A 72,089-nucleotide genomic window follows, 5' to 3' on the forward strand; every position below is an offset into this window, starting at 1 on the left:
GTGGTGGTGCACATCTGTAGTCTCAGCTACTTGGGAGGCTGAGGCAGAAGGATCACTTGAACCCAGGAGTTTGAGATCAGCCTGAGCAACATAGTGAGACACCATTTCTACAAAAAATAAAATTAGCCAGATGTGGTGGTGCGCATCTGTAGTCTCAGCTACTTGGGAGGCTGAGGTGGGAGGATCACTTGAGCCCAGGAGATAGAGGCTGCCGTACGCTATCATCACACCACTGCACTCCAGCCTGGATAACAGAGCTGAGAGATCCTCTCTCAATTAAAGAAAGAAAGAAAAAAAAAACACAAAAAGAACTGCCATTTCTACTTTAGTATGTGTGTCCTCATCTGGAAACATTAAATACTTCACTTATTTTGGTCTTCTTTAATATCTTTCAGTAGTTACAATTTCTCCGTAAAGGTCTTATACATCTTGTATTAGCTTGGGCTGCCAAACAATTTATTTTCTGCTTTGGAGGCTAGAAGTCTGAGATTACAGTGCCAGCATGGTCAGGTTCTGGTGAGGGCTCTCTTCCTGGTTTGCAGACAGTTGCCTTCTCATTGTGCCCTCCTATGGCAGAGGGAGAGTGAGGTCTGGTGTCTCTTCCTCTTCTTACAAGGTCTTTGAGTCTATTGGATCAAGGTTTCTACCCTTCTGACCTCATTTAAACTTAATGGTCTCCTTAAAGACCTGTATCTCCAATATAGCCACATGGGGGGTTAGGGCATCAACATAAAATTTTAGTGGGGACACAATTCAGGACATCTTTTGTTAGAGTTAGTCCTAAATACTAAACAGCTTCAATATTATTATTTTTCTCCTTATTTTTTGAAGTGACAGTGTCTTGCTATGTTGCCCAGGATGGAGTACAGTGGCACAATCACAACTCACTCAAACTCTTGGGCTGCAGCAATCCTCCTGCCTCAGCTTCTCAAGTGGCTTAGATTATACACATGTGCCACCACAAAAAATTGTTTTTCTATGGAGTCAGGGTCTCACTGTGTTGCCCAGGCTACTCTCAAATTCCTGGCTTCAATCAGTCCTCCCTCCTTGGCCTCCTAGAGTGCTGGAATTACAGGCATGAGCCACTGCACCCAACTTACTTTACTTATTATTAAACTTTTAAGTGTTTTGTGGTATATAAACTTGCAATTAATTTTTGTATGTGGATTCTGTAAGAACTTGCTTTAATACAGAAGATAGCATATAATAGACCTAAAAATATTATCAAATGTCAATTTTGAAAATTTATTTCACATTTATTACTACAGTCACATAATCCTCAAAAATCTAACTTTACAAATGATCACCACATGAGCCCTCTTCTCCATATACACATTTGTTAGTGTGAAAAAACAATTTTGTACAGTATTTTAGTAGTTACATGATTAGCAAACAACAGAGAAGCAGTGAAAGCTGAAGAACTCCAAATGTGCTGCTCACAAGACAACCACTCAAACACAAGCAGCTAGGTAATAAAGGAAAATTTCCCATCCAGCCATTGAGAAATGCTAAAGGCATTTTATGATGACATAAATGCTTAAGTTAGTATGCAACCTATAGGGCAAATAAAACTGCTACATAGGTTAGTAATTTTACATTTAAATATTTGTAGTATGGTACTACCCATTTATCTAACATTTAATAATACATAAAATTTTAAGTCTGGGTTCTCAAAACAGTTGCTTGGTATTTTGGTATAGTGTCTGGTATACTCAAATGCTTCATTCATTTATCTTTTCTTCTTTCACAGGGTTTAGTGGGACTGTGCAATGCTGGAACAATAATCTAGAATGTCCTGAATAGTGAATTCCATTGTAACACCAGATCCAGGATAACAGCGAGCTATCAAACCTTCAAAGTGCTTATACTGGCGTATAAATTCATCTTGCATGGAGTGCCACACCACCTATTATTAAAAAAAAAAAGTCATTAGGCTATGAATGGAAATAATATGTAATCTAGTATGCAGAAATAATGCCAAGGCATATTCTAAGAATCTGGGTAGTAAAGTAGCTAAGAACATGCATTCTGGGACCAGAATCCTAGTCACTTTTACCGACAAGATTTGTGACCTTCAGTATATGACATGACTGCTCTATGCCTCAAGTTCCTCATCTATAAACCAAGATAATAATAAGACCTTCCTCATAATGCTGTGAGAATTAAATAAGAAATGTACATAAAGTGCTTAGAACTATGTTTGACACAAGTAAGCACATGACATTTTAGCTATTATCTCATATACTCCAATATGCAACACAGATATGGATATGCACAATTATGTTTAGAACTAAGACTAGTGATTATATAAAATGTAATGCTTTAATTTCATTTCCTATAAAATTTAAAATTTTCTTTATCTAAAATTGTTGATGCAAAACATTGCTTGATGCCTTGGAGGACAGCAAAATGAGTCAGACCCATTATCTGCAATCATGTGATTTACAGTCTAACAGTGGAGACTAATATGTAGACAACTATCAAGACACAGTGTGATACACACATTGACATAATGGCTTAAATAGATTACATTAATTGAAGCTCACTCGTTATCAGCACAGTACAAAGCACTTTATGAATATATTATAGTACTAAGTCTCATGATGACCTGGTGAGGGTGGGTATTATGATCATCTTCCCTATTTGACAGCTGAGGGAATGTATTCTTCCAAGGTTTTTTCATGTAAACCCTAAATCTCATAAATCCTAAATTCCTGTCAACTTGAGACCAATCACTATTCCCTAAGCAGTATTACGCTTTTTATTTTTCATCGTTTAGCTCATATTCTTTCTTTCTAGAATGCTACTCCCTCCATCCCCATTTTGCCTGTTAAAATACATCTGACTTTCAGAGGTTAAAACCAACAATGCAATATCCCTTAGGAAGTCTTCCATGATGGTGAAATCAGAATTACTCTCACTCATATCTGGGCCTTTCAATATGGTTTACAAAGAATAATGGCCTAATTTGGTCTTTAAATTTAGCTCTACTATCCATTAGTTATGGGAGCTTGGTCCTATTACTCCAACTCTCTAAGCCTCTAAGCTCATTTTCTTTCTTTCTTTCTTTCCCTCCCTCCCTCCCTCCCTCCCTTCCTTCCTTCCTTCCTTCCTTCCTTCATTTTCTTTCTTTCTTTCCCTCCCTCCCTCCCTCCCTCCCTCCCTTCCTTCCTTCTTTCTTTCTCTCTTTTTTTTTTTTTTGACATGGCCTCACTCTGTTGCCTAGACTGGAGTGCAGTGATATGATCATAGTTCACTGGAGCCTCAATCTCCTGGGCTCAAGTGATCCTCCTGCCTCAGCTTCCCAAGTAGTTGGGACTACAGGCACATGACACCATGCCCAGCTAATTTTTTTAATTTTTAGTAGAGACAAGGTCTTGCTATGTTGCCCAACACAGTGGCTACTGTACAAGAGAGGTATCATTTCCACTTTTCGAAATAAGGGAACTAAGGCTCACAGAGGTTAAGTAACTCCCCAAAGTCATGCAGCTTAATCTGGAGCCAGATTATGAACCCATTTCTAATTCCAACCACTCAACCAACCAACCAACCAACCAACCAACCAACCAAAGAAAAACAAACTTAATGCTTCACCATAATGAAGTAGAAATACGAAATAAGCAGAAATAGCCATATATTCTTATATAAATAGTATTCCTTTCTTCCTTACAATTCATTAATGTGGTCTGTACTTTAATGGAACTCTCGTCCTGCTCTAGATCTACAGCACTTCTAGAAAAATATTTAAAGAAAAGCAATATATATAAGGATCCTCAAGTCAGATGGTCAAAAGAACTCAGCATACCTGAAGTAAGTTCTCTTCTTCACATAAATGTTTATCAACCTTCTTGTAGAGGTTATCTAGACCTTTTTTAACTTCCTTTCCAGGGTACTCCTTAATGACTTTACGAAGTTCTTGTTTGTTAAATGCAAGTTGGTAACTTACTTCCTCCTCCCTTATGCCCTGTGCCACACGAGCTTCAACACCTTCAAAGAAATGCTTCAAGGAAATGAAAAGAAACAATGGCTAAGACCTGCTTTGATTATTACTTACATTTTTAAAAATCTGTTTACAAAGTAGTGTATAATCACCATGCAAAAATCAGTGTGTGAAAGTATAAACAACAAAATAACAATCACCTTATTCACATACTTCTCAGACGAGCATTGGTAACACTGTAGAGTTCCTTCTAATCTTTTGATGTGTGAATACATACATGAGATTATATTTCATATGTCACATTTTACATTTAATGTTGCTTTTTGCTGAATATAAATTTTAATGGCTGCATATTTCATACTATGACTAAACCACAATTATTATTCATTCCTCTAGTACTAGATATTTAACATCCCACTCCCCCATCTTTTTTTGGACTTGCCAGATCTAGTGAGACTTTAGAAAATTTACTATATTTGTCATAAATTTTTTTGTATATAAGTGTTTACCCACCTTACTGATTAAATTTCCAGGACTATAATTACTCTATTGAAGAGCATAACTTTAAGTATTTGAAAGATTCTTCAGTATATATACAAACTGCTTCCTAGGAAAGCTCAATCAATTTATATTTCTGTCAACAGTGTATGAGGTTGCTACTTCACTATACTACCATAAACATTATGACAATTTAAAACAATCGTTGGCAGAGTGAAAAAAGTTTGTCATTTTATTTTATAATTCTTTGGCTATAAATAAGGCTAACCTGCTTTCATATATTTAGTAGTGATTCAGGCCCCTTGCCCCATTTATAAATTGAGGTCTTAGTGCTTTTCTTATTGATTTTAATAAATCTTTTATATTAAATATACTGACTGACTGTTATATTATTATAAATATTATTCCCAGGTCTTCACATATATATATATATATACACACACACACTTTTATTGACTGGCATGCCTGTATTTGAGCACGATACAAAGAATTAACACTGACAAACCCCATTCCCTCTCATTACTTTTTTCTAAAATTTTCTTAGTGATTATTTATTCATTAAATTATCATTCTTTGACAAGTTATTCTTAGTGCTTTAAAAATTTTGTTGTTACATAGGCTCTTAATTGGTAGACAGGAAATACATTGTTTTTCAGTATATTTGCCTTGAATCCTGTCACTTAATCAACACCAGTAATTTCAACATATCATATACAGGCAGTGATAATCTTGTCTCTCTTCTCCATATCTCCTACTTATGTTTCAGGTCTTGTTGAACTGGCTAGCACTTCAACAACAATGCTAAATAATAAATGATCTAACAATATTTCTGCTTTAAATTGATTTCAGAGGGAATGTCTCTAATGTTGCAGTTAAATATCATGTAAGCTTTAGGCCTGAGATAGATCTTTTATCCAATTAAAGGAATATTTGTCTGTTCTTAAGTTTTATAAGGAATTAGTTCTGCATTTGATTAAATGTCTTTCAAGTACTTCTCTGAATTGCTGACAGCAGATACATATTCTCTTTTTTTGAGACTGAGTCTTGCTGTGTCGCCCAGGCTGGAGTGTAGCGGCATGATCTCGGCTTACTGCAATCACTGCCTCCCGGGTTCAAGTGATTGTCCTGCCTCACTACAGGCACACGCCACCACGCCCGGTTAATTTTTTAAAAATATTTTTAGTAGAGACGGGGTTTCACCGTGTTAGCCAGGATGGTCTCGATCTTCTGACCTTGTGATCTACCTGCCTTGGCCTCCCAAAGTGCTGGGATTACAGGTGTGAGTCACCATGCTATTTTACTCCAACTTCAAGTTAAGAACTTACAAAAGATAACTAATTATATTGTAGACAAAGTTAGTTAAAAAGGTTCATTTACGCTTTCACTATGTTGTAAAGTTCCCTAAAATCATCATTTCTTAACTTTAATTAACAGACTTGCTCTGGGAAATGACTCAAGTAAGGAAAGAAAAAGAAGGGAAAGAAAAGTAAAAGGCAATGTAGAAAGCAATTTTTGGTTTTTCTTTTATCTTGATAGTATTTCTGAAATTTCCACCTAGACATTGTTAACTTGGTCATTTATAAAGTAAGAAATGGGAAAGAGTAATGGCAAAGCCTAATCTAGGTTCATCCCCCAGCTTGTAATTTATAAGCTATTATAATGTCAGGCAAGTTTTTTTTACTTTCAGTTTCTTCATTTGTGAAATGGGGATAATATTATCTTAGCTTACACATCAGTTTATAAGAATTAAAAGAAATAATGCATAAGTAAGAGAATAATAGCAAAATTATCATTAAAATATAATAAATAATGTATAAAAATAATGTACAGAAAGAAGAAATAAAATATATAGCATCTAGCAGTGTCTGGCTCACTGGCAGCTTCAATAACTGAGTCCCCTTTGCACCAACACATGAGAAAATTTAAGATACATGTCTGCAGGTTATTCATATGCAAACTTATGTGTATAGGTTCAAAAGTAGGAAAAATACTGAATGAAAATATATTTACATTTAGCTTTTCAAGAGGTTGTCCTAAAGAGTAAATGACATAAGACTGAAGGTGATCTGTGTATTTTTGTTTGGCGTCTTTTTTTTCTGCTTCTAGACATGAGATTTTCAATCGAGAAAGAGTTGCAAAAATATGGTGAAAGTTTTCCATCATAACCACATCCCTGGGGGTCTTCTGGCTTTCATTTGCTACTTTCTCCACTAAAACCAAAACAGAAAAAATAAAATAACATCTCTGAGTATGACCATATTAGCCACAAACATTTATATGATTTTTTTTCATTTGTAAGTTTAAGAATTAAGCACATTTCTAGACTTAATAAAATATATTGTAATGGGAGTTTTCAGATCTACCTAATCATCATAAAAAGTCATCCTAAAACAGTCCCATGTGTACATGGAAATTCAGTATATAATAAAAGTAATGTTTCAAATCAATGGAGAAATGATGAATTATTCAAAATGTGTTAGGACAACCAGCTGGACCATTTTAATATATGAAATTTAGGTCCCTACTTTACATCTTGCAGCCAAATTCTGAATTGCTAAATTATTTACAATGTAAAAAGCAAACAAATAAATTAATACAATCATAAGTACTAAAGAAGATATAGCTAATTGAAAAATAATAATTTTGTGATGGTGTGACCTTGCTGAGAATGGCCCAAAATTTAGAAGACTATTAAGGGGAAAGATGAATAAATTGGACATAAAATTTGAAAATTCATGTAAACACACCAAACATAAAATCAATGAAATGCAAAATAAAATAGCGAGATAATTTATAGCCTATCAGGTTGACAAAGAATAAAAAGATTGGTAATACCTAGTAATATCCAGCATTTGTACAGTTGTAATGCAACTGCTCATAGCACTAAACTGACATAAGCTTTCTGTATCACAATTTGGGAAAAGACTTGAGATACATAAACCCTTTGACCCAGTAATTCCATTTCTAGTAATTTACCCTAAAGAAATTATTTGACAAGTATACAAAGATACATAAACTAAAAAAACCCTAAATGTTTACTAATAGAAGATTTGGTAAATGGATAATGACACATGGATGACTATGTAATCGTTAAAAATGATTATGTTTATCTATATTAACTAACAAGGAAAGGTACTAAGATTATATAGAGTCCAGCAGCTTCAAAAATAGTGTGTCAGATATAACATTTTTATATTAAAGAAAACATACACACAGAATATGCACATATATAGAAGAGAGGGACAGGAACTTGAAAAGTGGAAGAATAAAAATTTAACATTATCTCTGTACAATAAGATTAAAAATGATCTTTACTTTCTTCTTGATTTGAAAATTCTATTTGCTGATTTTTGGGGATAAATAGTTATGTTTCAGGTCTTGTACTGGCTAGCACTTCAATAACAATGCTAAATAATAAAGGATCTAACAATATTTCTGCTTTAAATTGATTTCAGAGGGAATGTCTCTACTGTTGCAGTTAAGTATCACGTAAGCTTTAGGCCTGAGATAGATTTTTTATCCAATTAAAGGAATATCTTTCTGTTCTTAAGTTTCATAAGTTTTAGTTTCTTTATAAATGAATTCATTTACAAAGAATAATGAATTAATTAATTCATTTATTATTCATTTTTAACACAGGGTCTGGCTTTGTCATCCAGGCTAGAGTGCAGTGGCATGAACAAGGCCCACTGCAGCCTTGACCCCCTGAGCTCAAATGATTCTCCTGCCTCAGCCTCCTGAAACTCAGGGACACACCACCACACCTGGCTAATTTTTTTGATTTTTTTTTATAGAGACAAGGCCTCACTACTATGCCCAGGCTGGTCTTCAACTCCTGGGCTCAAGCAATCCCCAAACTGGTCCTTCCAAAGTACGGCGATTACAGGTGTGGGCCAGTGTGCCTAGCCACATTACTTTAGAATCAGATAAAGCAAAGCTACTTTGAATTTTAAAAGGAAAAATCAAGGCCAGGCACAGTGGTTCACACCTGTAATCCCAGCACTTTGGGAGGCCAAGGCGGGCAGATCACTTGAGGTCAAGAGTTCGAGACAAGTCTGGCCAACACAGTGAAACCCCGTCTCTACTAAAAATACAAAAATTAGCTGGGTGTGATGACACCTGCCTATAATTCCAGCTACTTAGGAGGCTGAGGCAGGAGAATTGCTCGAACTTGGGTGGTGAAAGTTGCAGTGAGTCGAGATTATGCCACTCTACTCCAGCCTGGGCAATAATTGGTGAGATGATTCCATTTCCTGTCAATTCTTTAGCTTTTACAATTCGTGAATATATGCAATCAGATCATTTATTTCACATGAAATGACATGTCCAGACTTTTCTGTAATTTAACTGTGGGATCTGACACAGAAAGAAAGAGAGTTATAGTATTTCAGCACTAATTTCTCCTGTATTTTAGTACTAATTTGCTTGTATAATAGATATGAAAAACTGAGGCCTAAATAAGTGAATTGATTTGCTTAAGGTTACACACACATCACAGCCCATCATCTCTAAAAGACCACTTGTTGAAATGCAAACGTAATATGGAAGGTCATGTTTTTGTGTTTAAAAAATGATTTTCTACAAAAAATTAGCAGGGTGTGGTGGGGTGCACCTATAGTCCCAGCTACTTGGGAGGGTGAGGTGGGAGGATCATTTGAGCCTGGGAGGTGGAGGCTGCAGTGAGCCAATATGCCACTGCACTCCAGCCTGGGTAACAGAGTGAGGCCCATCTTAAAAAAAAAAAAAAAAAAAGATTTTCAATTTTGCATAGTCATAAGCCCATATGAACCCTAAAATGTAAGTAGTTCCTAATGATTATGAATAGGTTTTATTTTTCAAATTCAAGAAATCTTTAATGTTAGAAAACCTAAAAAAGACTATAAGATATACAAAATAATGAACCTATCTGTTCCCGACTTCTTAGTTACCAGAAATAAAAACAATAGCTACAATAATTCTTTAGAACATAATAAAAGCTTACCATTAACAAACACTCCTCTGATAAGTTTGGTGTATGCTTTATCTAGGTCTCCACGACGCTCAGCATTTTTAAAGATTGATTCTGCAAGTCCAGCAAATTCTTCAAATTCAGCAACAAATGGAAGAATTCCGACTTTACTCTTCTTTGAGATCTTTACTTCTTCCATTTGCCTTATTTGGTTACTCTAAAATTAGGCAGAGAGCAAGGGAGATAAATAACCAAGCAACTTTAAAACTACATATAATCACAACAAAATATATAGATGGAGATATAGATATATACACAGATATCATAGAGGCAGGATATCACGTGGTAGCTAGAACACTTTGGATGCTTACTAATTGAAGATGAATCACAACAGGGAAACCTAAGAAAAACTAATTCTATAGATAATAAAACCATTTTACAGTAAGTTTGAGAAAATCAAAGTAATACAGATTATTTAAAATCAACTATAAGCCAGGGACGGTGGCTCATGCCTGTAATCCCAGCACTTGGGGAGGCCAAGGTGGGTGGATCACTTGAGGCCAAGAGTTCAAGACCAGCCTGGCCAATACAGTGAAACTTCGTCTCTACAAAAAACACACAAAAAAATTAGCTGGGTGGGGTGGCGCATGCCTGTAATCCCAGTTACTTGGGAGGCTGAGGAATGAGAATTTCTTGAACCTGGGCGGCAGAGGTTAAAGTGAGCCAGGATTGCGCCACTACACTCCAGCCTGGGCAATAGAGCAAGACTCTGTCTCAAAAAATAAAATAAAATGAAACAAAACAAAATACAATCAAGGCTGTGAACTTCAAGTCTCTGTGCAAAGTAAAAATAGTCAACACACATTTCTACTATTTATGAAAGATGAGTACAAGGTAATTACTGATTTTAGGTTACAGGAGAGCAGATTCCAGAGCACCTATAGGATTCCTCCGGGTAACTTCTGGTTGGTGGCCACGTGGTCAAGTTTGAGAACCACAGTCATTTCCAATTTTCATCAGTCTAAAATTTCTGTCTGGATAGACAAATTCTCTATTTTCAGAGTATAGAAACAAAGAAGGAGGATAGGCATTTCCATATGGATTTGCATTATTTAGTTTTCCATACATTTATTAGTCATTTATTCTTAGTTCCACAAACTGCTTGTGCATGATATGACAAAATGTGAAAGAAATGTTTCATGCAGACAGAATCCTAGGTTCAAAACGATCCACGGATTCAATTATGGTTCTATGGTTCTGAAGGGATCTAAATCTACTCAGTAGGAATGATTACACTGCCAAATACTTTTGTATCATTTCAGCTTCTACCTCAAATTTCATTGTATTGAGATTTGGGGAGTATAACTCGAAAACCATATGACATATGGATTAGCAAAATAATTATCTCTAGGCTTCTGACATCAGTATAAGAAAACCCTATGAGCATAGTCAATTATTTCATATTATCTGTACTCATGTGCCACTTCATCAGTATTGGCAACTGTGAGGTGAAAAATGGATGCAGTAGAAAAGGTAGTGGTAAGATTGTAGGTACTAGAACCAGACTGGGTTTGAATACAAGACCCATATTTTTAAACTGTGGACCTGGGGAAAGTAACTTCACCTCTCAAACAGTCTACCCTGCTGAGTGGCTGGGTTTAAGATTAGATGACATAGTATGTGCAAAGTGCTCAGGCTTGTGCCTGGTACACAGTAAGCACTCATTTATAAATGCTGGTCTATTGATCTTATTGACCAGCATTCATAAATGAAAGATAAGATCTTATCAAAAATAAGATCTTATGGGGTTTCACCGTGTTGGCCAGGATGGTCTCGATTTCTTGACCTCAGGTGATCCACCCGCCTCGGCCTCCCAAAGTGCTGGGATTACAGGCGTGAGCCACAGTGCCCGGCCCCAATTTTTAAACATATATATATATATTTTCTTTCTTGCATAAATGAGATCACACTGTGTATAATTTTTTGAATTTACTTTTTTCAATTAACACATAATGAATTATATGTCAATAAATATATTTGTAACATTAAAAAAATAAGATCTTATTAAAATAAGAATTAAAATAAGATATAGAGAAGGATGACAGGTAGAAGAAACCACCCTTTAGTGGCAAACCTATGTGCCTTTATATATATATGCAACTTATGAGAATATGTGAATTTATATCTTTGTCTTGATTACTTTCTCTAGTGCCACACCTTGAGAAGTGTTCATGAAGCATTTTTTAACCTGGCCCAGCCCAATTCATACATACAAGTGTAAAAAATGTAACAGACAGACGGCTGGGTGCGGTGTCTCATGCCTGTAATCCCAGTACTTTGGGAGGCCGAGGTGGGCGGATCACCTGAGGTTGGGAGTTTGAGACCAGCCTGACCAACGTGGAGAAATCCCATCTCTACTAAAAATACAAAACTAGCTGGGCATGGTGGCGCATGCCTGTAATCCCAGCTACTCAGGAGGCTGAGGCTGGAGAATCTCTTGAACCCAGGAGGCGGAGGTTGAGGTGAGCCGAGAAGGCACTGTTGCACTCCAGCCTGGGGAATGAGAATGAGATGCCAACTCAAAAAAAAAAAAAAAAAAGTAACAGATAGTAAGAAAGTTGTTAAAATTTTTTTCTATTAGGAGGAAAATGATAATTGCTCAGTTATAACAATGTATTCTTAAAATAAAATACAATTATTAAAGCTACTAAACTATTAAAATAATTAAAATAATCAAATTAGTTTTCTTATTAGAAAGTATTAAAAGAACAATAACAATAAACCCAAGTGATAGTTTCAATTGTTTCATTAAATCAATGGTCACTGACTAATAAACTGAAATGTCAGTTATTCAGTGAATTTTTTTTTTTTTTTTTTTGAGACAGTCTTCACTCTTGTCACCCAGGCTGGAGATCATTGTTGCGATCTTGGCTCACTGCAACCTCTGCCTCACAGGTTCAAGCAATTCTCCTGCCTCAGCCTCCTGAGTAGCTGGGATTATAGGCGTGTGCTACCACGCCCGGCTAATTTTTGTATTTTTAGTAGAGATGGGGTTTCGCCACGTTGACCAGGCTGGTCTCGAACTCCTGACCTCAGGTGATCTGCCCACCTCAGCCTCCCAAAATGCTGGCATTACAGGTGTAAGCCACTACGTGGCTCTCTTAAGTGGCTCTCTCAAGTGGCCTCCAGTGGATCTCTTAAGCAACTGCTGCCGCTGTGCCACCTCCTCCAGAACTTGCCAAGATTCACAGTGTGGAAGGGAAACTGGCATAGTGCCACCCAACTAACTCTGTTCATGCAGACTGTTGCCATGCCCTGCTTTGAGGGACATGAACAACAGATTCCCCAACAGAAAGCTGGAAATCCCTCGATTTAAATACATTTACCTATATTTTGCAATAACTAGGATGCTAAGGTAGTTTTTTAAAAAAGCAAACTCACAATGCATTTGTCAAAGTTCCTTTTGACAGTCACCAAAACATTTCCCAATGTAGTACTTAGGAAAGAAGCAGGGTCCACATTTTGTGCAGTCCACACATGATGACTCATTTTGACTAGCATATAAAGAGAGTTAAAGCTGTCAATTTTGTCTCCTAATGCAATTAGGTTGTTCAGCTCTGGCTCAATGCAGCGAAATATTTTAATCATCATTTGGCGGATCATATCTTTCCTGTTCAGAAAACAGACAAGATGTATAAAGTTATAACAAGCTTCAGGTGAATTCACCTTTAACTTTAATCCACTGGGTATATACAAAAGGATGAAAATACCATAATTAAATTTCAATTAAAAATGTCTAGATAGCCGGGCATGGTGGCTCACGCCTGTAATCCCAGCACTTTGGGAGGCCAACGTGCGCAGGTCACCTGAGGTCAGGAGTTCGAAACTAGCCTGGCCAACATGGTGAAACCCTGTCTCTACCAAAATTACAAAAATTGGCCAGACATCGTGGTGCATGTCTGTAATCCCAGCTACTTGGGAGGCTGAGTCAGGAGAATCGCTTGAACCCAGGAGGTGGAAGTTGCAGTGAGCTGACATGGCGCCACTGCATTCCAGCCTGGGCAACAGAGGGAGACTCAGTCTCAGAAAACAGCAAGAACAACAACAACAACAAACAACAAATAAAAATGTCTAAATACTGATTATAGCAGTTTTTGATATAAAAATATTTTACTGACATTGAGTTTTATCATTTGAATTAGCTTTAATTTGTAAAGCTGGGTCATGAAATGTGCTTTGAGATTTCTAAGAAATACTCTACAATTCAAAGGCTTCCCTGTGCCAGCAAACAACAGATTGACTTCATCTTCTGTGAGTCCTGGAGCAAGGAAGAGCTGGAGAGCCATAAAATAGGACGAATTTTAAATCAGTAAAATGTTTGATAAGACAATGGACACACACGCTGGTGCTCTGAGTAACGTCAGGCTACTGAGAAACATCTAGACCCCGCCATGAGCAGCATTCCACGTTTTCAAGTTTATTTTTTCCAAAATAAATGATAGTAACAAAGACATACTCAGATGAAACAGGCAGTGGTGTGCCACAATTATGTTGCCGTGATAATGTCCCTCCATCCAGGTCCTCTGCTTCAGCCTGCAAAAATTATTCAGGCACTTTACATAATAGAAGACCAACAATTTAACTAGTATTTATATAGCGAAAGCCTGCTCAGTCTTAAAATTCCTAGGAAAGAATACATTATGAAAAATAATGATTTTTAAAGGTAGCATTATGATAAAGCTAGCTATATAATTTAGTATGCTATTTAAGAATGTTCATGAGATACTCTGTTCTTAGGTTTTATCCAAGAACTTTTGCGGGGTGAGAAGTTGTATTTGTGTGTGCACCTGAGGGGAAGTGGGGAGATGCAGGAAGCTGAACGCAAGGTGTGGGAAGGGGGCAGCTCAACAACGACAACCACAAAAATAGAAAATGTCCCAACACAACTTTCAAAAGAGAATTTAAAAAATTAAGGAAATCTCATCAATTATTCTAATAAAACGTCAGCATTAAAAAAATGCTAGAAAAAATTCTTACAGAAGCCAACAAATAAATTTGCCACCATTACTACCATAGCAATGAATGCTCTAAACCAGTTATAATAATTTCTCATTTATTTTATGACTGCTTGTATAAGTTGGTTGTCTGAGGCATACAATTTTGAGAAAATTTAAAAAACACTTTATTTGCACTATTTTTAAGTTCTTCAAAATAGTCAAGAAACTCTCATCTTACTCTCTTACATGTATGCTAACAGAAAGGCATGCTGAATAGGCACTATGATATCCACTTTACAGAAGAGGAAAGCTGGGGATCGAATAACTGGCTTAAGATCTCATGGCTAGTTAGTAACAAAGCCACAAGGAAGACAGATCTGAGGCTTCATTTTCTTTTATTTATCATTATTATTATTATCATTTTTTTTGAGATGGAGTCTCGCTCTGTTGCCCAGGCTGGAGTGCAGTGGCGCGGTCTCCGCTCACTGCAAGCTCCGCTTCCCAGGTTCACGCCATTCTCCTGCCTCAGCCTCCCGAGTAGCTGGGACTACAGGCGCCTGCCACCACGCCCGGCTAATTTATTTATTTTTTTTGTATTTTTAGTAGAGACGGGGTTTCACTGTGTTAGCCAGGATGGTCTTGATCTCCTGACCTCACGATCCACCCACCTCGGCCTCCCAAAGTGCTGGGATTACAGGCATGAGCCACCGTGCCCGGCCTATTTATCATTATTATTATTTGTTATACCATAGTGTATATACTCAAACATCATTTTTTAAAAATTATATTTGTCTTGATGACTACTGAAAGGTTAAAAGAGCCTTTTAAATAATGTTCTTTGCAAAGTAAACTCAGACATTCATCCCCCCACTAATTTAGAGAATATTTAGGCTTATGATATTCTGAAATATTAAATTAGATAACCAAACTTCATCTGTCACTGTTTTTATTATCTTGTGGTATTACAAAAATTCCTTACATCCTAAATCCTTACATCATAAAAAAAAACTTACATCACAAATTCTTTCCTTTTCTCTTCTGATAATAAAATTGTGACCACATATTAATTAAGTTAATTATGTTACAGATCATAAATACCAGCCAAAATACACTAGGAGCCATACCATAGTTCCAGGTATACTTTGATGTTGCTGCAGTTTGAAAAATTTACTTATGAAGTCCTGTTCTGCCAGACATAGGGGCTCCAGTTCACTTAGTACCTGTTCAAAGATCTGAAGAAAACCAAAGTGATCCCATAATGAAAGAACTACACCAAATAAAATAACGCACCACATTTAATTTTCTTTTCTGCACAGACCATGGATCCATAATCTCACTAATCTCTAGGAATTTATAATCTCAATGGAATCCCAAAAACAAACTCTTCCAAGATCAACAGGACAATGATATTAGCAGGTATAACAAGGCCACACAACATACCTAAAATAAAACTCACAATTATTCACTTCACATCTGGAAAGAGGAGCACAAAGATCAACTTTTTTTTTTTTTTTTTTTTTTTTTTTTTGAGACGGAGTCTCGCTCTGTCGCCCAGGCTGGAGTGCAGTGGCCGGATCTCAGCTCACTGCAAGCTCCGCCTCCCGGGTCCACGCCATTCTCCTGCCTCAGCCTCCCGAGTAGCTGGGACTACAGGCGCCCGCCATCTCGCCCGGCTAATTTTTTGTATTTTTTAAGCGGAGACGGGGTTTCACTGTGTTAGCCAGGATGGTCTCGACCTCCTGACCTTGTGATCCGCCCGCCTCGGCCTCCCAAAGTGCTGGGATTACAGGCTTGAGCCACCGCGCCCGGCCCAAAGATCAACTTTTAAAACTTATTTATGGCCAGGCATGATGGCTTACGCCTGTAATCCCAGCACTTTGGGAGGCCAAAGCGGGCAGATCACTTGAGCTCAGGAGTTTGAAACCAGCCTGGCCAACATGGTGAAACCCCTTCTCCACTAAAAATACAAAAATTAGCCAGGTGTGGTGGCAGGCACCTGTAATCCCAGCTACTCGGGAGGCTGAGGCAGGAGAATTGCTTGAACCCAGAAGGTGGAGGTTGCAGTGAGCTGAGATTGTGCCACTGCATTCCAGCCTGGGTGACAGAGCAAGACTCCATCTCAAAAACAAACAAAAAAACTTACTTAATGTAGTACAGAGAAAGGTTAGCATCACAGAAGCTTTTATTTCCTCTTACTTTCCAGGTGCTCAAACAACTTAGATTTGAGGTACAAGCATTTTATGATTTATAACAAATTTTAATAAAACTTTTATGTCATTTCATTGATAATTCACATTTTACTTGTCCTTTGACTAGTTTTTTTTTTTCCAGAGTCGATTCAGTTGGAAAGTAAAACATGGTTAATGCTTAAGACAGCCAGAAGAATCCAAACCTTTGAACACACTTACAGCAACTACAAACTGCTGTTAGAAAAGAAAACTAATGTTAATGTTTAAGAAGTAGTTGTTATTTTAGTTTACCTTATCAAATTTGGTCCTGTCGGCAACATCGAGATCAGAGGCAGACATGTTTCCCATATCCAGCAGGGAAGATGACTGAGATCTGCGATTCCCTGAACTCTGAACACTGAGCTTATTTAGACTAGAAGTAGATCCAGTCAATTTCCCCGAACTTCCATGAAGACCTAAGAAATAATAAAACTTTGAAAGTTGTGACCTTCACAAATAAATGATCCAAAGTATAAAGCAGGGATAGATCTTCTATCTTCTACTGGCTTGGTCTTCCAGGGCTCGTATTAGTGCACAAAGCTTCTATAGGGGATAGGTGGTATAGTTTCCTTATCTTCCATTAACATTTGTGTCCTAATCCTGAGCATATTGAAAAGAGAAGCGAAACTACACAGATCCATAGAACAGGATTGAAAGGGACCTTAAAGAGCATATTGTCTATAACCTGCCCATTTCATAAAGTTGCCTGGTGAAATCACTAAAGTAGATGAGGGTTTCTTTTCCATTCAAAAAGACAGGAATATGGAGGAAGATCACTGAGGACCATATTAGCATATTAGCCAGTATGACCTTGTTATACTTCAGAAGAAAATTGCTGCATCTCAATGTTACCTCCACAATAAATCAATATATTAGGTTGAACCACATGAAACTGCCCATACTTGATCATTTTGCCCTACCAAAAAAAGTCAATTGCATATGATTCAACTGAGTATATTCCAAACTCTGAAACTGCTTTTCCAGTAAGTGAACTGATTATAGTCCTTTAAAAATGAAATAAAATGAACAGAAAAAACACCCTGAAAACTTGTTATATTTAAAATACAAATGACATGTAATACATACATCACTAACCATATTAATATAGGACATCTGTGTTTAGGTAAAATTTTGGTATCAGTCATAGCCATGAGGAAAACTGAGAACATACAGCTGGCAATAACTCACATACACCAAGGAATGAAAGGATTTGATTTTTAGAAGAAAATGTGATATTTTTATTCAGAATTAAACATAAACAATAACTAATATATTTTAAAAACATCTTTCCTGAATATCTTTCAGTTAACTTGTACTATTTGCTAATGGTCAGAAAAGACAAAGGAAGACATAATAGGAATAATTAAAGATAAACTCTGGCTTCATTATGTAAAATCTGACCATAGCTCTATAAGAATTTTTATACTTTCTAAACAGCCTGCAAACAGAAGTATAATGGTTAAGTCTTTTCATAAATTTCTGATACAAAGTTCTACTACTCGTCGAGTAATTTTAACTATATCATATATTTCTTGGATATCACTACTATCATGTGGGCTTTCTTTCACTAATACCTGGCAATTCAGAACAATCAAAATTTTTGGTGTTACCTTTTTCCCAGACAACTAATTTCTAGACATTAAACAAACATGCATTGAGAATACCTACTAATACACTAGGCATACTCACTCTCTGTTTCCTGTTTGACAGCACTTTCTTTTCGAGGCAGTGTAGCTGTGATGGATTAGGTTGCAAGCATCAAAGACAAAGACAAGTTAATAAACTGCAATTTGCACAAACCATGCACAAGAGGAAGTTAAAGCTCTAGTTTAAAAGACACATGCAAAGAACCATGAGCATCAAGTAACAAGAAGTGCAAACACATGTTTAGTTGGTCACCTATTGTTTGAGAAATTATATGAGAGTAAAAAACTTTACTTTTAATGTATTGCTTTTACTCAAATATTCAGGTAGAAATATCTATGCGTAACACCCCTATACTTTAAAATGTTCTATTTTTTTAAGTTTATGAAGCTGGTACACTTAAATTTAAAAGACTAAATTTGCAAGTTTTGGTTTCCTGAGAAAATATAATTCAAGTAAATAAAGTTGCAATTTATTAGAATGCAGCTGTAGATTTAGACGTCAACAATCTTGTGTTCCCTGAAAGCTCCTGAAAGGATTCTCCACTGTACTAAATAATTTTATACTATATCTAACAAAAAATTATATGAGTGGGGCTTTAAAACCATTGAAAAGTTAAAACTAATTATCAAGCTGAATTACTTAGTCACTGGCTTTGTGAGTGCCCAGAATGAAAGATATATATCGTAATACTAACAATCAGATGTATGAATAAAAGGGTAAAGTTTAGGGAATAGATGTAATATAAGAATTTGAACTCTTTTTGGGGTCATTAGGCATTTCTTTTATCCAAAACCTCTCTCTCTATAAAATCTATTAGAGCTAATTTTGCGAAACAGTCTACACTCAAATTAGAAGTTGATGTGAAAGGTGAAGAAAGATCATAGGATGAAACACAGTATTAAAGAATAAAACTAAAACTTAAAGATATCTTTAAAACAGCAAAAAGATGTGTCAACTGACATTATCCCTACCAAGCTTCAAGGCAAAAATCTCGTCACATCAGTGACTGGTATATCTTTATCAGTGACAGGTATATCTTTCTATCAGTGACTGGTATATCTTCATCCACGACAGGTATATCTTTCTAGCCCTGGTTACCTGAAGCTCAAGGGAATATGAAAAAACAAGGCTGGACATTAAAGCGGCAAACAGGGATCATGCTGGAGCTACTAGCTAGTCAATCTGAACAGTACTTTCTGGTGCCTTAAGGTGTCACTATACTATGTTCAGCAGTGCCAGAGCAAAATCTAATTTTTTATATGGTTTATCTCTTTTTTTATTTTTTGAGACAGGATCTCATTAGGCTGCCAAGGCTGGACCTGAACTCCTGGGCTCAGGTGATCCTCCTACCTCAGCCTCCCATATAGCTGAGATTACAGACGTGGACCACCATGCCTGGCTAGTTTTTTTTCTTTAGTAGTCAATAAGGAATACAGACTTACCAGTAGTGCCTATTAATTATAATTTGGGGTTCATAAAACATATCAGTTATCAGCAAGTGATAATACTCAGGTAAAATGTTAAATATCTTTCAATAATCCCCACTAGAATGTAAACTTCATAAAGGTAGGGTCTTTGTTTACTGCTGCATTCCCAGTACTTATAACGGTGAGTTATTAGATAATAGGTAATTTATAAATATTTATTGAGTTAATCGTCCAGCCATCCCTGAATTCAGCATTGTATTCAAGACTCTTTGGAATCAACAAGATTTCTTAGTTTAGTGGAGAAACAATAATAGAATAATTTTGGCTATTTTAAAGATTTGGAATATTAAATTGGAAGGAGGGCAATAATTATGCAAATGTATGCATTAAGGGACTAAAATCTCACACAAATGAGAAGTGATATACATACATCTCAACTGCAGAAAGTAAAAATGGTGACTAAAAAAAATTACTACATTTCCTTTCCCTGTCATTTCATTAAGTTTGTAGCATACAAAAAAAAAAAAAAATACACTGAAATATCAATCCTGTGGGAAAAAATTCCATGCCTTTGAAAATATCAAAATAAATCTATTAATCAAAAAAACCTACACAAAGGCCTTATCACAAAGAAAAGCTACTTCCCTGGTACTTTAATGTATTTTTGAATTATTTCAGGTAAGTAGATGTTAAAGACTTGACTCAAGAGTGGCTGAAAAAGAAAGGATTCTCTATTCCCCTGATTCTCTATCACTATATTGACTATACAGTTCCTTTTTGTAAGACACATTCATTCTGACTATTCTTACCAGCATGTATTCTTACTAGCATTTGTGACCCAGAATTTTCAGAGCAAACAAGCAAGCAAAAAGCAAACTTAATTCAAATTTCATTTATAATTACTTAATTTTGATTCACTGAAAAGTCATCTTTCCAAAATGTGAGATTTCTATTTTAATTATAATTACAGATGTTCCTTGACTTACAATGGGGTTACACTTCTTTTTTTTTTTTTTTGAGACAGGGTCTTGCTCTGTTGTCCAAGCTGGAGTACAGTGGTACAATCATGGCTCACTGCAGCCTTGACCTCTCAAGGCTCAAGCGATCCATGCCCCTCAGCCTCCTGAGTAGCTGGGACCACAGGTGCACGCCACCATGCCTGGCTAATTTTTGATTTTTTTGTATATGTGGGGTTTTGCCATGTTACCAAGGCTTGTCTCGAACTCCCGGGCTCAAGTCATCCTCCGGGTTCAGCCTCCCAAAGTGCTGGGTTTATAGGTGTGAGCCTATAAACTGCACCAGGCTGGAGTTACATTTTGATAAACCCATTACAAGTTGAAAATACTGTAAAGAGAAAATGCATTTAACACACCCAACTTACTGAACACCAGAGGCCTAGCCTACCTTAAACATGGTGAAAACACATTATCCTAGAGTTGGGCAAAATCATCTAACACAAAGTCTATTTTATAATACAGTACTGAATATTTCATGTAATTTACTGAATACCACACTGAAAGTAAAAAACAGAATGGCTGTATGGGTACTTGAAGTATGGTTTGTACTGACTGCAGAGTGCTTTCAAACCACTGTAAAATAAAAAAATCCTAAGTCGAACAATTATAAGCCAGGACAGTCTATAGTATTAAAAATTCATTTAAATACAATTTGAATCACTGAAAAGATATCTTTGAAAAAAATGTACACTATACCTTATTTAGAACTTCTCAAGTCATTTGCATTTAACTTGAAATTAATTTTTAAAATACTGGCTAAAAGTTGGATTTTCAAACATGAACGGAACTATTTTTATTCTCCAAATTGTTTATTTAGTTTTTCTTCTCCTGTAGCTGTTATCAAAATAACTGATACTGTAATTTTCATTTGTTTTATAGAACGTTTCACAAATTAGTGTGTCATCCTTGCGCAGGGGCAATGCTCATCTTCTCTATATTGTTCCAATTTTAGTACATGTGCTGCTAAAGTAAGTGCAATTTTCTACGCCCTCAATTGTCACAAATAACTCTCCTATTACTTGCTATTTAATAGACACATTTAATAGAAGATATGTGATTTTAACACTTATAAAACTACAAAAGTACCTTTTAACCTGTATTATGTTAGTTAAAAATGTTTTTAACAAGAATTTCTCAAGGAGGAAACAATTTAGGTTTCAGGTTAATGCAATGATAACAGTAAGATACTATTATACTTGATTTAAGTTATATTTTTATTATTTCATTTATCTTAATGTGAGTCTTAGACTTGATAAACTATTACAATACTGGGATTAATGACCTACTCAGGAGATAATTTTAGAAATATTTCTTTTTTACTCCACTTTTCATATACTGAAGGAGTTCTCTCAAAATAAAATGGTTCACTAACAAGTGGTGACAAATATACTTAATGAAAACATTAAACATGTAACTGCATTAATAATATGCTGTTTACTCAAAAAAAAAAAAGCATAACATATCCACAGTGAAACATTAACAAGGATATAAACACACTGCTGTTTAAGAACAATTAACCTTTAGGATGAGTTAGCATTTCTGTTTCCGAAAGCCTACTGTCCCAAGATTCGTATCAGTATCTGTAAAGTGTAGCATATTTACAGACAAATTCAAACCATTTGAAATGTCTGGACTAGTATAATCAATATATTAGTGTTGCATTTTTTAAAACCAGTGAGTTACAGAATAATCACCCACTAATGACAGTCTTCTCTGTCCTACAGTAAAGAATGGAAACATGTACTATCAATTTTCAATCCTGTTTCTTGATTACTGAAGTTGCTTAGGGCATAGGCTCCTTTCAACAGGCAAATGCTAAACTCATTATTCTAAAGGGGAGCTATGCAGACACACTGAGGAGTACACAATGTGGCCATTTAAGGCCAGGTTTTGACTTGAATAGGCACAAAACTCCATCCAAAAGGAACTCCAGAGATGGATACATGCAAGAGCAGAATGTGGCCTCGGCAAATCACCTTCCTCATAACTTGATACTGTCACTGGCTATTCTTTCAAATCTTTCTGTCCATTTAAAATACTTAGAAACAACAAAAATTAACATGCTTCAAAGCATCTCTTTAGAAAAATAAGGTAAAATAACATGAGAATATTTGGTGACAGTTTTATAGCTCTTTGGCAGGGGAGAAAATATTTAAACTTTCTTTTTGATTCAAAATAGCCAGTGAGAAGTAAGAAGCCAGGAACCGGTTTCATTTCTATGTGGAGAGCAATGACTTAAGAGATTAGTGACTTGCCCCCAACTGTTATAAAAAGTCTTTTAGGGAATCAGTTAAATTGAACTCCCAACATCTATCTCTCAGTCTAGTACTTTCTCTACTTGACTGCACTTCATTTTCTCACCAACTCATGTTCCTATGAATATATATATTTGATTATAGCATCAATACACAATTGCTGTCAGTCGCATACCGCAGAATTTTAATTAGTAAAGAAAATTTACAGATATACATATTTGTTCTAGAAACAGCTATAAATCAAGCCAGTGTTTTAGATCTCTTTTTTCATAAATTCTACTGGATCTACCTCCACCTCGCATAAGAAGTCTTAGAATTATTTGTTATAAACAAAACCACTTTTAATAGGAAGATAATGAACTGACATGCCTAAGCTTACCAAACTTCTTGCTTTCTTTAGTTGTGCCAGTCATCTTGATCTTTGCAACTTCAAAGAAATCTTTGATTTCTCTTTCATATAGTCGGGATAAATAATCCATGTAATTCTTAAAATAAAAGTAATATGTACTTCTTATTAATAAAACACATATAACAATTTCAGTTTTTCAATTCCCCAAGTCCTTCATGCTTGTTTTAAATTTCATGGTCCAAAACTTTGATGTATTTCACAGGATATAAAAATAGGTTATTTTCTGTCTTAAAAAACAATTGAATAGGCATTGTAACATTAACAATTTACAAAACTATGAAGTCAAACATAACCAAATTTATATTTTCATTTTTCTATATTACCTTTTGCATATTTTAAATATCACTGCAATCATACTATACAGAATATCTAAATCAGAAAAATCATGTTTCTCCAGTCTCACATTTTAATGACAGCACAGTATTCAGTTTTGTTGGTGTAGCACCATTAAGTAAAACTAAAACTTAAATTAAATAAAACTAAAACTTAAAAATAGCTTTAAAACAGCAAAAAGATGTGTCAACTGACATTATCCCTACCAAGTTTCAAGGCAAAAATCTTGTCACATCAGTGACTGCCCTAACACAGGACAATGAAGTGGTTTCCTTGTTTTGCTATGATAGACAACGTTATAATAAGCTTTTTACCTCTAATGAACTATTTCTTTGAAATAATTTCTTAAGGATGGAATTACAGGGTCAAAAAGTACGGGAATCTTAATTGCTCTTCTTCCGTATTGCCACAATGTTTTAAAAACAGACCAATAATAAATAGTGCCAATGGCACTTAAGAATATTTAGTTTCACTGATCCTCTGTCAGCTTCGGGTATTACTCCAAAATAGGTATTTTCCATAAGAATTTAATTAGTATATCTTACAGTTTTCAAAATTAAGTAATAAATTTTCTTAAAACAGATTTAATTCTCGCTTAAATAAAAACATCTATCCTTTGGCATACAAAAATCATTTCTTCATCATTTGTACTTACTATCACATAAAAATATACTCTCAAGAAGAGTTCCTCAACAGTGGGAGACTGCATATTTTTCCAAGTATGAAGTTAAATGCCACACATAGAATTTGACTAAATTTAAATAAACCCATAGCAGAAAAGTTGTATCTAGCTATTCTTTTAAGTTTATCATAAAATCTAAGCTTCAACTTCCTATATTATTTCAAATTAATATGTCCACTTTTAGAACATGTTTACCTGCTTTAAAGATCAAGTATACCTTCCAAAAGGTACATGTTGTGTAAATATTTGTATATTGATTCACAGTTTACCATTGATTGTCTTAAAATATTTCATAGATGTATCCTTATAAAATAGCATCTGGACCAAACATAATATAGATCCTGTCCTCTTTCAATTTGTAGGCCATACACATTTTTCATATAATCTCTGTAAGAACACTTAGTCAATTGGGCAATTCTTTCCCATGATCTTTGTATAACTTTAAAAGCAAATATAAATTAGAATTCCTATTTCATTGGGATGTATTACTTTTTCAGTGGGACTCAAACGACTTAGATACCTTTTTTCCTGGCACTCAACAGAACTCACTGATAGGAAAGATCACAGGAAGGTTTTACTATATCAGTGTCTCCCGAAAACTCTATGATGCTAGCCTGGGCAACATGGCGAAACCCTGTATCTACAGAAAGTACAAAATTAACTGGGAGTGGTGGCACATGCCTGTAGTCCCAGCTACTCAGGAGGCTGAGGTAGGAGTATTGCTTGAGCCCAGGAAGTTGAGACTGCAGTGAGCTGTGATGACATCACTGCATTCCAGCCTGGGTGACAGAGGGAGACGCTGTCTAAAAAAACAAAAGCAAAAACAAAAACAAAAACAAAACACAACACAACAAACAAAACAAAATCCTAAAGTACGTTTTAAATTTTAAGATGGTACTTTGGAACGTTAGCTCGCCATCTTCTCTACTGGCTCTGATTTTTTTTTCCTTTCACTTGCCTCAGCTTCTCTGGCTCTCTGATTAAATCTGCCTTTCCTCCCAGCAACCCTTGCCTCTAGTGTTTGGCTTTTGAGTAGTAAGCAGTGGAACCTGGGCCCACTATAGGGTCTTTCAGAGACCTCCATGGTTTACTTTTTCTTTTCTTTTTTTTTTTTTTTCTTTTTTTTTTGAGACGGAGTCTCGCTCTGTCACCCAGGCTGGAGTGCAGTGGCCAGATCTCAGCTCACTGCAAGCTCCGCCTCCCGGGTTTACGCCATTCTCCTGCCTCAGCCTCCCGAGTAGCTGGGACTACAGGCGCCCGCCACCTCGCCCGGCTAGTTTTTTTTGTATTTTTTTAGTAGAGACGGGGTTTCACCATGTTAGCCAGGATGGTCTCGATCTCCTGACCTCGTGATCCGCCCGTCTGGGCCTCCCAAAGTGCTGGGATTACAGGCTTGAGCCACCGCGCCCAGCCTACTTTTTCTTTTTACAATGTGAAAGGAAAATAAATCTTGGGGCCCCCAAATCACTAAGCTAAAGGGAAAAGTCAAGCTGGGAACTGCTTGGGCAAACCTGCCTCCCTTTCTATTCAAAGTCATTCTTCTGCTCACTGAGATAAATGCATATCTGATTGGCTCCTTTGGAGAGGCTAATCAGAAACTCAAAGGAATGTAACCATTTGTTGCTTATCTACCTATGACCTAGAAGCCCCCTCCGCACTTTGTCGTCCCACCTTTGCTTTGAGTTGTTTGGCCTTTCCAGACCAAACCAATGTTCATCTTACATATACTGATCGATATCTCATGTCTCCCTAAAATGTATAAAACCAAGCTGTGCTCAGACCACCTTGGGCACATGTCGTCAGGACCTTCTGAGGCTGTGTCATGGGCGCGCATCCTTAACTTTGGCAAAATAAACTTCCTAAATTGACTGAGATCTGTCTCAGACTGCGGTTCGCAACAGTAAGACAAATTCTACAAATGTAAAACTGAAGGGGAGAGAAGACATGTTGAGTCATCTTCAAGTACGACTGCCAATCTCAGGAGGCTATTAGCAGAGGAAAACTCCTTTCCTACCCAAGCATGGATGGACCATCTCTACTAACTGCCCTACATGTATGACCCAGAGTTGCAGATAGGGGTAGCAGTCCCGGGAGGAGGAAATGTGGGCAGTCCAAGCTACACCTATTTTCTGTATACCAAAAAATGGGGCTTTGCTTAGATTCAGCCTCAGTACAGCTAGAGGCAGTGGCTAGTGATTCTTATTTCCAAAGAACTTTGAACAAGTTTTTTCTGTTCCTGCCAAAAAGTGTGAGCTGTGTAAACCTAACCAAGTGCAAATAGCTTTCTGAATTATGATTTCTTACTAAAGAAACACTGATTTGTCTGTTTCCTTCGTTTTTCTTTCCTTCCTTCCTTCCTTCTTCCTTTTTAAGTAAAACTCCTGTTTTTGACAACTCTTCAGCAACCAAATTAGATGATGAGGTAAAAATACATAATCTGTCAAAAGCTCAAATCACAGGATGATACAACATTCCTGAGAAAAAGTCAATTTCATTTAAAAAGCTCATTAATACTGTCAATCAAAAATAAACTCTGAGCAGAGAATGATTCCACAAATCATTACTAGGTTGGCTATAATCTTGTTTCTTCACTTTAAATTACATTCATGAATACTGCATTATATATAAAGATAGGGCAATAATACTCACTGGGAACACAATTAGGCAAAAAGCTTATTGATTACTTATTTGAATATTCACTAGGGGACAAAGCACTTGTTGGCACTAAACTCTTAAGGAAATATAATTTATGTTTAATTATTCAGAATATTAATCCTCCTAAAACTTCAAAAGGCAAAGAATTCCAGTAATGTAAATATTTTCCTTAAGATATCTCCAAATCAGAATTCTGTTGAATGAAAACAAGACAAAACAAAATATAACACTACAGTGGAGATATATAATGCTTAATATACTAATTCTGAGGAACTAAAATAATCTCACCTAAAATAGCTAGCCAGATAAGAAGTATATAAGCACCTCAGGAGACTTTTTTTTTTTTGAAAAGCATTTTAAAAATTATAATTTAAAGATGTTATTTATTTTACTAAGGTTTATATCCTTTTTCTTACGATCTCTGTTTAGAAGTGCAAGAGCCAGACTTTACTTTAAATGGGCAAAGGCACTTCAAGAGAAAATACATGAAAACTGATACATAAAAATGTCCTACTGTCAAATATGTCAACACAAATGCATGGATAGGAATATATAATTTGCTTCCTTTTTACTATCACACTTCTCATAAACCTCTACCTAACCCTTCTGCTTTCTTCTGAAGGATGAATCTAAGATACTAGATAGAAGTTGCTTTTACACTAGCAATTCCAATATTCTCATTCCACAGAGACAAAACATACCATTCCTTTCAATTCTAGAACATCTTTTAAGGCCACATTATCCATATAATTATTAATTATAACACAGCTTATGCATTAGATTTCTTATTTTTAAACTTCAAATTCACAAAAATTTACAGATAAAAGATTTTAGATGTTTCTCAGAGTATTTCAGAATTTTAATAAAATGGATCTTCAGCCAGGACTATCTAGAATACTATTAGCTATTTATGTAGTTGACTAGATAGGTGGGAATTCTTTAGCTCTGTTTTTTTTTAAAAAGGGACATGATGTCCAATTTCTAAACTAAAGGTAAATAGCATAAATGCCAGAAAAGTACTGTCCCTATGGCTTCCTGCTACAATGGCTATTAAATCTAAGTCAGGCCATGTCATTCCATGGCTCAAAGTCCACCATCTCCCCTCCCTACCATGTAATGTCACGCACAGTAAAAGACAAATCCTTACATGGTCCACAATCCCTTCCAGATCCACCCTGCGCCCACCAGGGTCTGTTCCTGGCTCACAATGCTCCTACCACACTGGCCTCCCTGCTCTGCAAGCACATCAGGAACGCTCTGCCTTAGGGCACTTGTACTGTGCCTGGAAAGCTCTCCTCTGGAAATCCTTATCCCATACCCTTCTCCCAGTCCTGGCATTCCCTGCTTTATTTTCTCTAGAGCACTCAGCAGCACCTTTTAACATACTATATAATTAACATTTTTGTCTGTCTCCTCTAGAATACGTACTCTGAGAAGGCAAGTATTTGCCTGTTTCCTTCAATGCTGTATCTCTCAGTGCTTACAAGTGTTAGCACGCAACAGGTGCTCAATTCATTTACCGATTGAATATATGAATAAATGACTTTGCTCTTCCCCAAGTGCAGAATTTTAGTCAGTAGTATTGTTCTAAACTCCAAGCCCAGCAAGTTTGGCATCAGTCTGTTCCTTCTGTTGTTGGAGTCTCTCTTTTGGTTTATATTCTCTATTCCCAACACTATCTTCCTGGCTCAACACTTCATTTCATCTGAATTATTACTTTAGGTTCTTAATTAAATTTCCCTCATCTAATCTTTTCCCATGCTTGAGGAATGCTGGAGGTCCCTATAGCTCATCTTTTTCAACGTCATTTCTCACTGCCCTAGAATAGGAAATTTCTGCTTCGGTCACACTTACATTGTCCTAGGACAAGCGTATATTTTTCCCACCTTTGTCTGCACACCTCTCTCCCCATCCCTGGAATGCCCTTCCTCTTATTTCTGGTTTATTTAATTGCACTCATTATTTAAACTCAACTGAAGTTCGATATCGTCCATGAAGTTTCCCCCACGGCCTCGAGACAAGGATTTTCCTTGTCTATACTGCCACACACTAAAAATTCATTTCTAGTTTAGTGTTTAATTTTTTGCTGATTGTTTTATGCATGATTCTTCCCAGTCAGATTTAAAGCTCATTAGGGTAGATGCTTATTAGGTAGGCCCCAGGTGCCTGGAATAGTGGAATGCTTGCTTAATAAAGAGGCACTTTATATTTCCTTAACAGAACAGATTATAAATCCACAGAGGGCAAATACCTCACTTATAATCCTCATACTTCCTTGTTTCTATACTGCACATAAAGAAACTCAGGAAATAAGCATCACATTTAACTAAATTGACTGATGCTTCAGGCTACAGTATGGCTTAATATTTTTCCATACTGAAGTTTAAAATTTAGCTCTCCTTTATCCAAGTAAATAAAATGAATGTTATCACTGGTAGACAGCACTGACTAATTTTCTGCTTTGCTAAGAATGTATTGCAGTATTTTAAATTTGGGGAACTGAACACATGACCTCTTGATTCTAAAAGATAATGCTCTATTCTCAGTGAGTAAATGACGGCAAATCCATACCTTTGTTAGTCCTTCATATTTTCCATAATCTGTACTCTTTAGCCACTCCATCAGCTTGGCATATCGGAGCAAATCTCTATGAAATGGATGATGGTTGGGTAAAGTCAGTTCAATAGAGTGTTGAGCAAGAGTCGAACTCTGATCATGACCCTAAAGTGAGTAAATAAGTAAATAAATATGATCGACAGTACAAAGACATATTGTTACAATAAAAAGTTTAAACAATGACCAAAATGTGGCCAAGCCAAACCAATAAGACATAGAAAAATAAAAATAATTAAGAATAGAATACAGAAAAATAAAAACCGAATACTTAGACAACTTTTATATCCTGTGTCTATCAAATGAACATTACCACAAGATAATCATAAACACGCAAGAATGGCACTCTGATAAATCAACCACTCATTCCGTCTTCTAAAGGAATGAAGATGGAACGTTTAATGAAGCTTCTCTCTCTCATACCATATTTCACAATTTACCAAGCAAATGACCTTCTTGATATAGCTTGAATTAAGAAACACAAATAGAGAAATCATTCAAAACAGTCTACACTTATGATATTCCCATTAGAGTTTATAATATTTAAAACAACAGATAAAAAAAATGTAGACTATAAAGTCTTAGAGCTTGGAATTGGAACCTTGGTCATCTGAGTCTTACTTCTGTCTTGGAGCAGATTCAAATTGAAAATACAATTTCCCTACAACAAGCAAAAGGCAAAACAAGACAGATTTATTTGATGTAATTTTCACTCAATCTAATTTGCCTAAATAGTCAGAAGTTATTTGTCAGCATTTTGTGAAAATTTTTTTAAAATTACACAGACTGCTGGAGTTTTGGAACTAGTTAACTCATTTCCTGGTAAGGTTACCTAAAGCAAATTATGAATGTGTATTATACTTGTTGGTATACATTAGCTTAATAAGCATCTGAATTTAAAGAATTTAAATTCTTTTAAGTTGAAAGGGATTTCTTTCACCTAATTTATATACTTTACTGTATACACAAAATAACCTAGTGGTTATGAATTTTTAAAAAATTTCTTTTAAATTCAGAGTATTCTGAAAGAAACATTTCTGGCCTAGAGGAATGAGGAGTTCCCTGGTAACCGAGAAAGAAAGACTAGAAGTGTAAGACATGCCAAGTACAAAAACCCACATCATTATCCATGTTCCTTCTTCATAAACGTTTTCAATTCAGTCTGTTGGAAAATTTTCTTCATGTGAGAATACATCCCCAATTTAAAATGGAAATTAAAAAGAAAAAAGGAAGGACCCATTATACATAAATTATATACAAAATGGTAGAAAACAACCAATATACTTCTCAGATTCATCTTACTGATATCTACTTAGGTTAACTTGGGAAACTGAACTAGAGATGTCAGAAAAATATCACAAAACGAGACTGACCAGTTCAAAACAACAAGAACTAGAACACGGGGCAACAGAAGTTCACAGCTACCACAGATGTTACACACAAGGTGTATCGATAGGTCCATAATCCCTTTCTGTAATTCTGACATTCAAAAAGCTCTGAAAACTCAGACTAAGCTTGGCACCAAAACAATTTTGATGGTAAAACGTGACCTGAACTGACATGGGCCTATTTATAGTGTTTAGAGTGATTATTCATATTTTTTGTTGCAAAAACATGTGCTTAGAGTGATTATATAATATACAGCATATATGCTGTATTGCTTTTCTAAAATCTGAAAAATTCAAAAACCCACCTGACCCCAAGAATTCTGGATAACAGAGCATGAACCTATGTGGATGTTCTTCTACGGGTGGCTACCTGAATATAAAACAATCACATCTTTCAAAAGAATCAAGGAGAACTAAGAGCTAAAGTGTTGAAGAATGGAACAATTCTATGTATTTAGAATGCCTGGGCCACCACATCTTTTCTGCAAAGGCTAACAATAAAGATGAACAAAATTAATAATATTAAGTAAAATACACAGGTATTACCATTGGACTATTATCTACTTCTATGTTGCCAAAGGTCAATAAAAACATTCTATTACAGAAATGTTTTTTAACCAACATGTCAGAAGGATAATCAGGATTCTACAGCATCACATGTATTAGATACTAGGCGGATATAGGTATTATAGTTTTAGGTCTACAAATGTCTCCAAATTGTTTTATTTTTATTTTTATTTTATTTTATTTATTTATTTATTTTTGAGACGGAGTCTCGCTCTGTCACCCAGGCTGGAGTGTAGTGGCCGGATCTCCGCTCACTGCAAGCTCTGCCTCCCGGGTTCACGCCATTCTCCTGCCTCAGCCTCCCGAGTAGCTGGGACTACAGGCGCCCGCCACTATGCCCAGCTAGTTTTTTGTATTTTTTTCGTTGAGACGGGGTTTCACCGTGTTAGCCAGGATGGTCTCGATCTCCTGACTTCGTGATCCGCCCGTCTCGGCCTCCCAAAGTGCTGGGATTACAGGCTTGAGCCACCGCGCCCGGCCAATTGTTTTATTTTTAAAAAATTTATTTTTATTTTTATTAATAGAGATGGGGTCTCACTATGTTGCCCAGGTTGCCCTCAAACCCTTGAGCTCAAGTTATCTGCCCACCTCAACCTCCCAAAGTGCTAGAATTCCAGGTGTGAGCCACTGTGCCTGGTCTAAACTGTGTGCCGTAATTGGTCACGCTGATTAAAGGGGAAGAATATTTGACAGACTTGTATCATACAAATGTTTACCAAATAGTTTTTATTAGTAACAATGTATCATTATCCAAAACAATCTTCCTCATTAATTTTTCTCAATGATTCAAGACTCAAAATTACTGTCTATGTTCTTCTACTGCTGTTTATTCAGGCACAAATGTCAATTAACTTGTTCAAGGTAACCCAGATAGGAGGTAGGAGAGTCAGGATTTGGAACCCAGGAAGTTTGGCTCTAGTGTCTGCACTCTTAAGCACTTTGCTAAAGTGACTTTTTAAAAGAAATGATACATTGGGGTCAAAGTTTGAATAAATTTTCAAGATTTGGAATTCTTTCTTTCTGTTATGACATACTTATTCTTGTTTTCTTAAAAATCTGAGCAAAGTTCGAACAAACCTCACAAAAATGAATCTTAATCACAAGTCTTTCTAAGCTTTTAACCAGAGATCATCAATCTATGTTTACAAAAATGTGACATATGCTTAAGGAAACAATTTTGTAAAAGAAATTGAATACTGGTGGTCTACAAAAGTTTTATTTTATTATAGCTTGCTTCTGTATATGTATGTTGAAAGAAAAATTTCTAAACTTAAGCATATGGTAAAAAGTTCCACAACTTCGGTTTTTTTCCTGGTTGTACTTTTAGTTCAGAGCATTTCAGTTCATTTTCATTTTCTCTAAGTTATGTGCCTAATCAGTCTCATCATGTTGCTAAAGGCAAAAGTAGGTAAAATCATGAGGTCTCTGTAGAACCAAAGGGGGAAAAAAAAGGCAAAGAGAGTAGTTATCAAAATAAATCTTTCAATAAACAACCAAAACCATTTTTTAAATGACATATTCTTTATGCAAATATTTCCTGAATTTCATTAGCCTTAATTTGACTGTCTGTTTTCAATATCATAATCCTAATTAGTGTAACTGGCCAAATTTTCATACCTGATCTTTCTAGATACACAAATCCCCAGTAAATGTAAAAATTATGGGCAAGGGCCTATAATTTCAATGGAAGTTGAGTGTGTAATATCTGAAAGATCTAAAAGAAGCTAACTAATCTTTATGTAACATTACTCTCATACTGTATTACACTGAGTATTATATTAAAATACACTTCAAGTTTCACTAAAGTATAGATAACACAGAAGTATTAATAGGAAAGCTGCATCACAGATAGCATGCTCTGAATCAGTGATTCCCAAATGCAAGATGTTTTTCCCGGCCTATAGCAATAAGAAAAAGTACAATGAAAGAAGTGAGTCCTTCATAAAGGTAAACGTATTAATTTTTAAAATCTGAAAGGAAATTCTTATTCTTTTAGTGCCAAAATGTCATTTTAAAACGAAAAGATAATGAAAGTGGATAATAGTATTTCTTTTTCAAGGTCTTTATTGGGTAAAATAAAAAAATTGGTGATTTGGTCAGTCTCCAAATTTTATTTCTTTTAGTTTTACTAATTTGTGAATTTTAAAAAGACTGAGAATCAGTGCTTTGAAATTACTGTTATATTGTGAACAGATTATTTTCACTGGATTCTTCAGTATAATATTTGTAAATGTTATAACTATACATTTGCTATAAACTGTATTGCACGGACTCAGTTCAAGTCCTACCTTATCTGCGATTCCTTCCATATCTGACTCCTTAAATTCTCAATAAACTCACTTTTGATTAAACCTTTTTAGCACTTACAGTCCACAGTTCTACAATTAGCAATATATTACACACATTGCTAATGTATATTAGTCTTAACTCCTTACAAAGAGTAAGTACATTAGTTTTAACTCCTTCTTACAAGCATTTTGAGGGTACAAACTATTTCTTATTCTCACATATGGTAGACAATGAGTACATAATAAGCATACAATGAAAATTTTGTGATTGCCAAAGAGGTGTACCATATTATTTTAATCAACTTTCCCAGCTTGTGCCCCTACCAGGAATAGACATACCCATGTTTCTCAACGATTTTGCTAGGTGACCTGATGCACTGAATGCAACACTAAGAAAATCTCTTTCTTATGCATGGGATATCTTCTTCCACCTTTTTTGGCACATCCTAGGTTGTCACAGCATTCTGGTTTTTAACATGCATCATTCACATGTAATAACACATATTAGCTTTTCAGAAACGGGAAGCATTCATTTTTAATGAAGCCATTAGTTTACAAGGCAAGAAGCAAAATCATAAATAACTGCAGGTTACAATAAACAGTTAAGGGTACAGAAAAGACTATTGTTTATTGGCTGGTATTTTCAATACTATCTACAAATGTGGATAATATAATTGTCAACAGCGTCATTTTTACAAACTAAGGAACTGTATAGGAATAGATGTTATTGTAGTAATTACCTAAGAAAAACACGAATTAGTAGTTCCTATGTGACATCTAAGCTTACTTTTTTCTTGACACTTTTCAGGTCAAGTGGAATGTTAAGGGAATTTCTCTGATTTCCCCTTACTGTGCTTTTAGTTAGGTGGTCTTCCTTTATGCTCCCAGTCTCACCACCGTAACATTTATCCCTCTTGAGTATATTATTTGTTTGTCTCCCTTCCCTAGACTGTGAACTACTTGAGGACAGGACTGGTCTCTCATTTATCCCAAGTCAATGTCTGGTATGTACCTCAATCACCTGGCAATACTAAATAAATGAAGGAGTAATATTACTATTATTACTAAATGAAGGAGTAATACTACTATTTATTACTAGATAAATGAAGTGAGTGAAAAAATGACAGAAAGAAAAGCAAGCAGAATGAGATTAAATGCCTTTTTGGCCCTAATAGTCTCTACTATGGGACATTTAAAAACTTTTACGAATGTGGTTAACAAGTAGCTTAAATCAGTAAGTTATAATCTGTAAAGATTCTGCTGCTGTTAAGTTTAGCAAACTCTATAGAAAAAAAAAAAAAACAGAATCAGAGAAGCTTGAGCCAAATTTGATGTACTCACAGGAACCGAAAGAAAGTAGGACCTGTTATAGAGTTGAAGGAGGGCCTGAGTAAACTAATTGGAAATAAAATATAGTAAATACAATTGTTTTAGAATATTGCAAAGTGAAAATAAAGTAAAAATCCACTGTTTTCAGGCAGTATTTCTTGATGAACAAGATATCCCCCCAATTTTTTTTCATTCAGTAACTCTAATAAAATAAAAGGGACTTTTAAAAGAGATGAAAAAATAAGAAACCTAATTCAATACATTAGATATTAAAATGGCTTTTATTCAAATCCCCCAAAGGTACTCTTAATATTATTAATAACAATATTATTACCACACTCTTAATTATAACATCCTTCTCCATATAGAAATATACGCAAAGCATTTATATGAAGATTAGATCAACTGAAATTTACAGTTGAGCTATAGTCATTTTCTTAACAAGCATACTATGTTCTAAGTACATAGAACTTACAAAACATTTAAAACACTGAATCAAGTCCTGAGTCTCACCTCAAAATATTGAAAAATAAAACAGGTCCAATAGTAAACATCTAACAAGTTTGGACTTACTTTTATAAATAAAAATATCTAAGTAGTATATGCAATTAATATGCACAGTTATTTGATTTCTAGAATCAGAGAGCATCAGCTGAAGGGCACTAGACTGTCTACTGAAAGAGGCAGCTGAGGCCCAAAATACATCTATGAGCAAAGAGGCACCTATTTCAAAATATTAAAATCAAATATGTGAAGTAATTGACTGCAACCCCAATTAAACATATTAACCTTTTTGTGGAAATGTAAGGTTAATACATAAATAAGCTATAGGAACATGCTCGTCTTAATAATAAAATAAAATTACCTGCTGAACAAAAACATTGTTGAGGTGACTCGCCAGTCTCCGGGCAAAAAGCTCTCGCAAATCACTGAATCGCTGCTGTTGCTGTTTGACTGCCAGAAGCATGTCATGGCCTGATACAGAATGACATTTTGTGACCCGTTTAATAGGTAAAAAGATTTCCTTGATGTTTAATGGAACAGTAAACATATCTAAAGTTTTGAATAACCCCTATGTTGTATGGGTGTATTCATTTACTTGATAAAAGTTAAGCAGGAGAAAAATGGGACTGCACAGTGGTTCTCAAAGTGTGGTCTTGCCTCACCATTGCCTGGGAACTGTTAGAAATGTGGATTCTAAAGCCTCAGCGCAGGTCTGCTGAATCTGGGGCTGGGGCCAGGCAATCTATGTTTTTAACAAGACCTGTAGGGATTCTGAAGGACACTCAAGTTTTGAAATCATTGCCTAGAAAAACCTTACGCTCTCTGGTCTAACCAAAGTACCTACTTTCTGCTGGGTTCTGTGGATAGTACTAAATAAAGATCATGGTGTTGACTATAGTCATTGAGGTCAACTAGAAGGAGGAACTGAAGTAAAAAAGTTCCTAGTATCAACAGAAATAAGTGGGAAATCAGTGAAACTTGAATAGCTAATAATGTAACCCTGAACCACGTGTCTCATGTATTTCTTGTCAAAATCTTTATAACAAGTTACAGGCTTAGTCTCAGATTCTTGGTCACACTTTTGTCATTTCTAATGAACATACCTGGTCGAAGAGCTACATTCATGCACTGCAGAAGGGCATCAGCAGCATTGGTGCAGGCCTCAATGCCTCTGGAAGAAGCAAGATCTCCTTCCTGAAGGGCCTTTATATGACCTTTGGCCAAGTCCATGTGATTCTAGGATATACGCAAACATACCATTTGCATGTGTAATTCTGGGAAATCTACAGGCAAGATGCTACTCAATCCTATCATTACATCTTTGGAATTAATTTAAATCCTGTTCTCATAAGGAAATTAGAAAATGTTTACAAATGGGTTTTATATATCATCACTAGTTTTTGTTGTTGCTGTTGGTAATTTATGATCATACTTACCACAAGGAACTCTATCTCAGATAGGAGTTTTACATTATTAGTGTTACTAAGATGAATTAGGTGGTTGCTTTCAGAGATCTGATCCATTTGTTCTTTTACACTTTGGAGCATTTCCTCATAACTGCTCAGTTTCAATTCAATCTGATCTACCTCCTTTAGAGCCTCATCTAGCAATTTCATCAAGATGTTGACTTGTTTTTCAGATGCCATGATTGACTGGATGTTAGCCTACAAAGTTAAAGACCAAAACAAGCAAACAAAAAACACAACATTTCATGTTATTTAAGTGTGTAAAAGAATAAAGGTGAAATGTTGCTAAATTTCCTTTAAAGTAGAGTAACAAAAATTGATATATACCTATACATCTACTTTAGTTTATCACTTTATGCTCTTCCATGTTTTACACAGTATTTCATGCAGGTACACTTGCCTCTTTATCAATGTTAAATTGATACACACGCCTTAAGATTTTATATTTCCACAGACTGCACAAGTAAGGTTCCAGAATGCACAAGTACGGTGCCAGAATGTATCATCAGTAATGGCACATTCTCATTTCTATACATTTAGGAGGCATTAGGCCATGTTATCTCTAACATTTCCTCCAATTCTACCAGCTAGAAATTTTCTTAACATCTATGTGAAACACTAAATAAAAGCATAATCACCTATGTGATATCTTAGTTGAGAAAGCAGCAGTGGTATACTAGACTCCAAAGGATACATGAAACTAATTTATAACTGTAGTATGACGGGAACTAGTAACAGGACGTAGAAGAGCATACGGCCGATAGATAGCTCCTTCTATCATCTTTTTTTCTTTTCTCTTTCATTTGCAACTCTGTTTTTCTTCTTCCCCAGGCAAAGCAGTAACAAACCACCATCCCCTTATCATTATTTTCTAAATGATTCTAACTATTGATTCTGAATTCCCTGAAATAAGGAAACTGCCAAATCCAAAATTAAACTGCAAAGCAATATGCTGACTTGGAACATATATACAATATTAATTAGAACAAAAAATATAAATCACTAAGCCATATTAAAAAGGCAAGTAACACAGTATGATGAAAAACCTGGACCAGAAATTTAAAGAATATCATTGTACAGCTGATGTTGTGGTTTCACACGTTATTTATACACTATTCACAGTAAATAAAATGTAAGTGCAAAACAACTTTAAGAGTCAGCAGGGCTCAGAAGCCACTGACATCTCTTAAGTAACAGAGCTGGGGTTTGAATCTGCCCAGGATAATTTCTTTCTTAACATCTTAAAATCATTTCTAGGCTTTGCTTTCAGTGACCTCTGTAAACTTGTAAGTTTGGACTATTTATATAATCTCTCTGGGCCTGAGTCAGACCCCATAACTTCTGTACCTTTCATGTATATAACACTAAAATTTAAGTCTTTAAAATGTTCCTTATCCTCTGAGGGATTTCTTAAATGCTTACCTTTTCTTAAAACCAGAACAAACCCAAATGATTTTAGATTATTCTAGCATAAGAGATGCTGTGCATTTGATTTTTTTGTTTTGTTCTATTTTGTTTTGTTTTGAGACAGTGTCACTCTGTCACCCAGGCTGGAGTGCAGTGGCACGATTTCAGTTCACGGCAACCTCTGTCTTCCAGGTTCAGGTTCAAGCGATTCTTGTACCTCAGCCTCCCGAGTAGCTGGGACCACAGGAGCATGCCACCATGTCTGGCTAATTTTTTTTTTTTTTTTTTTTTTTTTTTTTTTTAGTAGGGATGGGGTTTTGTTGTATTGGCCAGGCTCCTCTTGAATTCCTGACCTCAGGTGATCTGCTCACCTCAGACTCCCAAAGTGTTGAGATTATAGCTGTGAGTCACTGCACCCAGCAGGTGCTGTGCATTTGAATTACACTCAGAAACTACATACAAAACAAAAAGCTCTATTCTAAAACATTTTAGCAGAGAAGTCACAGATCTCTTTCTCTGGCTCTCCTGTTTTCACCACACTCACTCCACTCTTCTTTGGTAAATGATTCACATATTTCAGCCACATTTCTCTCTTTATACTTCATCCCTATTTTTTTCAAACCACACACACACACACACACACACACACACACACACACACACACACACAAATGCTATTCTTTGGCACTGAACTATTCCGACATGTTTCAGAGGCTGAGTGAATCAACTCCCAAGATGTTCTCTGGCCTACGTTTTACTTCATCACTTCATATCAAGAACCTCCCCAAATCCAGAATCTCAGCCAACTATCTTCATTGGCTTAATAGGAATAGTTCATCTTTTGAACAAGAACAGTAAAAGACTGATGGTAGCTGGTAATGTGCTTATAGATAAAGATGGCAATAACACACTATAAAGGCTTAAATGCTGAGGTAGCACAATATGAACATCATTAGCCTTCTCAATCCACTATATATCACTTATTCATAGATTTCAAGAAAGTCTTACCCCATCTAGCACCTGCAGCTCTCTGGACAATTTTTCTGCAAAGGCTTCTGCATTCGAGATTGCATATTCACAGCCTTCCATCATTATTTCAATATCCTGTTCTTCTCTTGCGTTTAACTCTTGGTATTCATCTACTACTTCTTCATCACCTCCTGTCACACTCTGATTTTCTCCACTTGGAACAGATTCTTAAAGGGGGTAAAAATTCAAAGTAAAATAGTCAAAAAAGTAGAAAAGACTATAACATAATACATATAGCTAGGTATAGTTATAAACACAGGTCACATTTAGCAGCTGAAAAAGAGGAAAGAATGATTCAAACCATATGAAAAAATCAAACTTTATTTTTATAAATTTCATATGTTAATGAAATGAAGTCTTAAAAAATAAATAAAAAGCATGCAGTGTAATGCACTAACTTACAAGTGTTAAAACAGGCTTTCACCACAATTTCCCAAAATACAATTAAGCTAAAATGTAAAAACAAAACACAAAAACCGGTGGAAACAAACCTAAACATTTTTTCATACCTGATGTGGCTGTTGCTCTAACAAAACAATGACTATGAATTCAGTACACACAAAAACAATTTTCTTTCCTTTTATTCCCAGGTGAAATTTTTCTTTTGTTACTTTTGTTACTTTCATCTTCGGTATGTATATTTTTGCCAAATATTTTTTAATTAAAATGAAAAATGCATCTATAATCCATAATTTATTTTGGTCACTAGAATATTAACTGAATTTTCCATTTCTTTGTTTAAAAAAATTTCACAGGCATTGATAACATTCCTAAAGATAAGTTACAGAAGCTTTCTCAATAACTCTAATGTAAGAGCAACAACAACATGGCTGTTTGAAATTATAAAAAGTTAAACAGGCTTCAAGCTTTATAACAAAAGACCAAGAGGTCAAATTTGAAATGCTTTCTAGATGTTTCAGTTCATTTTTTTTTGGAGGAAATACACTAGCATGTGAACCCTGTATATAAAGCTTGAGGTTAGGAGAGGTAAAATGAAAGAAATCATTTTTAACTCCTAAGATGTTATTTTACCACTCTTAAATAAAGTTGGCAATTTCATAGACTTAATGGGGCATGATTTAAATTACAAACTCTGGATGCTTTTAGTATTCATTATTTTATAGGAAAATGAATATTTACATTCAGCATGACCTGAAATACGTTAATTTGTCCCAGAACAAAAACCAGCTAATTTGAAGTAACACAAGATTTGCTCTTAAGAATCATAATAAATTAGGCAGATTTAGATAACATCCCATAAAAAAAGAAGACTAAAACTTTTGGTACAGGCAATTACAGATTTCAGTATATAAGTTTCTTAGAGAGATATTACCGAACTCCTTGCACTTTCAATGAGTCCATTTAGTTCACTGCGGAAAGTTCCACTGTCATGTGTGACCACTTATTAGCCACGAGGGGGCAGGGACTGCCCAAATCATTCTGTACAGGTCCTTAAACAAGTAGACTTAAACAAATACTTTACATGATTATAATTAACTGCTTCAGAAGTATTTTCTAATGATATGTCCTTTGAAAGCCAATAATAAACACTATCATTAATTTTATTACTATGTAGATTTTTAAAATAAATTTGTCCCAGTACATAATTTCATAAAATATACAACCAACGGTATACAACAATGGCAACTAATAAAAACATATGGAATAGAAGAAGAAGAGGTGTTACGCACCTTCTGTAACTTTAGGCAGTTCTGGAGAGTAAAAAGGTATGAAAAAAGCAGAGGAAAGTAAGCAAAGAATATTAGCTGGGTAGAAAAGTAAACAGGCTTAAATTTTAAAAATACTACCCATATCTCATTTGAACTTCATGTTAAATTAAAGTTCAAAAGACAGCCAAATCAACTACAAAGTGGAAAGATCTATAAGAAGCTAAATTTGCAGTGTTCATTCTTCTTATTCACTTTCTGATAGTGACTACAAATATATTTATCTTTCTATTTTCTCTTAGTCTTTTAAGAAACAGTACTAACTAATCCTTAGAGGAGAAACCTGGGAAACTAATCATTTCCTGGGGATTATATTTAGGTCAGTTGTGACTCATGCATTTAGTCAAGTTATATTACTCAAGGCCTGAAAGCTTCACCCAGACACTCCCTCACAAAGGATTAGTCACAAAACACGGTAAGAAAAGACAAGATTGAGGCAAGTAAAAAATCACACAAAATAACAATTCAAGCTGGCATTTAAGGATTCAAGTCAAAGATTTTTTTTTTTTTTTTTTTTTAAAGCTGGTTGCAAGTAAAAGAATGCAAAAGAAGGCCAAATAAAAGCTTCACTCTACTTCAACTGCTGAAAAGTCCTCTTTTACAAACCTTATTCTGCTGAGAGGCCCCATTATTTAACTTACATATTCAATTGTCAACAATAAAAACTACCAAGTTGCCACTGCTAGCATTTATAATCAAAACAGTCTTACTTAACTATTGGGCTCTTAAATGGGGGTGGTAATAATTTTTTATTTCTTTTCTAACATCACCCAAAACTTAGAGACATTTTTTTTTTAATGGGAATTAAAGGCTGTGATTTCAAGGCCCATAAAACAAGTTTGTAGACATTAATAAAGCTACTCCCTGAACTCCACTAAACCAAAGCAAGAGTTATTGATGTATAGCAAGTGATTTTCAAAATGAGATCCTTAAGGATCTTCTCAGTATTCTTTTTTTTTTTTTTTGAGACGGAGTCTTGCTCTGCCGCCCAGGCTGGAGTGCAGTGGCCGGCTCTCAGCTCACTGCAAGCTCCGCCTCCCGGATTCACGCCATTCTCCTGTCTCAGCCTCCCGAGTAGCTGGGACTACAGGCGCCCGCCTCGTCGCCCGGCTAGTTTTTTGTATTTTTTAGTAGAGACGGGGTTTCACCGTATTAGCCAGGATGGTCTCGATCTCCTGACCTCATGATCCGCCCGTCTCGGCCTCCCAAAGTGCTGGGATTACAGGCTTGAGCCACCGCGCCCGGCCAGTATTCTTAAAATCAATCTCGATTAGGGTTAATGTTTGCAAACATGAACATGTCTATACTCTTGTTTTATGGCCTGAAAAATTAAATACCTTTTTTTTTTTTTTTGAGACAGAGTCTCGCTCTGTCGCCCAGGCTAGAGTGCAGTGGCCGGATCTCAGCTCACTGCAAGCTCCGCCTCCCGGGTTTACGCCATTCTCCTGCCTCAGCCTCCCGAGTAGCTGGGACTACAGGCGCCCGCCACCTCGCCCGGCTAGTTTTTTGTATTTTTTAGTAGAGACGGGGTTTCACCGTGTTAGCCAGGATGGTCTCGATCTCCTGACCTCGTGATCCGCCCGTCTCGGCCTCCCAAAGTGCTGGGATTACAGGCTTGAGCCACCGCGCCCGGCCCAAATCTTTTTTTTTTTTATGTTAGACACTTCATTTTCAAAAACAGTACTACTCTTCTCACTGATTTTGGTAATATTTCTTAATGAGACAGATCCAGGTAGGTTATGTATTTTTCTATATGATTGTCCTGAAATATACTGGTTTCAAATCATCTTACACAATAAATAACATCTGGAAATGCATAATATTTGAAGACAGAACAGCAAGCTTGTGAATCACTGAATCACTGACTCATCAGAATGTTCAACCCTGAAATGGTAAAAAAATAAAAGCCATTCAAAGCAAATTAAACCACAATTTAAGGCATGAAAAGTTACCATAAATTTCTTGAAGGTCATTCCGTCAACACACTCAATTACCAAGATGCTGGGGACTAGTGCAGGTGAGATGGCAACCCTGGGGATTCCTACATAAGACCAGCACTACTGGTGCCTGACAGATGTGACTTGTCTCTGCCAGTGCCAAGCATCAAGCCTAAAATCAGCAGCAGGCTCACTAATTACTAAGTGCTATCTTACAATGTTTATATCTTTAGGAAAGAAATTTTAAAAGTAGAGAAAATCTCATTGTATATTTTCACTAATTAATGGCAGAGTTTTTGTCTTATAACACAAAATGATGCACAGTAACATTCCTGAAGATATATTGATCAAAAATATTCTAATAAACTTCATGTCTAAGGATTTTATACTGGTAACATAATAATAGCTAATATTTACTGAGCACTTACTATGTACCTGGCACTGTTCTTACAATGTTCATATATTAAGTAATTTAATCCTCATAACAAGCCTATGAGGTAGATACTATTATTATCTCTAGTTCTGAGATAAGGGAAACTGAAACATAGAGAGTAAGTATCAATGCAAAGTCATATAGCTAGTTAGTGGCAAAGCCAGGATTTGAATCCAAGAAGTCTGACTCCAGAGCTATGTTCTTAACCACTACATCTACCCTCTGTACGAAAATACTGCTACAAGGATATTTGTCCCAGAGCTGTTTAAAAGAAGCAAGGTTTGGAAAATTAAAAATAAATGATTAGTTAAATAACATGGTATATCCATATAATGGAATACTGTGGTGCTACTGAAAATAACGTTGGGGTAAGTATTCAGTAACATGAAAAATGTTCATGATGCATACATGAAAAAGTACGTTAAAAAATGTAATGTAAATTTATCTTAAAAAGGTGTTTACGCACAGGAAAAAGACTAGACGAATATCTAACAAAGTGCTAATAGTAGTTATCGCTGAAGAATAAGTGGTTTTTATTTATTTATCATAATGTATTAACATTCTACAATAAAGCATAATTTCTGCAATAAGAGAAATTATTTTAAAGTTCTTTTACAATAAGATAATTCAGTATTCTAATTAACTTGAATGATGTCAAATTATATATTCACTTAAAGATATAATTGATTTTACATATACATTTTTATTTAACTTTACCTTCCAAAAGCTGTGAGCTAACATTGACAAAATCAATTTTCTTCCGGAGATATCGCTGATTCAATTTCCAAATGCATGAAATAAATGCATTCTTTTCAGCAGTGCTGCTGGCAACCCATTTATATATTTTTTCGAAGTGTAAATCAAATTCAGGATTTTCCTAAAATAAAAATACACAAAAGATATTATTTTTGATCACATCCTTTTACATTGTTAAAGTAAAATCTACATTAAAAAAAGGAATTTATGCTGTTTTTGGAAAATAAAGGGTATTAAAAATCAGCTAAGCAACTGTAAGAGAAAGGTTTGGAGAATTCAATTTATAGCAAAAAGTTTACCACCCCATAGAAGCTGGATGAAAAAACAACATACTGTTGTGGTCATTTTCTTCCCATGCCCTTTAGGTCTACAAGCAGAAGTATAGGATGTATTAATGGCTTTGTGGCTTAGGTTCCTCATCAGTAAGATGACAATGGTCTTTAGCTTTGACATGGATCTAATTTTTCTTTTTAAATTGCCTACTGAGTTTTAGTTATAAATTTTCTTTAATAATGTACTACTATTCGAAACCGTAACTGGACATTAACTCCCTAATAAGGACTATATTTTCTAAGCATAAAACTTGAGAAAAATGTAATGTATATCCTGGTGTACTTTCTAAGAACAAGTGAGGTAAAAAGCAGAGATTGCTCCTAATTATTTTCTATTTAGAAAATAAGGAATGATCAAAGATACCTCAAAAGCTAAAAGTGCTGCTGGGTCTTAAACTTTATTTTTTTGACACAGGGTCTCACTTTGTTGCCAAGGCTACAATGCAGTGGTGCAGTCATGGTTCACTGAAGCCTCGACCTCCTGGGCTCAGGCAAACCTCCCGCCTCAGCCTCCTGAGTAGCTGGGCCCATAGACACATACCAGCATGCCTAATTTTTAAAATTTTTTTGTAGAGACAAGATCTCCCCATGTTACCCAGTTGATCCTCCTGCTTTGGCCTCCCAAAGTGCTGGCATTACAGGCATGAGCCCTGTTCCTGGCTGAAAGTTCTTTCATGTGACAAAGAAGCTCAACCAATCTGAGAGAATTACACTATACTTTCTACAAGTCTCTTAAGCCATGTTACAGCAGGCTAATATTTCTACACACCAGGCTAATATTTCTCCCTTGAATGAATAGAACTAGTTGACTATTATATAAAAAACCAGGTTGGGCTTGGTGGCTCACACCTGTAATCCTAGCACTTTGGGAGGCCGAAGTGGGTAGATTGCTTGAACCCACGAATTTGAGACCAGCCTGGGCAACATGGCAAAGCCCTTCTCTACAAAAAACACAAAAATTAGCCAGGTGTAGTGGCATGTACCTGTAGTCCCAGCTACTTGGGAGGCTGAAGTGGGAGGATGGCTTGAGTCTGGAAGGTGGAGGCTGCAGTGAGCCAAGATTGTGCCACCGCACTCCAGCCTGGGTGGCAGAGTGAGACCCTGTCTCAAAACAAACAAGCAAACAAACAAACAAACTTATGGATGTATACTTCACGTCCAAGGAATTAAAAAATAGGCTAAAATATTCTTAATGTTCTACAGGATAAAAGAATAATAATATATTTGATTCATTTAAAGTGTTATTTGGGGGAAATGTAAATACATTAAAATAAGGGAAGTTAAATCAGACTTTTACTGTGAAGAATTGGAATATCTTAGGAATCAGGATTTGACCTTTGGTACAACAATCATATTACAGCAGCATGGAACTACTAATTAGTTCAATGTATAGTTTAACAAACAGAATTAAAGCGTCAAAAATTTAAAACCTGCATTTACAATGAAAAGGTAATTGCATTATTACTTAAAAAAATACAATAGGAATATTGGCAACTAATATGAAACTTGATGGGAAATAATCTCTTCCCTGGGAATATTTCCCATAATACCATAAAAGAAGCTGAGTGTGCTAGTGGCAACACTCACACAAATCAATGTGTGATACTAAATGGCTAATGTTAAGTTATGTATAAAAATTTTATGTTTTATATCCATATATAGTGTACACACACCAAGGTGCGTACATAAAATGCAAAAAAAAAAAAATCCATTAAGCAAGTTGGCAAGACGTGTCAGCTGTGAGAATGCATTCAAACAAGCATTCAGCAATGTTACTGAATTATGCAAGTCAACAGGGTTACAAAGTGCAAAACTACTGAAGGGAAAAATGGTTCTTAATAAAGGTGCAGTTTTTAAAAGCCCTTAAGGTGTTTTGTCTTAAACAGAAACCAACCAGAAAAGTTTCCACTCTTGATCCCTTCCCACGGTAATAAAAATTACTTACTAAAGTTTTTTTTTTTTTTTTTGTGGAGACGGAGTCTCGCTCTGTCGCCCAGGCTGGAGTGCAGCGGCATGATCTTGGCTCACTGCAACCTCTGCCTCCCAGGTCCAACAATTCTCCTGCCTCAGCCTCCCAAGTAGCTGGGACTACAGGCGCATGCTGCCACGCCCGGCTAATTTTTTGTATTTTAGTAGAGACAGGGTTTCACCGTGTTACCCAGGCTGGTCCTGAACTCCTGAGCTCAGGCAATCCACCAGCCTCAGCCTCCCAAAGTGTTAGGATTACAGGCGTGAGCCACCACGCCTGGACTAAATTGTTTTTTAAACATCCCAATATAATTTTCTTTCCAATCTCCATCTTTCTAAATTTCTGTCAAATCCTGTTTCTACATTTCACATTTTTCTAAGCATTGGGTGGCTCCTTAGGGATAAAGCAAAGGGCCAGTAAGCCTAGAATACTTAAAGGCATGATTTACATTTGGAAGAAATATGAATTATACAGATATAGAGGGCTCTTCTCCAATTGTTCTTACTTCATTTTCTGCACCCAACTCAAGTACCTGTCATTTTGTCCAGATTTTTGATCCTTGGAGGTCTGTACCAAAGTAAGGGTAAAATCAGAATTTTATTTTACCAGATTGCTTTACACAGCAATTTTTTTGTTTTTTGTTGTTTTTACTTTATGCCTTTTTAGTAAATGTATGAGATTTGTAGAGTTAAAGAGCGCCTGTAGTTTCACTAGTGTAAGCCTTGCTATTATATTAGTCTCACCGACAGTACAAGTAGTTGTGGTACAAAGTATTCCCTAGTGCTCTGTAGGTGTGTTAGGGCTGCAGAGAAAGATGAAGGGCAGAATGAGAGAGGGTGAGGGGGGAGGAAGCAGCTAATTTAATCAAAGGAGGCCTACTTGATTGCTTTGAAAAAAGGGTATTGCTGTGAAAAGCCTTGAACTGTCAGGAATATAGGTGGTCCTTTAATGTGATTATCACATTATTCAGCTTTCTTGGAGTTTGAGTGTGGTTTATGTATAAAGTGTAAGATTTATATCTTTATAGATCTTATTATTTACATTCCTTAAAATAAGGTATGTAACCCACTATCACTTCTGTTTTTTTGTTGATCCACAAACATCAAAGCCATGGTGGCCTCGAAAGGCCAGTCTGGCTGCCCCAGCTGGTGATTCTATGTTTACTCATGAAGACTAAGGAAGGATTACTTTGGTTATATGATTTTGATTAAAAAAACAAACAAGCAAAAAGATTCATGACACACCAGTTTAAAATCCATACTATGTATAGATTTTATACAAATTATACTTAATCTAAACACAGAAATGTATATAGTCAAGGTTATTTTGCTTTAGTTTATGTAGCTTGTGCACAAACATAATTATAGCTTAAAAAAGCAAAAAAATAAGAAAACAAACATATACATTAATTTGTTTTTAGATCATCTTAGAATACGTAATACCATGTTATAAAATGAAAGATGCTTTCTGAACTGCAGGTCAAAGAACTGAGAAAAACCTACTTTGATAGCATCTTTGGCATCTACCACAGCAAGGTCTCGAAGGGCCCATGCAATCTGCCTTTTGTAGAAATCTCCCTTATCGGATTTCTTGACTTTGACCACCTTAACCTGCACAGGGCGTTCAGTTGTCACTGTTGAGTAAAACACACACTTTTATTAGAAACATTACTCCTTTCACTCATTCTTCATTTGCTCCTTGCAAGTATAGCTTTCAGGTGCCTAGTAGCTGATACTAAAAGAGGTGTAATACTTTGCAACAAGGGCTCTGACTGAGGAAAGCACAGAATCCTAATAGAAGCATCTCAGTCAGACTAGAGGATCAGAGTAGACTCCTTAAGAAATAAAGGAATGATATATTAATAATACATTAATTCAGACCAGTTTTAAAGAAAAGTATGAGGTAAAAATCTAAAGAATGATTGATATATGTAGTCTGCGAGGCTTGAAAGAGCAAAATAGCATTTCAAAGAGCAACAATATATTTATATATAAAGGTCTTACTATGTTGCCCAGGCTGGCCTTAAACTCCTGGGCTCCGGCCATCTGCCCACCTCAGCTTCCCTAAGTGCTAGAATTACAGGAATGAGCCACTACTCCTGGCCTAAGAATTTCTTTATAGCAATGCAAGAATGGCCTAATACAGATACATTATGATTGAGTGAGGTCATTCTAAAAAGTCAATTTATCATTTGAAAAACCAAGTACAATTATACACTACACTAACAAGGGAGAAAATTTTATACCATCAATGATATAAAAAGCAGTTGATAAAATTCAACACCCATTCATGATTTTTTAAAAAAATTGGAAGAAATCAGGAATAGAAGGGAACTTACTTAACACTGTCAAGATAGCTATAAAAACCCTATACCAAATATCATGCTTAAAAATGAAGTCATTCCCTTTGAGATGGAGCCTGGATGGATAGTCCCAACTAGGAAACTAAACCAACAAAAATAAATAAAAGATATAAAAACTATAAAGGAAGGAAGAAAAATATCACTACCTTCAAAGAGTCTACAAATAATTAGAATTAATAAGAAAGTTTGGCAAGATTGATAGATATCCATATAAAACACCAACAATTCATTGTAAAATTCTAACAATATATGATTTTAAAATGTATTAATGTTAAAAAGAGCTTTCATGACTATCAAATAAAATCTAAGAATAAATCAATACCCAGGAATAAATCCAACAATATACATGCCAAACCTTTGGAGAAAATGATGAAACTCATAAAAGTTATAAAACACCTAAACAGAGAACTGTACCACGTTCATCGACACAAAAGATTCAATACAATAAAAATGTAAATTCTCTCCAAATTGAACTATAGGTTCAAAACAATTCCAATCAAAATCCCAACAAAGTCTGAAACTTGACAAGTTGTTTCTAAAATTTAGGTGGAATAAAGAACAAAAACAAAATAAAAATAAGATATAAGATGATAACCAGAAATGCTCACACACACCACGACAGATGTCAACACAGGTGAACTAAGACTAAAATGTAAAAGGCAAAATTATAAAACTTTTAGAATTTAGGAAAATATTTTTATGACTGTACAAAAGATATCCGGGAAGGATCTTTAAGACACCAAAAGGGAAAGCCATAAAGGATTAATTAATTTCATTTAGTTTAAATTATAAATTTCATTAAAAGACATCATAAAAAGTGAAAAGACAAGCCACTACCTGGGATGCATACAACCAACAAAAGCCTGATACCCAGATTATAGAAAGAACTTGTACAAATCAGTAAAAGGACAAGCAACACAATAGAAAAGTGAGTAAAAGGCTTAAACAGGTAAATTTCATAGACAAGAGAATGAAATGACTAAGAAATTCATGAAAAGATGCTCAATCTCATCATTATAGGGAAATACAATTTAAAACCACAATGAGATACTATTTCACTGCCACCAGATTGGCAACAATTAACAGCCTGTCAAAGCCAAGTGGGAATTTGTTGACCCAACAGTTTGTCCAATTATAGAGACTACTGGGATATTCAAAACAAAAGGAAATATCTCCTAAATAACAAAAGGATACAAAACAAGTACTCTTTCTTACTAAATACCCACCTGTGGCACATAAAAAACAGTTCTTTTTCTTTTTTCCTGCTTTGCAGACATTCACAATGCTCAGCAGGCGTTCGTCATTTGGTGTAAAAATGTCTCTTTGTAACGCATGCTTGATTGCTGTCATCTTTTCTCAGCTGAAAAATGTGAAGTATAGATATTAAGCTCACTCCAACATCATTCCACCTTATACTTCTGAATTTATGATTTGAAAATGATTTTTGGTTAACAAGCCTAGGAAAAATGATTTAATATATGAATACACCTATATCACAAAAATATAAAGCTGGAAGTTTGGAAATAAAATTAGAGAACCAGTGTTATTAAACTCTAAAATGTTTGGAAATGCTCACCGAGTGTACACACACACACACACGCGCACACACACACACACAAGATTTAAGAAAAAAATCTTCAAATCCCCGCTCAATCTTTAAATACAGTTTTCTACGTAAAGAACCCTCACAACTCAACAATAAAAAGCCAAATAACCCAATTAAAAATTGAATAAAATACCCGAATAGACATTTTTCCAAAGATATACAAATGGACAATAAGCACATGAAAACATGCTTAACATCACTGGCCACTAGGAAATGCAAATCAAAACCACAATGAGGTGTCAACCACTTTATACTCACAAGGGTGGTTAAAATAAAAATGATAGAAAATAACAAGTGTTGGTGAAGATGAGAGGAAACAGAATTCTCGTACGTTGCTGGCTGGATTGTAAAATGGTGCAGCCACTTTGGAAAACAACTTAGTGGCTCCTCATAAAGTTAAACATGGGCTACCCTACAATCCAACAATTCCACTCCCAGGAGAACTGAAAACATGAGTCCACACAAAAATTTGTACATGAATGTTCATGGTAGCACTATTTGCAATAGCCAAAAAATGGAAATAACAGAAATGTCCATCAAATGATATATAAGTAAAATGTGGAATAGCCACACAATGGATTATTATTCGGCTACAAAAAAAAAAAAAAAAAAGGAAATGAAGTAATGAAACATGCTACAGTATTGATGAATCTTGATAAGATTATGCTAAGCGAAAGGAGCCAGACACAAAAGACCACGTATTGTATGATTCCATTGATACAAAATATCCAGCGTAGGAAAATCCATAGATACAGAAATACAAGTGGTTTTCTGGAGCTGGAGGGGAAGGTGGAAAGGAGGATTGACTGCTAATGGGTATGGAGTTTCTTTTTTGGTGTGATGACAATGCTTTTCAACTAGATAGTAATGATGGTTGTACAACCTTGTGAATATGCCAAAAATCGCTACATTATATAATTGAAAAGGGTGAATTTTATCATATGTAATCTCAATAAAACTGTTATAAAAATAGGTTTCCACTTATCTCCTTTTTCTTATCTAACTCAGCATCTTTTCAAACATCAACTTGTTAAAATAATTTTTAATCTCTATTTTATTTTTCATATACATATTTGTGTGGATATATATTACTATTTTTTCAATGCAAATGTGTAGTATTTCATACATGTGAGCTTGCCTAGGACACTAACTTCTAAAACACTATTTCTTTCTATTGGAAAATGAAGAAATTATGATTTTTAAATAAATGATTTACAATGCATTTTTACAGCACAATGACTACTTTGTAAACCAGGTCTTTCCAATATTTTACTCAATCTGTAAAACTTCTATCTCTGCTCCAATTTCAAAAATTGCTTTCCTCATAAAATTCACATCTTCCCACTTCCACTTCATCTCAGCCTCTAGTCTTCTGACACTGCCCTCCTTTCTGTTCTCTTAATCTGGCCTCTCCAAGTTTACTTCTTTTCCAACCTAGCCTGGAGACAGTGCTCATTTCCCTATACCTAAACTATCCCCTACAATTATTTCACCCTGTTTGTAGACCAGTTGATCTTGTTTTTATCAATCTCCATAAACTGTATTCTTTTCTTCACTTCTCTTGGACTACCAGATGCCGCTTTCAAAAGCCACATATCCATGCTCATTGCATGCATTACAAATATCTACAACCAGTGAAAGCTAGACTTTCAATGCTGCTCAGCAATTAATCCCTCATTCGATGATTCCTTTTCCCATTCCCCATGACTTTTGTTGCAAATCCTTATTACTCTCCTTCAGTTCCCAGCTCTAGAGGTTAGCCTCCTTCCTCTCTGCAAACGACTTAACAACCTACCTTGCAGAGAATATAAAAGCCATGAAATGCAATTTTCCCCAATTGCTCGCTTCTCCATCTCTCCACACCTTCACTCAACCTATCCTCCTTTTTGCCTATTATAGAGTGTCCATGCTGCTAATCCCTTAATATGTTGTAGGGCCCAGACACTACGTTATATTTCTTCCTAAACCCAAGCCACATTGGCACTGGCCAGTTTACTTTTCTATCTCTGGGCTTTTGTTCAAGCAATTTTCTTTTCCTAGAATTCTCTTCTCCCTAGGAAATTACAATTCATCTCTCAAGATTGTGCTAAAATGTCATCTCTTCTGTAAAGCAGCCCCCTCCCTGCCACCACCCCGTGCAAAGAGTAATTTCCACCTCTCTAATATTTCCCCTCTACTCTGATAATACGGCATTTATGAACTGTATTTTCTAGCTAGCTGTATTTTATCTCCTATTAAAAGTAGGACCATGTCTTAATCATCTTTGTACTTCTAGAACTTGTCAAACTAGGCATTTAATAAATGCCTAAATTAACTAACATGACAGTATAGCTCCTCCAAGATTCCCCTTTTCTAATTTTCATATCTATAAGCAAATGTCCAGATTCAAAATCCACCATATTTGCTTCCCTATTCCCTTGTCAACATGAAATCTGCTACCACATTCTGCGATTTCCCCCATCCACATGTAATTTATTCCTTTCTTTTCCCACTGCAAATATACTAACCCAGGTTCATATCAACTTTACTTAACCCTACAAAATCTGGTTATCTCTTCGCAAGGTCCCACAACCCTGAACAACAAGATAATTTTAAAAGACAGTTTGTATCACATCACACTCTTACTCAACGTTTTCCTAATGGTCTCAAAAACATTGCACTCCAAGCACTCTTGTTCATTTTGGACGTCAAATCTGTACTTTGGTACATCCCATGTAAGCAATATCATCTCCGCCCTATCCAAACCCTAATTACACTTCATGATTTACATGAAGTTGATTCAATGAAGATCTTAATCCAAAGTGATCTCTCTTCTAAATTTCTACAGCTCTTACAGCATTAGCTAAACAAATCAAGCATTTGCCGTCTAATGGGCTCATTAAATCATAAGCTTCTATATCTCAAGAATTCTCTTAAAGAGAAAGAAGGGAGGGATGTTCATCATAGTTTTGTGTTTAGTGGATACTTAAATATCTCTTAAGGTAATTAGAACTGAATAGTAAAAACTGGTCAAATGAATAATAGGGACCAACGTTTACCACATACTCCCTCTCTGGCTACAAGCAACAACTGAGTGTACAGTAAGTGGCAAAACAAGACAGGATTGGGCATACATCGTAAAGGAGTTAGGCATAATGAAAAGCAGTATGTGACTCTTCACTCATTCAGCAAATACTGATGCTTATTAGGTGCCAGACGCTATTCTAGCTTATAGCAGTCAACATGACAAGAGATACGTTTATGAAGACCTGAAGCCGCGTGCTTCTATGGCATTTACACCCTGAGAGTCGAGTGATTAACTCTTCAGTCTTTACGGTACTTTTCTGAAAGTCAGTAAATAAATCCCTAGAGGTCCTCTAAAATTATTTTCCAGGTCTGAGAACCCATGTCTGACCACGTTCCAAAGGCAGCCAGCCACTGCTTACTCTGTACTGGTTAAATTTCCTTAAGCTCAGTTGGACCACTACACTGTGTGACAAATAGCTGGTCAGTGTGAGTGCCTGTGTGCGATGGGCCCTGTATGCTGCTGAGACATATTAGTGCATGAAGCACTGTCATCCAGAAGATAAAACTGTGCACGGACATAGAGAAATACACTTAAGAGATTTGGCGGGGGTTGGGGGGCCGGGATGTGAACTTGGAGAAGGAGGAAGGCACTGTCACGCTCTCCTCTCCTGGTTCACGCCAAAGAGCTTACGATCAGGGTCATTTTGCACAAATAAAATCTGGTTCTGATGGGCGGAACCGTAATGGGGAGGGTGAGGACTGCCCTCCCAGCTCCGCATTCTCCTAGACCCGAGAACGAGGGGTTGGAGAATGCTCTGACCAGCCTTTGCGTCTTACCAGGACAAACGGGGAAAGGAAGGTCAGAGGGAGCGGTGCCCGACCCCAGGCGTGGAGACAGCAGTCGGACTGAGGAGCCGCCTTAGACCCTGGTGCCTGTCTGTCAGCTCTTCTGTCCACCCCCGCCGGGACTACCGGGCAGCCGCGGCCGAAGGCTTACCGAAGGCAAGGACTGGGCCCGGCTGTGCCGAGGCGGGTCTTCCAAAACGGAGACCGGTTGGGGTCACCTGAATGCGCCCCTCAATAAAGCGTTGAACAGGAAGCGGCCGTTCCCCCAACACTTCCTATATCCGGGCACGTGATAAACTCCGCGCCGGAAGTTGACCCCGTAGAGAAGGAAGAAGAAGCTATAAGGGGAAAAGGGCGTGGCCAATAGACACGGGGGGCGGGGCCCAACCGACGGGCGTGACCGGGCGGAGCTAGGCCTCACTGGAGGGGCGAGTCAGGGAAGGGAAGGGGCGGGGCCTTTGTGACAAAGAAGCTGATTTGCGAGTTGGGGATTAGATGCTGTGTGGTATTTACTTTCTCCAAAATAGTTATTTATTCAGATGTTTGCAGCAATTCATTTAAGAAGAAATTCGATTAAATGTTTTCTTTTTTCATATGTAAAGCTCTATTAACTCTAGCTACTTAAACTTTGGAGAGCTTAAATGAGTTAAATCAGAATCTCTGCAGGTGGGACCCAGACATCAGTACTTTTAATATCTTCCCAGATGATTCTCATATGCAGCTAATGTCAAGAACCATTGTCCTCATGACCTTGATACTCAAAGTGTGGTCTGTGGATCAGCTGCTTGGGCATCATCTGGGGGCTTTTTAGGAAATGCAGTCTCTCTGGCTCACTTCAGATCTACTGAATCTGCATCTTAGCAAGATGATGCTTATGCATGTTTAAGTTTGGCCATGCCAAACATCAATAAATGATGCTAATGTTGCTTTTTGCGAGGTAGGTGTTTTATTTATTCCATAATCCTGGCACCTTTTTTTAATGCTAGGCACTTTGATTGGAGCTACAGAGGTGATTCAGGCATGAATCTTACCCTAAAGGAGTTCACAGTGTGGTAGGACTAGACAAGGTGTAAATACAAATATATATAAAATAGGACACAAAATAAGTGACCAAAGAAAGGCACAGATCAAATAAGTGTGCTAGAAATTTAAAGGAGCAAACAGTAGTTAGAATACTTTTCACTTTCATCAAATGACTTCCCTTCTATGAGCAGGATCTGGTTATATCTTTACAAAGACCCTTTCCTGCTTGGCACCAGAATGCTTACTGTGGACACTCTTTCTATGACAATTGCGTGTGTTTTTTGGTCCTATTATCTTTCTTTTATTCACCTGTATGTTTATAGCCTTTCAGAAGCCTAGATCTCTTTCTTACACCTCAAGATTTGTGTATATACTGCCCATCGCCTGACATTTCCACTTGGATGTCTTATTGACACCTCAAATTTGTGTGTCCAAAAATTAAATTATCCTCTCTCCTCTTGGATTCCCTGCAAAGTGACACTTATGTGCAATAGTTTATTTGGAAATTTGATCCCAGGGAGCAAAGTGAGGGAAGAGGAAGAAGACAAAACAAAGAAGAGGGAGATGCAGTATAAGAATGTGTTACTGAATTGGTCATCACTGTATTTGAATGTTTTCTCAGTCCCTTAGGACCTTCTAAGAAGCTTTATGAAATGAGTCTCGGAACTGTTCATTAAAGGAAAGAATGGAGGAAGCATTTTTATGTCGGCTCCTGTCCTCTTTGATCGAAGGTTAATGCCCTTGGGCATTAACTACTCCACACTTCCAAATTGCACAGTTATGAATGCCAAGCTGACTCCCACATCAGAGACATGCTGGGGCAGGAAGTGAGAGGAGAGGTGCTGTTATTTCGCATTTGTTCAAAGCTCATCAAACCTGCTCCGAGCAGGTTGCTGCAGCAGTGGTTAGAATAATAGGCTGAAGGGATTTGAAGTCGTGGCCTAAGTTGCACAGAAGGACGTAGAAGGTGTCCATATCTTGCAGCACTCTGATCTGCTTGTGCCCTCTGCTATGTTCAGTCCTTCACAGAGGTCTCTTCAAGGTGATGGCCAGCCACAATTTCAGCAAAGCCTTAATATAAGAGAGTTAATAGAATAAGCTTCAGTTTTTACTGCTGCACCGATATCAGGACCATACTTATATTAACTCCCTCTTCCACTACCCATTCTAATTTTCCCTCACCATTGGCCAGCACATCAGCCGGTCTAGGTTGTTTCTCCGGTGAGATGACCCCCACTTCAGCCTTTATTTTCCTTTCTCTGGTTAAGCCGTGATTGCTGTAATTGCCTGTTCAAATTATCCCTGGGTACAGAAACACCAAATAAGCCCCAGCGAATTCTTTGGATTCCAAATTCCTCCCTAGTGCTATCGTGGAGCAACAATCCCATGTCCTTTTGCTAATCACAGTTGATTACTCCCACAAGCATAGTAATTCCTTTCTTTGTCAGCTTGTCCACTTCCACAGAAGCACAAAGTAACCAAGTAAAAGTTTTAAGTGCAATGAATTCCATAGTGTTTATCCTGGTGGCAGCGTTCCCCACTCAACTCCTGAAGAACCAATTATTGCAATCCAGCAAATTCTAATTTTTTTTTTTTTTTTGAGACAGAGTCTCGCTCTGTCACCCAGGCTGGAGTACACTTACATGATCTCAGCTCACTGCAACCTCCTACCTCCTGGGTTTAAGCAATTCTCATGCCTCAGTCTCCCAAGTAGCTAGAATTACAGGTATGTGCTACCACACCCGGCTAACTTTTGTATTTTTTTAGTAGAGACGTGGTTTCATCATGTTGGCCAGGTTGGTCTTGAACTCCTGACATCAGGTGATTCGCCCACATCTTTGGCCTCTCAAAGTGCTGGGATTACAGATGTGAGCCACCTTGCCCAGCCCAAATCCTAAATTTGAGAGGCAAGAAACACAAATTCTGTAAGTGGGTCACTGGGAATGATAATAAGAAGGACCAATCCTTCTCCCATTCCTGGTTTCTGGAGCCATGTCTTTAGCTGTTAGGTGCACACTTTATTAGTCAATTCAGTGCATTTACCACCTCCTGTAGGACAACACCCCAATCCCAAGAAGACATATTAGCTGAGCCTGTAACAGGCCATTCCACCATTTCGTAAAGCTAGCTGAGTCTGAGTGATGAGGGATATGGCAAGATACGTGAATATCCGTGGATTCTATGGTATATTCAATGTGTACATTGTTACTTTTGGGGGACTATAAAGTGGATTCCTTTGCTGAGGTAATGTTGATGAAGAATGAAGTAGCTCTGGTGATTATAGATGTTGGCAGAATCACTGTAGGCAAGAAAGGAAAATCTAGAAGTCTGTAAATATTTTTGCTTCAGGCCACTTATCCTTCTATATAAAGTGAACAACAAAGTGTGCTGCTCTAAGCTTTGCCAACTGGAAAAGTATTCCTACAGGCTACCATTCCTTTTTTTTTTTTGAGATGGCGTCTTGCTCTGTCGCCCAGGCTGGAGTGCAGTGGCACCATCTCAGCTCACTGCAAGCTTCGCCTCCTTGGTTCACACCATTCTCCTGCCTCAGCCTCCTGCGTAGCTGGGACTACAGGCACCCACCATCACACCCAGCTAATTTTTTGTATTTTTAATAAAGTCAGGGTTTCACCATGTTAGCCAGGATGGTCTTGATCTCCTGACCTCATGATCCACCCACCTTGGCCTCCCAAAGTGCTGGGATTACAGGCTTGAGCCACTGCACCTAGCCACAGGCTACCATTCTTAGAGCCATTCCTGAGTAGGTCTAAAGTGTAACAGTTCACTTTTACCTACCCACCAAGATAATGTGCCAACCCATCTATGAACCAGGCTCAAATGTTTAATTCTGTGTGAGGTTTTCATAAAGAACTCCCGAGAGGCCATAGGAGTGATTTGAGGAAGAGATGTCAATGCTATAAAAGTACGTGCCGGGGATTCTGAGTCACACATTCATGTAATTTACTTGTGTCTTCTGGACCTACTTAGACTAGAACCTATATGATTTCCATACTTCAGTAGACTGTTTCTGTACTTACGATTTGGTTTGACTGTTAATATCCAGCCCTAGTTTTCTCAATGGAGAACAGTTCTCTGCCTTGGAAGGCATGGTCCTATAGACTACTAGGGAACTGTGCTGCAATGCTCTCGCTGGAGCTTTCCAGGGATTTCATAAAGTACTCTTATTCATAACAGGTCCTTCTAGCACCACCAGATCTGCTGCAACAAATGGCCTGAACATTAGGACAACTTTGCATCTCAACCCTTCTGGGCAACATATCCAAGTGGTGGGTATTTTAGTTTCACAGTTAAGTTTATTCTAATATTTTTACTCCTGGGAAACTGTCTAGTGGTGATTCTTCACTCACACATAATAAATTCATTCTAACATTCCTGATTCTTTGAGTCTTCTGAATTCCTTCTCAATACTCATTCAAGATTGTTCTAGCATCTCAACCTCATTTAGTACAGGCCATCATTATGCCCAATATTTAAGGAGACCCCAAAGTTGTCTACTAGGACTAAAACACTAAATCCACAATCATAGGTGCATGGCGCCACATCTAAAATGTCCCCTGTCCAGCCTTACAATCTGATTCTTGTGCTCTAACACTCTAAATATTCATTCTCACTCATGTCCCCCTAGTTCCTATTAATATATGCTAGCCCATTTTGAAGTTCCTTTTGAGTTCATCTAATTCAGCAAATTTCAAATGGGGATGATTTTTTACTCCCAGGGGGTGTTTGGCAATGTATGGAAACATTTTTGGTTGTCATTACTGAGAGAGTTCTACTATCATCTAGTGGGTAGATGCCAGAGATGCTTCAAAACAATCTATAATACACAAGACATCCCTCCACCACAAAGAGTTATTTGGCCCAAATGTCTCTAGTACCAAGGTTTGGAAACCAGTTTCTAGCTCTTCCTGATCAGAGATTGCAATTCCCCACATAGGTTGTGGTGAAATCTGACACCAGTTATAGGCTTGAGACAATGTGTGTATGTGGCAAGGGGGTGGTAAAAGGGGTATTGTGGAAAATGAGGCCATATTGCAGCATTTCCAGAGAAGGCAGGCTGGTTTTGTTTTGTTTTGTTTTTGTTGTTGTTGTTTTGTTTTGTTTTTTCTAAGAAGACGACTTGGTATAGCGGAAAAAAGAAAATCTGGGAATTTAAGATTAAAGGTCCACACAAATGCCCCCATTCCAGATCTCAAAGGTCTATTATTTTTCTATTAGGGACCTGATTTAGCATGAATGATGTTTACAGGCTGTGTATTTGCAGCTATGGTTGGAATGGAGTATAAGCATAACCCTTATGATTAGATCCTGGGGATGATTTTGAGTACAGTCTGCTCAGTGGCTACATTGCCTTCAAGGCTTTCATAGTGTTTCCTGATTAGATAGTTGGGTGGACTGAGCCTGTTATTTTCTTTTGTTAAGATCTCCAAAGCAGTTAACAGAAGTCAGCTTGCTTTATAGTTATAGTTGCTTCCATAATGGTCAAGTACCGTATCTACCATATAATCGAATGCCTCATCTTCTGCTTGTATCTCATTCCATTCTACTACTGTTGAGTGTCTGAGTAATTGCGACTCTATTGCATGCCAGAGGTTGCCATCACTTATAGTTTACCACTCACCACTTACCACCAGCAGGGTTCCTTATTGTCTTGTGATCAGTTTTGTAGGGTCAGATTCCAAAATTCCACACTGAAGGTTTGCTTATTATGGTCAGTTTTGGTGCCTGGATTCACCTGAAAGCAGAGCCTAAGACACTGGCTAATGTGCTGGTAGTTTGCTTGAGAATATGAATTCATTGACTAGGATTGGAATTCAGAGGAAATAAAACAGAAAAGAAGGAAAAGCCAAGTCAAGGGTACATTATTGAATTGACTCCCACCAAGGGCAATTAGTTGATAAATCCTGTAGTGCCTACTGAAATGTGTGCCTTATGAAATGTGTCTCAGAACTCTGTACTGGAGTGAAGAAAGAGGAAAACGTTTATCCATTGGCTCCTGTCTGTCATTGGTCAAAGTTTTCACCACATACTTCTTCTAGTTGCATATATACATGTAGGGTTGATTTCTGCAGGTATTCCATACTATGGCATGAGACACAGTATCCTATGTCATGGATAGGGGGTGAGAGAGGCAAGGTGCTGTTACTTGGCCTTTGACTGAGGGCAGTTAATGCCTGCACAGCATTCATCACTGCAGCAACACCTAGAATAAAGAGTGAGGCTGGGAGGATTTAAAATGCTAAATGGGAGATGTTCAAATACTGCTCATGCCCCAGTTTTCTCTATTTCAGTTAATGTCATCTCCATCTTTACAGATACTCAGACCAGTCTTTGACACCTCTGTTTTTTTTAAGAGATGGTGTCTTGCTGCCTTGCCCAGGCTGGCCTCAAATTCTTGGGCTCAAGGGGTTCTCTTACCTCAGCCTCCCAAGCACCTGAGGCTATAGGTGTGCACTACCATGCCTGGCTTCGACTACTATTTTTCTCTCATACTTTATATCCAATCATTCAAAAAATCTTGTAGATTCTGACTTCAAAATATATTTTAGACCACTTCTCACTATCTTCACTGCTTCTCTTTCTTGGATTATTGCCAACATCATATCTCTCCTGAATTATTGCAAAGCCCCCTATACTGTTTGTGCTCTCTCTCTCTCCCTCTCTCTCTCTCTCCCACTCTCTTTCTCTTTTCAGGGACACGGTCTTGCTCTGTTGCCCAGGCTGGCTCAAGCAATTCTCCTCCAGAATAGTTGGGTCTAAAGGTGCACACTACCACACCTAGCTAATTAAAAAATTTGTGTGTGTGTGTTTGTGTGTGTGTGTGTAGACAAGGTCTCCCTATGTTGCCCAAGCTGGTCTTGAACTCCCAGGCTTAAGCAATCCTCCCACCTCGGCCTCCCAAAATGCTAGGATTATAGGCATGAGCCTATAAAGCACCACATGCTTATCTGTCTACAGATTATTCTGAACACAACTGTCAGCATGATCTTTTTAAAAGCATGAGTCAAATCATGGTTACCCTTTGCTCAGAACCGTCCAATAGCTTCAGAGTAAAAGCAAAAATCCTTATAGTCACCTGTGAGAACTACAAGTCCTCTTTCTCCCGCCACTGGGACTTGATCTTCTACTACCCCCTTTTGATTGGTCTACTCCCGTTCCTTTGACCCACGTCCCCCCACTGTACCCATTATTGGTTCTTCAAAAGTCCAGGCAAACTGCCTCAGGACTTTCGCACTTGCTATTCCCTCCATTTGGAATGATTTGCCATTAAATATCCACATGGCTCACTACCATGTCGCTTCCAAGTCTTTGCTCAAATGTTACCTCACTGAGGCCTTCCAAGATAACCCTGTGTAAAACAGTTCCCCAACCACCCTCCTCCCAGCATTTTTTATCTTCCTTTTTTGCTTTTGTTCTTCATGGTTCTTGCTACATTTTGACATACTGTATATGTTATTTGTTTGTTCATTTGCTGTTTCTCTAGAATGAAGTTTTATAAAAGCAAAGATTTTTATCTGTTTTTTTCACTGATATATCTCTGATTCCTGGAACTCAGAATAATATCTAACAATTATATAGCACTTATTATGTGCTATGTACTATTCTAAGCATTTTTCATGTATTAATTAATTTAATAATCACAACTACCCTGTGAGGAAGGAATCTTTATTATCCTTATTTTAAAATCAGAAAACTGAGGAACAAGTTGTCTAGTCCTAGGACACACGGTATACCATGGTAGTCTCTCAATGAATATGTCACCACAGCCCACTGCATAAAGTAGACTTAAGAAGCAACCTGAAATAATGAAAAGTATATCATTACTGGAATTGACGTGGGAGTGGGGCAGGCAAGTGCTGGGAAGGGAAAGGCGTGGTCCCTGGCTAGTGCTCCACCCCTGGGCCTGTGCCCACGGACCTAGGTGAGGATAGGCACTCCTGGCTTCGTGTCCAAATGTTCCATTTTCCAAGACCACCCTTGCCCACCACACCCCTGTCTTGTGCCTATAAAAACCCTGAGACCTAGCAGGCAGAGACACAAGCAGCTGGGCTTTGAGAGGAACACATTGGTGGGTGTTGAGAGGAATACACAAGCGACTGGATGTGCATAGAAGTATGCCAGGGGAAGAGCACACCAACAGATGCAGGCAGGCCATCAACCAGCAGGCCATCCACCGGCGGAATGATGCAGATTTTGGCCCCAGGTGGTCAGGGGAGATCTGGGCTGCTAAGCAGCTGGACTCCACGGAAAAACTACCTTGCCACTCCATCTCCCTTCTGGCGTCCCCGTCTGCTGAGAGCTACTTCCGCTCAATAAAACCTTGCACTCATTCTCCAAGCCCACGTGGGATCCGATTCTTCTGGTACACCAAGGCAAGAAACCTCAGGATACAGAAAGCCCTCTCCTTGCGATAAGGCAGGAGGTCTAATTGAGCTAGCTAACACAAGCCATACATAACTAAACCAAAAGAGCACCCTGTAACAACACCAAGTGGGGCTTCAGGAGCTGTAAACATTCACCCCTATATGCTGCTGTGGGGTCAGAGCCCCACAACCTGCCCTTCTGCATGCTCCCCCTAGAGGTTTGAGCAGTGGGGCACTGAAGAATTGAGTGACACCCTCATCGCATGCCCTGCGAGGGGGATGAGGGAACTTTTCCTGTTTCAGAATCACACAGACCAGGGGTTCAAATCTAGTCTTTACCCTTTACTGAGTCAATGACCACAGGGCAAGTTACTTAACACTTCATAGCCTCAATTTTCTCATCTGTAAATAAAAAACAGTAATCCCATCTTGGGAAGATTTGCTAAGATGTTTCTTGTAAAGCACTTGTCACACTGCTTGGCACAAGTGTAAGCATTCAATAAATGGTAGCTGTTATTACATGCAGATTGGTTTAGTAGACTAAATTGGGCAGATTTGCCTTCTTGTAAAACATATAATAGTCACCCAGTTCTCTGCCCAAGGAGGTTCTGAGGTCCTGCTTCCTTTACCTAGAAAGAAGGATGCATATATTAACATATATCACATATGAGGGAATCTCATATTTACATAACATGAAATAACTTTTCTATTGTTAGTAAGCTCCAAGGGAAAAGTCTCTTCTAAATGGTCAAGAGTAGTAAATATTGATGATTTATAGAAGTTAATTGTTCCCTCAGAGAACTCACTCTTGTTACTGTGCACCAGTAAAGCAGAGGCTTGAAGACTGTAAAGACTTCATGTTCTTCTCAAGACCTGAATCTATTTTGCACCTTTTGAAGGGGGAAAGAGACAATCCCTTTCCTCAGCTTGAACCCCTGAAGGAGGAAGGGCAAAGGCGCCCCACTCCCTCTAGTGCTCTCTCTGATGACACATCCGTTGGTGGTAGCTCCACTGGCTTTGAGGACATTGTTTAGTGAGAAAACTCATAGATTTTATGGAAGTGGACTTTCATATTTCATATTTGGATGCCTCTTTTACTGTCATCCAAACTGTCCTTTGATATCAGTCTGATTAATTTTAATTTGGGTATAAAGCTAAGGGATCTTCAAATGTTTAAAATGTTCAAATGTTTAAAATAATGTAGATTTATATAATTTCATTTTGAAATTTGACATTTTAAACATTTGACATTTATTATGACATTTACTTTGATTTTTCTCTTCTCTATTTCTTAGCATTGTTTTCTTATAATTTAATTAATGATGCATGTTCCTGTTTAAGAAAGAAAGAACATTTTTTCGGAGATGTAAGACTATTAGTATCAACACAAAGAACACCAAGTAACTCTTTGTAGGGGTGGGGGGTGGACAATGAGAGTTACAGTGCTGCACTCTCCAGATTCTTTATTTCTTTATTTTCTTTTTCACTCTTTTCTTTTTTCTTTTTTCTTTTTTTTTTTTTGGACAGAGTTGCGCTCTGTCACCCAGGCTGGAGTGCAATGGCATTAGCTCACTGCAACCTTTGTCTCCCAGGTTCAAGCGATTCTCCTGCCTCAGCCTCCTAAGTAGCTAGGACTACAGGCACACACCACTATGCCCAGCTGATCTTTTGTATTTTTAGTAGAGACAGGGTTTAGTAGAGATGGGGTTTTGCCATGCTGCCCAGGCTGGTCTTGAACTCCTGAGCTCAAGTGATCTGCCCACCTCGGCCTTTTACCAGATTCTTTATTTTCTAAATATCTTTAACAATTGCAGCAAAGAAGAAATGTCTCTACTGTTAAATACATAAAGCAATTGGTGTTTGTTTTAGTTTTTGTTAGAAATAGATGTAAATATCCCCACGTGATACTTTCCATTTCTTTGTAGCTTTATGGGAGGAAGTCAGGGAGTCACTAAATGAGGATGGTAATTATCTGTATCAATACTAATTAAGTAAATATTATAAATAAATATTAGTTAGATAGTAGATGCACACTTGACATCATTATGATAAAGTAATATAATGTGACATACAAATAAATATAAGGAAGGCAAAGATTGGCTTGCAGAATCACAATATGTCTCAATGCTTTTCTTATGCAGCTGCCTTATTTAATATACATATTGTAGAGTGATATTACAATAAAGAGCAGTCATTACAAATGCACAGTGCTGAACTCCTTACATACATTCTAGGAGATTCTCTCAGAATTGCAGAGATCATCTCTTACCGAACTCATTCTGCATCTCTTCTAGGAATTGGTCACCATAGATATCATATGCATATTTTGGCTTTAAGTGGAAGTTAATGATTTTCAGTGTGACTTTGTTAACACACTTAGGTCAAGCGCTGGACACAGGATTTTCTCTTTTCTGTACTTGGGCAATTCAGGAGCTTTGCCACTAGCAAGCCTAGACCTGCACCCTAAAAGTGTAAGCAAACCAAGATAAACGTAATTGCTTACACAGGCTTGACCATATTCATTTTTATTAAAAATCAGATTTAATGTTGAATATTCTGCTTTAAACTTATACCCCTCCTTTATCCCAAAGAGTTATTAAATTGCTCAGCATTTGTATGGATTAAATTCAGTAAGAAGATATATTTTCACATGTATTAAGTAGTAAGTGTTTAAACAGTAGTTAGTAACTTTCTGATAAGTAGCACTTAAACTATACACTGAAACTATCCCATCTGAGAGGGATTTCCAGAGCCTAGGCAGGCAGAATGCCTTCTGTGTGACCAGTCATCCTCCAATCCCTATTAGGTGAGGAGACAATAGCAGGCAGGGCTCAGGCGTCTGAGAATAGCGTGTAAGCAAGAGAAGCAACATGAAGCGTCTATAGATTGAATTATTAGTCCCAGTGGTAACTTTTAGGAGAAGGTATGTTTTTTTCTATTTTGTGTGTGTGTGTGTAAGGGTGGGATTTTTATTATTATTATTTTTTACTTTAAATTCTGGGATACATGTGCAGAACATGCAGGATTGTTACATAGGTATACATGTACCATGGTAGTTTGCTGCACTTATCAACCTGTCATCTGGGTTTTAAGCCCCTCATGCATTAGGTCACATTTGACCTAATGATCTCCCTAAGGGTGGGAAAATTTTTTGAAAGCACAGGAAATTGTTTATTTTCTTAATGTTTTCAGTGATATTTTCTTTTTAAAATTTTCATTGTGTTAAAACACATAATATAAAATTTACCATTTTAATCATTTTAAGTGTACAGTTTAATGGTGTTAAGTACATTCATAATGTATAACCTTTACAACCATCCATCTCCAGAATGCTTTTCATCTTGAAAACTGAAACTCTATAGCCATTAAACAGTAAGTCCCCTTTCCCCTCCCCTCAACCCCTGCTAACCACTGTTCTATTTAGTGTTATTTTCTTTTAATAGAATTTTTTAGTAGAGAATTAGAAGATTTTAAAATACTGTGTAAGATAAACAAATATTTGTCTCTTTAAGCACTTCTACAATCTCTGGGAAATAATTATGTTAATTCATAATTTCTTGACTGAAACTTCCCCACGAAGGGGCAAACGACTGTTCTCACATCATGAATAAGCTATTCTTAGAGGTTATCTAAGCAAATGGTCACAGATCCATCAGTTCTCTTTTTATCAGGGCTTGACTTCACTTCAGGCAAGAACTGAAAGTTTTCAAGCTTCTCCCACAACCAGACTTCAAGGGGAACTTTTTTGTAATTAAAAAAACATAGTCAATGGATTTGCAGAATCATAGACCCATTTGCTGCTTGAGTAAGGATAAAAAATGTATATGTTGCAAATGGGAACTATGGCAAATATCAATCAACAAAATATCTTTAAAATTTAGGTCTCCTTGTTACAAATAATAATAATAATAATAATATTTTCCAAATCTCACTTATTTCAAGCAATGAAGACATAAGACATGTATTGAGGCAGACAGTATATTATGTGCCATAAAGAGCCCAAAGATGAACCAGCTTTCAATGTGCCTTCAAGAATCTTGCACGGAAAACTGATGACCTTGGCTATATTCACTCTGTGGGGCTACCACTTCCTTGCCCATGAAATACCTTGGTGTGAATTTAAGTGAAGCATATGTTATGCTTTTTAAAAGTAAAAGTAATAATAAAAATATAAGCAGTATGTTCTCAAATAGCTTGAATTATGCAAGGGATTTCCAGAACCTAGGCAAGCAGAATGCCTTCTGTGTGACCAGCCTTCCTCCCAATCCCCATCTAGCTGAGGAGACAACAGCAGGTAGGGCTCAGGCTTCTGAGAGTAGCATGTGAGCAAGAGAAGCAACATGAGGGGTCTGTAGATTGAATTATTCGTCCTTATTATCCCCCTTTGTTCCTACTATTCATTCAAATCCTTGATATGACCTCATGGTAGTTCCCTGTTCTTTAACTTTGAACTTGGCCTAGTGACTTGCTTTGAACAATGGATTACTAGCAGACATAATGTAAGTGAAAGCTTGAAATGTGCTTGTATACTTGAACTTGACTTTTGTGTTTCTGTCTTTGACCATAAGAAAAAAAAACTTTGCACTGGGCATGGTGTCTCATGCCTGTAATCCCAGCACTTTGGGAGGCCGAGGGGGGCAGATCACCCCTCGGTCAGGAGTTTGAGTCCAGCCTGGCCAACATAGTGAAACCCTTTCTCTACAAAAATAATACAAAAGTTGGCCGGGCGTGGTGGCTCACACTTGTAATCCCAGGACTTTGGGAGGCCGAGGTGGGCGGATCACCTGAGATCAGGAGTTTGAGACCAGCCTGGCCAACAGCAAAACCCCATCTCTATTAAAAATACAAAAAATAGCCAGGCATGGTGGCCCATGCCTGTAATCTCAGCTTCTTGGGAGGCTGAGACACAAGAATCACTTGAACCTGGGAGGCGGAAGTTGCAGTGAGCCGAGATCACGCCACTGCAGTCCACCCTGGGTGACAGGGTGGCAGACTCCATCTCAAAAAAAAGAAAAAATTAGCCAGGCGTGGTGGCATGTGCCTGTAGTCCCAGCTACTTGGGAGGCTGAGGCAGGAAAATCACTTGAACCTGGGAGGTGGAGGTTAGAGTGAGTCAAGATGGCACCATTGCACTCCAGCCTGGGCAACAGAGCAAGACTACATCTCAAAAAAAAGAAAAAAGAAAAAGAAAAAAATGTTTTGGGTAGTTGTCGGTAGCAGGAGGAAAGGAGATGCGGAGCAAACCTGAACCTAACCTGAAGCTTGGAGCCCAGGCCAGTCCAGTCCAGTCCAGCCTAATCCAGCCTGGATCAACCATATTGCAGTCAACCTACAGATGCATGAGCAAGAGCTAACTGCTTGTTTTTAAGCCTCTCAGTTTATGACTGTTTGTCACATAGCATTATTGGGAAAATAACCAGATTGTAACCAAGCATCTCAGCTTTGGGATGCATTTTAAAACTTTTTTCTTGGGTCTTAAAATATGACCTTGAAATGTACTTTGAAACTCTGTTTCTCTCCCTTGCACCATGCATGCTTCTCTAACTATATGCTTGTTTAAAATTTCAGGGGCTAATTTTGAAACAACCCAGGCATGAAGCCCCTACAGAATCCTCCTGCTCAGGGGGAGTTGTGAACAATTAGTCCACCATCATCTGGTTGAAGTCAAGATAACACCAACCAGACCTCCAGATGGGCAATTACCCAAGACAGCTATTGGAACAAGACATACAGACCCTGCAGCCTGCACCACTCCCATGTCTCCCATACCAAGTTTCCCTTTAAAAATCCTATAGTAAGTTTTAAAACTTGAGATGGTACCTTAGAATGCTAGTTCACCATCCTCTCAGTTTGCAGGCTTTCCAGTGAAAATCTGCTTTTTCTCCCACCAAACCTCACTTCTTGTGTTAGGCTTTCAAGTGGCAAGCAGCTGAACCTGGGTTCAGTTACAAGCTAATACAAAGAGATGCTCAGAATGTGGCCGAGAGAGGATGCAGGCCAGGTGCAATAGCCCATTCCTGTAACCTTAGCACTTTAGCAGGCCAAGGCAGGAGAATTGCTTGAGGCCAGGAATTCAAGATCAGCTTGGGCAACATAGTGAGACCCAGTATCTAAAAAAAAATTAAAAAAAAAAATTTGCCAGGTGTGGTGGAACGTGCCTATAGTGCCAGCTACCCGTGAGAGAATCGCTTGAGCTCAGGAGTTTGAGGCTGCAGTGAGCTATGATTGCACCACTGCACTCCAACCTGGGCATTAGCAAGGCTCTGTTTCTTAAAAAAAAAAAAAAAAAAAAAAAAAAGAGAGAGAGAGAGAAAGAGAGTGCAGACAATTGCTGGAGTGTGCACCAGTGAGGACGTTTATGGGTATTCTCTGTGTGTGCTGATGAGGGTTTATGAAGGAGGTAGCTCTTGTCCGCTGCTCCAGAACTCAGCTGGGTGGCCTAAAATTGTAGAGCTCACTTGTACTTTGTCATCTGACTTAATTTACATTTATGATAGGACTGATTCTCCTTTAGGTGTGGTGTACAACCTCAATGCCAGTATGGGTGACTCTGTCACTCTCGGTGCCTAGGCTCTAGGAGTTTCAAACTGCTTGCAATGGTTACAGCAAAAAAGGAGTAAAAGAGAAAATATATAAGGACAGAGTGTAGATAAATAAAGATATTTTGGCTTACAGAGGAATTAAACAGAAAGAGTGGGGGGAGAAAAGAAGACAGAGAATGCAAAGGGGAGAGAAAAGAAACATAAGAGGAAGTAGTGCTAATGTGATTAGGTTTTCAACAAATACCTCAAAAGTCATATTTCCTTTATAAAAATTATGTCAAAAATTAAATACGTATATCTTGAGTGCCTCCTGTATATAATCCAAAGGTGAATGAGATACTATCTTTATTCTCTTTATAAAGACATCACTCTAATATAGGAAGTGGTCACTTTTGTTAACCACAGTCTGAACTTTTCCCCCAAGAAGCAAACACATGAACTATATAGATGGGTTTTTATTCATTGGAGAGGGCAATGCAAGACTTGGCATAGGATATATGAGATTTTTTTTTAAGCACATCATCATTTTCACTTCCTGCTTTGATCAAAAGCTGTTTTTACCTCTTGCCCTCTTTGTTAACTCTCAACAATATGGACAATTCTCAACACAACTAGATACTAGATGACTTGTTTCAGGGAATAAGATTAAACTAACAAATTTTTCCACATTTTGATGCTGTCTGTAAAATGATGGCCTTTATATTTTAGCTCCTTCATAGGAAATAAACTTGAATAGATCTTTACTTTATTATTTTGGAAAAAAAAAAAAAGCCTTACAGAACAATTGCAAAGATAGTGCAGAGAACTCCTACACACTCGTCACCCAGCTTCCCCCACAGTTAACACATCTCACATAACCATGGTACAATGATCAAAACTAAGAAATTAACCTCAGTATAATACCACTAACTAAATTATAGACCTTATCAGATTTTGCCAGCTTCTTCACAAATATTTTTTTTCAGCTCCACGATCCATTCTAGCAATCTACATTGTACATCATTTTCATGTCTCCTTAAACTTCCTTCCAATCTGTTCATCAGGGTTATGGATTGAATTGTGTTTACTTACATCCAATTCATATGTGGAAGTCCTACCCTCCAGTGCCTCAGAATGTGACCTTAATTGGAGATACTATCTTTATACAGGTAATCAAGTTAAAATGATGTCAATAGAGTGGTAATCCAATACTAATCCAATATGACCGGTATCCTCATAAAAAGGGGAACTTTGTACAAAGACATGAATGAAGGTGATGTGAAGACAAGGAGATGATGGCTATCTACAAGCCCGAGAGAGAGAGGCCAGGAACAGATCCTTCCCTCATAGTTCTCACAAGGAACGAGCCCTGCAGCCCCTTAATTTTGGGCTTCTGGACTCCAGAACTGTGAGACAAGAAATTTCTGTTGTTTAAGTCAATCGATTTGTGATAGTTGGTTATGGCAGCCCTAGCAAACAAATACATTCAGTTCTTCTTTGTCTTTCCTGACCTCGACACTTTCGAAGAGTGGTACCTTGTAGAATGTCCCTGAATTTGGGTATGCCTGATACTGTCTCATGGCTAAACTAGGGTTATGGATTTGGGAGGAATATCAGAGGTGATGTGCCTTTCTTAGTGCCTCATATCCGGTGGCATGCAATACAGATATGTCCCCATACTGGAATGCTATCCTTGATCTCTGGTTAAGATGATGTCTAGCGGGTGTCTACATTGCAAACTTACTATTTTTTTTTCATTTTTAGTCAACAAATATGTTAGGGGGAACACTTTGAGGCTATTAAAATATCCCATCTCTACCTAAACTTTTACCCACTAATTTAAGCATTAATTTGTTGGTCATGTCTGCAGCAATTACTCCCATGTTTGTTTATTTATTTATTTGTTTATTTTAGAGACAGAGTCTCACTCTGTTGCCCAGGCTGGAGTGCAGTGGTGCGATCATAGCTCACTGCACCCTTGACTTCCTGGGCTCCTGCCTCAGCCTCCTGAGTAATGGGGATTACAGGAACATGTCACTGTGCCTGGCTAATTTTTAATTTTTTTCTAGAGTCAGTGGCTTGCCACGTTGCCCAGGCTGGTCTTGAAATTCCTGGGTCTCAAGCAATCTTCCCACTGCGGCTTTCCAAAGCACTGGACAAAATTGTATATATTTATGGTGTACAACATGATATTTTGAAATACGTATATATTGAACAGTGGGTAAATCAAGCTAAATCTATTCTCTTAAGCAAATTTCAAGTAAACAATATGTAATTATTAACAGTAGTTATCATAATATATAATACAATAGATCTCTTGAACTTGTTTCACCTGTCTAACTGACATTTTGTATCCTTTGAACAGTATCTCCCTAATCCCTCTAACCCTCCCAACCCTCTAGCTGCTGGTAACCGCTACTCTACTCACCTATGAAATCTGATTTTTTGGATTCCACATATAAATGAGATCATATGGTATTTGTCTTTCTGGACCTGGCTTATTTCACTTCATATAACGTCTCCCAGGGTTATCTATATTGTCACAAATGACAAGATTTTCTTC

The 72,089-nt window shown here is 37.1% G+C and overlaps 1 protein-coding gene and 1 non-coding gene across 8 annotated transcripts; both read right to left on the minus strand.

Annotated features, from left to right (window-relative positions):
• Positions 1-1,224: 1,224 nt before the first annotated feature.
• Positions 1,225-54,932, minus strand: EXOC1 (exocyst complex component 1). 7 transcript variants are annotated; one of them, XM_030922247.1, is made up of 20 exons: positions 54,592-54,932; positions 50,369-50,502; positions 48,283-48,413; positions 44,441-44,600; positions 39,606-39,793; positions 37,161-37,388; positions 36,828-36,960; positions 36,086-36,195; positions 35,233-35,286; positions 29,607-29,756; positions 23,336-23,441; positions 18,301-18,345; positions 16,864-17,027; positions 15,508-15,615; positions 13,903-13,979; positions 12,828-13,056; positions 9,420-9,603; positions 6,449-6,648; positions 3,806-4,000; positions 1,225-1,906 (listed from the first exon to the last, which is right to left on the minus strand). In XM_030922247.1, the coding sequence occupies exons 2-20, from the start codon at positions 50,490-50,492 to the stop codon at positions 1,754-1,756; spliced, it is 2,739 nt and encodes a 912-aa protein (XP_030778107.1). In that variant the 5' UTR covers positions 50,493-50,502; positions 54,592-54,932; the 3' UTR covers positions 1,225-1,753. The 7 variants fall into 7 exon arrangements, with proteins under 7 accessions (XP_030778107.1, XP_030778110.1, XP_030778136.1 ...); XM_030922250.1 differs by having other exon boundaries at positions 54,752-54,901; XM_030922276.1 differs by lacking the exon at positions 15,508-15,615.
• Positions 21,571-21,673, minus strand: LOC115895828. Its single transcript, XR_004055933.1, has one exon. It is a non-coding gene; the product is annotated as a U6 spliceosomal RNA (small nuclear RNA).
• Positions 54,933-72,089: the final 17,157 nt, after the last annotated feature.

This window comes from Rhinopithecus roxellana, chromosome 2, assembly GCF_007565055.1.
Source record: "Rhinopithecus roxellana isolate Shanxi Qingling chromosome 2, ASM756505v1, whole genome shotgun sequence".
NCBI classification, from domain to species: domain Eukaryota; kingdom Metazoa; phylum Chordata; class Mammalia; order Primates; family Cercopithecidae; genus Rhinopithecus; species Rhinopithecus roxellana.

Excerpts from the sequence above, each read along its gene's own strand:
- EXOC1 (XM_030922247.1), bottom strand. The coding sequence starts at position 50,492 with ATGACAGCAATCAAGCATGCGTTACAAAGAGACATTTTTACACCAAAT. Across the intron at positions 35,287-36,085 it reads ACAATGTTTTTGTTCAGCAG|TTTACTCAGGCCCTCCTTCA; the intron begins GTAATTTTATTT and ends ATTTCCAATTAG. Across the intron at positions 23,442-29,606 it reads AATATGAAGGACTAACAAAG|AATTACATGGATTATTTATC; the intron begins GTATGGATTTGC and ends TTTTATTTTAAG.